At 40.5% G+C, this 54,253-nt stretch overlaps 1 protein-coding gene across 3 annotated transcripts; it reads right to left on the bottom strand.

Annotated features, from left to right (window-relative positions):
* Positions 1 to 2,798: 2,798 nt before the first annotated feature.
* On the bottom strand, positions 2,799 to 48,058 carry GATB (glutamyl-tRNA amidotransferase subunit B). 3 transcript variants are annotated; one of them, XM_054825277.1, is made up of 14 exons: positions 47,898 to 48,051; positions 45,679 to 45,829; positions 32,367 to 32,480; positions 29,061 to 29,259; positions 27,951 to 28,073; positions 24,572 to 24,685; positions 23,407 to 23,491; positions 23,007 to 23,051; positions 20,798 to 20,987; positions 13,783 to 13,916; positions 13,310 to 13,388; positions 7,451 to 7,585; positions 4,777 to 4,926; positions 4,460 to 4,653 (listed from the first exon to the last, which is right to left on the bottom strand). In XM_054825277.1, exons 1-13 carry the CDS (start codon positions 48,038 to 48,040, stop codon positions 4,798 to 4,800), a joined length of 1,641 nt encoding a protein of 546 aa, XP_054681252.1. In that variant the 5' UTR covers positions 48,041 to 48,051; the 3' UTR covers positions 4,460 to 4,653; positions 4,777 to 4,797. The 3 variants fall into 3 exon arrangements, with proteins under 3 accessions (XP_054681253.1, XP_054681252.1, XP_054681254.1); XM_054825278.1 differs by having other exon boundaries at positions 2,799 to 4,926; positions 47,898 to 48,058; XM_054825279.1 differs by lacking the exons at positions 4,460 to 4,653; positions 4,777 to 4,926; positions 7,451 to 7,585 and adding an exon at positions 12,142 to 12,282.
* Positions 48,059 to 54,253: the final 6,195 nt, after the last annotated feature.

The raw sequence follows: 54,253 nt of genomic DNA, 5'->3' as shown, positions 1-54,253 counted from the left end.
TAGATAAAGCTGTGGCTGATGCCACCATACGTCAGGAGAATTTCTGCTTTGTGTTTACACAAAATGCCTGTGTGTGGAGGGAGATTCCTTACAGTGAAACCGTTAGCCTGCAAGCACTCATTTTAGGGTTAGTTCATGGTACTACAACCTCTGCAGCTCTAAGTACTGAACCCAGCTCTAGGCCTTTCTCCAAAGGCTGCGATGACAAGGCAACGCATGTGGCATGAAGTAATTGGCTGCCTGTGTATGTGCTGGGGCAATGTGGGGTCTGGGACGGCTGCCACGTCTTTTTTGGGGGGGAAAAGCCAGCAGGTGAGACACTCATTTGCAGGGCTGTGAGTTGGACCTCTAGCACAGATAACAAAGAGGAGCAGCAAAGGTCAAGATCCCTCACCATCCATATGTACAACTGGTTGGCACATGCTGCAGACAGTTGTGAAATGCCTGTAACACCCTACAGGAGATCTGAAGGCTCTGGGACTAGGAAAGTCCTAGAGGGAGGACTGGGTCAGTACTCATCAGGAGTGTGTGCAGCTGCCTTGCTTGCTAAACTTACCTTCTTTTGCATCGTTGCTGCCTCATGGCAGCACCTGAGCTGTTCAGTAGGTTTGCTTTATTGCAGTTAAAATTCAGGCTGAACAGCCTGATGTGAGGTGTGTGTTGGAGCAGTCAGAAGAGCAGGAGCATTCCTGGTGGATTTGTGTTCCTGCTGCAGTCATCCCCAACTACTGACCTGGCTCGGCCCTGGGGCTCTTCTAGATGGAGTTTAAATGTGCCATCGCAATGGGCAGAAAAAGGCGCAGCAAATTACAGGTCATGAGAACTTAGGATTTTGTATTTTATTGCCTTCCTCACACTGTTTAGCAATAGAATTCTCTCTCTCTCATTCATATATATATATATATATATATATATATAAAACCTGAAAGTTTGCAGCTTCTGAGAGGACAGGGACAACTGGCACCCAGCAACTAACCCAGTGCACGTTAAGCTTCTAAGCATGTGGGTCAATAAATCTTGACCTCTTATCTGCTGTAACTTGGTTTTATATGGCCATTATGTGAAGCAGAATCCAGTGAACTTCAGAGTAGTTGTAAACAGCATTGCAAGGAAGATACAGGCAACAAGGGCAAAAAGACCAGCAGCGTGCTATTCCGTCTTCTCCCTCACACAGTTTGAGAAGAGAGAGTTGAGTGAAAACCCGATTTGTTTTTCTTCACGTGAAAGAAACAAACACTCTCCATGTTAAGCAGACACACAAGGCCATAAATCACTGAGAAGGTGCTGCTGAGGTCGGTGGTTGTGAAAGTGTGTAGGTAGAGGGGTACTCAGAACAGAAACGCCGCAGTGAAATCGCAGTGTGAATACTCTAGCTGTAAATTTTTTAGTTAAGGTTCCTATCATAGGCTCCTATTTTTAACACAGTTAAAATTAAACTCTGCAGCCAAGGCTGAGCGCTAGAAATTCTTTCTTCACTACTTCAGCATTGCCAACATCTTTTTAGACAACTTTCTTCTCTTCTGCAACCTCGGATATGGGATACTTCAGCTATACAGGATAATCATCTCTCTGCCCCCAGGAGTGACCTCCTAAAGGACTTCCAGCAACGAGTAGATGAGATTGTCGTGACAGTGTCTGGTGTCAGCTTTTAATTTGTGAGTGTTTTCCCTGGCCCTCTGTTTGTGGATGGTTACTGCTGAAAATCTGCACTAACTGTCCTTAATTCACCCTGCCTAATGCTGTTGCACAGATGGCATCTGCAATCAGTCCATCAGGGAGCACCATTGTAGCTAAATAAAACTTGCAAGTTGGGGTCAAAGCCTCAATCTTAATTCTTGAGTTCCTACCCTCAATACAACCGCACTTAGAACAGCCTCCTGGTCTGCAGAATGTTCTGACATCGAATGCTTCATAGCCAGGCTCTGCCTTTTTCTTGTGGACCCACCTGTCCTATGGGGGGTTTTTGTCTTTACAATAGCAGATATTAAAATCCTTGAGGCTGCTGCTTCTGTCTTTATGTGCTCCATCGACAACTGCTATGCAAATACAAACCAAAGCTGGTTTGCACGGTACAGAGGTTGCTTTGGAGTAGTTAGAATTTGCCTTTAGCTCCATTTAGGACACAGAGGAAGGGGGTGGCTGTATTTAGGCTGCTGTTATCAGGCCCTTGGCAGGCAAAAAAGGATCTGGTGTTTTTTGGTTGTACTGGTTCAATCAAAACGGTGTAAGGTGACCAATAAGCCCCTTAAGGCAGGCTGCCGCGGTGGCAGCAATGGCAGCCGGACCTGCTGAGCCTTCTCAGCACGAGGTCATAGCGCTGCCAGCTACCACTGCTTTGAAGGTAGAAGCTCCTATCTCCACAAATGTTAAAAAGATTTACATTTTGTGTGCGCCTGCAAAAGATTTCTTTAAAAATTTTTAAAGTGACTGTTTCATAATATAGTGCAAAATTTATAGACTATAGCTGCTCTTTCCCTTCCCTGGAAGGGGAAGAATATTACAATTACCCTTTTTTAATCTCTCTTGTTATCCATTGTGTCTGGCAGGTGGAGGTGAAAATAGATTGAGATTTACAGTGAATCCATTTTAAGATCTAGCACCGTACTCATCTAGAACTTGGCTCATGATTTTTGACAGATTTTGTACTGTATTAGCAAAGTGTAATTATGTAGGAAAAGAGCGGCTAAGAAGAAATAGTCATTAAAAAGACATTTACCAGCAGTAGCCATGCCACACTAGTGGAGATCCTTCCTTCTTTTAAATGGAGTTTAATTATTGCTCTTCCAGAGACAGCATTGTTTTGCTTTTTCTTTATTAAGAAGCACCCACTACAGCCAAGGGGAAACTCAGCACAGCGGCAGCAAGCTGTGCAACAAAAAGCATTCACTTTGGAGGACCACCTTTTGGAAACAATCCTGCTTTTCTAAACCAAGGGAGTACCTTTAAATTAAGATTCAAGATTTCATGCAGAAGCCGTTGTGCCTTTTTGTTTCTTGCTGCCATGGCAAGAGTTGAGCAGAATTCCAAAATTTCAAATTTGCTATATAATCGAAACCTGAAAACTCCCACAACTCTAAGTAAAAAAAGTACTTTTTGCTCATGACATGAAAAGTGATAGTAAAAGCCTTTGTGCGAAGACTGGGTTACATGAAAATCCTGGGGGGGTTGCTTTGGGGTTTTGGAGGTTTGGGTTTTTTTGAAGGGTCACAGTTCTTGATTGCAACCATGTTACTGCTTTTTGTCAGCTGTATGACTTTATGAATTGTAAAGTTATTTTTATGTGAATAATGGGTATACATTTTATTCATTAAATGTATTTGAAAACCATGGGATGGTTTTTCCTTCTAATTAAGAGTTCACACTTGAACCCTGAGCCAGTTTGTACAGAACCGTCCTGCTGGAGACATAAATTAGCACTGCTGCTTGTGAGAATGCACTGCTGTCAACCTAATTTGAACTCGTGTTGCAAGCACCACATTTGCAAGAGGTGGCTGAAGTCCCACCCCTGTGACACCACCTGCCCTGCAGCCATATCCTAAAGAAAAATGCTGAAGAAGTATCTCTGAGGGCTGAGGTAAATGTGATCTTTAAAATGTACAGCTTAGCTGCCTCCAGAAGGGATTTAAGAACTTCAAACCCTTGGCACTAAATGGGATTTCTTTCCCTAATAAATGTAAATGTAATAGGCTGCCTCTAGTTGTGTTTCCTGTTAATGGTTTGATCTGCTGAAGTGGGCTGGGACTAGGAAGTTAACTCTAGGACCTTGGATTTCCATGGGTACTTCAACCTGGGAGATGGAAAATGGAAGGTATTAAAAAAACCAGCATAAAACACTCCTTAGGATTAAATAATGGAACAGCCCCTGGAATGCAGCCAAGTCCTGCTCAGTTTTGGTAAGCCAATGGCACATTCAATTCCTTCAGCTTCTACTGAACTACCACAGGAGAGAAAGGCACTGCTTGCTCCTCTGGTGGTTCCGCAGGGTCGGCGGAAGCACAGCTGCCATGCTGAACCTCACCGGCCAAAATGGGAGGTGAACCTCAGCAGGGCTCGGGCGTACATCTGTCAGGCACACTTCAGAACTGAACAACTGTGAGTAGGCAAAGCCAATGTTTGGGCAGCACATAACAAAGAGAAGGCAAGCAAACACTTTGACACCAGTTCTTAGATGTGCAGGGACTTAGATCTGTTGGTGGCACTAGCCTCAGGCATGCACTTAAGTAGCTAGGGACTTTCCCCCATCCCTCAGAAACCAGGCAGAATGATAGCAGTGGACTTTTTTTTCCCCTCCTGCTAGGCATGGAGGCGCATGTGGTGGTCTTAATTACTGCTAGGTGTTTTAATCATTGCTACTAGTGCACTCACACTAATTTACAGTGAGTTTTTAGTGTGCACCACCAGATTTTGCATTCAAGATCTGTGACTTCCCCTTCTCACAAAAAGGCAGCTAGAAAAGCTGAGTTTACACTTGCTTTATTACAAAACCAACCATGAGCGCCTCAGCTCTCTGCGTACTCGCTCACACCTCTGGGAACTTGTTTCCTGTGGCTGCATGGAAATCACATTTCCGAATGCTGCACCGAAGTGAGGGAGATGCAAATGACTCTATCAGCTCCCACTATTCTGTTGCTCATCTGCCTTTGGCTGATGCACCTGGGGAAGAGTAGGATGTAACACTGCTTGAAATATAACCAACATCCTGATGATAGGTGAGGAGGCACCGAAGTTCATTTGCAGTGAACCAGACAGAACAAAGCATGTGTTTTCTGCAGATACCTGGGTGGTTTTCTCTTGTGGCTACTGTGACAGCTTCTTCTCTAATAATTGCTTTACCACAACAGGATTGGATCGTCCTCGTGTTTCTCTTTGTACCAGGCCAATTAACTTATTTAGAACTTTCAGATTTCCTGCTTTTATCGCCATAACCTTTAAAGAAAAAGACAAGCCAACAGACACTACTGTTAGAGTAAACCTGGACCTTTTCACTCATTCACAGCCAAGGTATGACTATTTTTGTCCTTTGGATCACTGTGGTAGAATACTATATTTTGGGCTAAGACGTTATTTATAAAAACTGCCTTCAGCTTTGCAATAAGCTCCCGCTCTACTCCCAGGAGACAACAGCAAGTCCCTGCAGTACCAGGGCCTTACAACTAACAGAAAGATCTCCTCTTATTGAAAAAGTCAGAAAACACTTTTGGATTTTAACAGTGTCTGCAACTTGAACAGCAACTTCCTGGAAAAGAGCCAGAGAAATGAGTGACTTCTTTTTGCTAATAGGATCTACCTTTTTACTCAATACACTGTTCAGTTATAACAAGTAATTTGCATCGAATCACAATCTATTTGATAGTATTTGTGAGGTCCTTCAAGTGCAGATGTAGGTGTTTTTGTAACAGCATGTTATTTCCTTTAAGCAAGGAATCCTTTGCAACATAGCAATTAATTAACTGATCAGAAATATGACCTCCTATCAGACAGCCAGTGTTTGATGCACAGTCAACTGCAAAACAGCAAGGGCCATGTTTAAAAGCTAAGCAAAGACACTGAAAAAAAACCATCAGGAATTTCACTTTCAAGCATTTCTAAAGGAGATGCCGCTGCTGAAAGACAAGCTGCTGGCCTTCAGGCTGGTTGTGTGGCAGGGAAGGCATTCTCTGCATTGTCAGAGTTACTGGGCAAAACTTGACAGCTTCCATTAAACATGATGTCATATTTACAGATATTAAGGGAAGAATTGTGAACATATGAACCACCCCCTGTGCCAATACCAAGCACAAATGCAAATATTGCTGCTCATTATGGTATCCAAATTATTGGCAGCGTAAAGTCTTCTCCATAATGCCACAATACAGAAAGGACTCGTTACTCCTGATCTGCTAGGAATTACCTATATGGGGCAGAACACAGTACAATCCAGATAGATACTGCATTTTCATAAAATGCTCAGTGTTGGCTTAAGCAACTGTAGTTCAGTTTAAAGAAAGTTACTATCAAAAAGCAAGGCATACTTCCCCCCCCCCGTCAAATACTCAGCCAACTCTATTGGGTAAGGTAAGCTCTCGCAGCAATTTAAGCAATGAATTACAGGCCTTCAAGGCAGCTTTTGCCTTGGCAAAAGATCACCTGGAAAAAGTAGGGAAGTGAGGCCATTCTGCTGCATTTGGCTTGACTAAACCAGTGGAAAACAGAGGAATTACATTCTCGGAGAAAGCATTATTATTGAAATGGGAGTGTAGTTATGGACCTTCGGCTTCTGCGCTTCCCAATCAGTTCTAATGTTCTTTCTGTCCACACTTGTGCTTCTGTACCAGTCTGAAAATACAGCAGCACTTTTATCAGGCTCTGCAAATGAGTCAGTCTGATGGAGGTCATGCCGACCTACTGCAAGCTCATTTTCTTTATCAAAAGCTCTTGCAGAGCTGTTAGCATCCCCCAATGAGATCTGGGGTGGGTGGTATTGTTCTCAAAAGAAGTTAATGTTTTTTTTCCAAATGGCAAATGTATCCAGACAATGTTTATATTAGAAGTAAGCTATTCACTTCTGCTTTTACATTTTCGCTCCAGAGGACATATAAGCACTTGTTTTCATTTTGCTTTTTATAAAGCAGATTTTAAGCTCCGTACAGATCCCTTCCCACTCCCCCCCTTCATGATCAACAAGGTTTTTTTTCCCTTTTTCTCATCTCAGACTCTGTTAGACTGATGGGCCATGCAGGCTGTGCCTGCCCTCCCAAGGAGCTGGGGAAGAGCCAACCCCCCCCCCATCTTTCCCACTGCAGCATTTGTGCTGCCGCCACAGCCCAGCAGTAGAACAGCGGAGCGAGCAGCAGCTCTGGAGCCCCCCATGCTGCTGCCATGGGGCTCCAGCTCCTCCCCACCCCATCTCTTCGGCAGCAGAGGGAGACAGGGACACGGCGAAGAGACAGATGCAAGTAAAATTTTTGCCTTGCCAGCCTCTGATACAGTCTCTGATTCCATAACTAATACGTGCCATGCTGGAGGGAACTTCAATCTCCAGCTTCAGAATAGTTCCACAGTGTTGCCCTAGTATCACAACAGATGACATAAAAATCAGAGTTATGTGGTTGGGTGGCCAGGTCAGGTTAATGGCAGGATAGCTGGAGAAGGCAATTGCCCCACAGTTTTGCTTTCCTGCATTAAATTTTTATGGTCTCTCAGAATGACTTAGTGCATTAGCCAGACTGGTAATTTCTTCTGCTGATCATTTTGTGTATACTTCAATTTCCAAAAAAACACTTAGTAAAATAAGAAAGGAGAAGAAAACCCTAGTAATATCTGAGCAGCAGCTTTAATGCTCCTATACTGGCTCTAGAGCTCAAATGTCAATCAAAAGGAGAAGAGGAAAAAAAAAAAAGGCCATTTTAACCCCCTTTTTAGTGCCACAGACTGCCAGAGTGCACAAGCTTCCCAGCACCATCATAATCACCTCATTTTCTTGTCCATCAATCACGGCCTGGCAGATCTGTTCAAGCTCTTTTTGATCCTGTATCAGTTCAAGTTTCTTTTCTTTAACAATTTCAAGAGGAGTCTTCCCTTCTCCCTTCCACAATTCTGCAAGCACCTGAAAATCACAGTAAGTAGCAAAGTTGGTGTCTTGACATATCAATGTTGTTTACATGCAGCATTTCAGTTACTGATCCAAGAAACCAGATTTTAGTTAAAGTGAGAGCAGATTGTCTAACCATGAACAAACCCAAGACTGAATCCTGTGCCTCGCTCAAAGAGCTCCTGTACCCTCCCTCCTTTTCTGCATCCTGCAGAAAAGCATTTTCACTCACCGCAGGTTAACGGTTTGCAACCACTGCTCTGCAGCCTCCCGCGGTACTGGGAGCTGCCCGCTGCTACCAGTGATAGTACCCTTCAAAGAAGCTTACTGAGCACAGCCCCCATCTCCGTCGCTGCACCGAGCCACCGCTCCCTCGCTGGGAGAGGGGTGCACCACAGCAGAGGTTATCACTGACTGCAAGGCTGTTCCTCAGGCAGTACTTGCGCTTGTCTTACGTTATTCACAAGAACTGCCTGTGAGCAGTAAGAAAATGCATTTCCATGAGAAATGTCTCTGCCCGGGAACTGACGATTAGCTGACTATTGTACCAAGTCCAATCCCAGGTAACTCATCCCATTACCAGTCCTCATCAGCAAGCTGTAATGAGGATACGTATGACAAAGCAGAAGAAAAATAGTGCCGAGCAGAATGAATGCAGCAGCTCCAGCCCACCTATGCATCACCTCCAAGGACTGGAATGCTGGGCGAACCCAGGCCTCTGGAATAATCACTTGTTAATGCAAGTGAGTTCTCCTACACTGCAGCAGGGCTATTGCCCTGGAATAAACTTGAGAGAAAAGAACATTTATAAAAAAACAATTTCCTTGGGCAGTCATTTTCTGTATTCCCTTTGCTCTTATTTCAGAGCTGTGGGAGGCGAGAAAGAAAACCCTTTATTAAAAAACAGCTGCTTGTGCTTCATCCTGAGCTGAAGATGTAATTGTATGTTTGGGCCATTGCTGTGTACCAATATGGAAATGGATGTCATGTCAAAATCTCAGCATTAAATACTCATTGTAGGATGAAGAAGAGGCTGGGATGGGGAGACAAGAAGGGGCATTCAAACTGCACGTTAAATAATTAGCAGGGCAGCAAGACAACTTAGGAAAAATGAAGCATGTGGGATGGTATCTGAACTACCCCATCAATTTTCTTCAGTACAAAGAATTTTCTGGTGCAAAAGACCTTCAGTTTAACAATTTTGTAGCCACAAGAGGTATTTAAGAACCACGCGTTGACACAATTCCTGCAAGAGAAGATTTGTTTGCCAGTGGTACCCAAAAGCTTTTTATGGGATCTTATCACTCTGCTGGAGACCTTGAGAGAGGGTAATGACACACAGCTGTATTGTGGCAGCTACATCTTGTTTTTTCTCCTATAAGAGAGTTAAAGGCAGATCACAACATTAAAGTTACTGATAAGCAGCCAGAGTTACAGCTGCTGTAAGTAAAGCTGTTTATGTCTAAATAAATCAGTGCAGTACATGATGTCTTCTACAAGATCTTCCTTCTAGTGCAGTACTTAAAAATCATCCTGCCAGTGCTACCTGGACTACCTCTAGAAACCACTACATCCAACAGAGATTCAACCTGCCTGCAGCTACTCACCCTTTTTGTTGCACTCCATTGCCAGCCCAGGCAGCCCCCACCCACTCCTTCCCTGAGGGACCAGGCAGGAAGCTTTCTGTCCCTGAGGCCTCCCAAGGCACCAGGGGACACTACATCGCCCCTCAGAAGGAGCCCTGTCCTCTTTGCACAGGGCAGCCCATAGCAAAACACCCTAGAGAATCTGAAGCACTGCACAAATCAGGGGCTAGACAATAAATAAGCTTTCCTGGAAAAAGGGAGATGTGATTTTTAGAACTAGTATGTATTCAAGCAGGATGCCATGGGCTGCAGGAGGATAAAATCTCCAACAAACAAAATCTACACAGCTGACCACGGCAGAGTTACCCAGGAGCAACTCATACATCAGACTGACTTAGACCAGGGGCAGGACAGCTTGACAGTCAGAGATCCAGCTCCGCTTCTCTGCTATTCCTCTGCCAAACATCTCCTGGCACTCAGAAAAGCTTGCCCGTTAGAAACCTTGAAGGCACCAGATTTTCCCTGTGACATCTGCATCATGTGTACTTTTCAATTTGGTAACAAGCATCTCCACTTAGCTAGTAGAGCAACTATGTTATCGAGGCCCTTGCTTGTTTACAGGTATGTAAGGAAAGCAGAAAGAGATGTGGCCAAGACCTGTCAAAGATGCACTTTTAAAAATGTGTTTCTCCACTTGGCAAGGAGTACGAATCTAAAGAAAGCAGTTTAAAAAATGATTTCAACTCATTTACACAAACTGCCTGCACCAGAACAGGAGGATCAAATTATGAAGTCTCCAGAGCCAAAATGAGAATCTCAGGCCTCATTTCCATTACTGAAATCTCAGTAGTTTCTACTATTGATTCTTGCCTGAGCGTGATTAGATTTTAATGATGTTCTGCTGTCTCTACCTACACAGGCATAGCAGCAAACCATTGGTCAAGATGAATTAATCAGGACTTACACGTCTGGCTGCCATGGGCATCATATCAAACATTTTGCAACTGGTGAACATGCCAGCTGACTGCTGTGCCTGAGAATGCTCCAACTAGAAACCCTGTCTGCAGTGATTTGCTGCCAAGGGTGGGAGGGAAGCAGCAGGCAGTACCACTGGAGTCAGTCCTGTGGGCATCTCTCCTTTCCAGTGATGGAAGCTCAATGTCTGGCAGTTGTCCCTCAGCCTCTGACAAAAGCGAGGGGCAGGCTGGGTCCAGTCCTCCAGATGGTATAGCCATAATTGTCAAAGCAGATGGTTCTGTTTAGGTTTGTGTACTGTACTCATTTCCCTGCTATCTACTTTAAAATTGGGGTGCCAAGTGGGTCTGCTGACGTTACTCCCATGTGGGTGACCTATGCAACTGCAAAAGCACACAAGACCTGGGGTCTGCTCTGCTCCATAACCTGCTACAGTTTCCTGCTGAACGTGTGACAAGGGTGTCCACACAGAGTTGCTCCAGTGTGGCTCTCAGCAGCAGGGGCAAGTTTCTGCTTCCCTGGCCCAGGAACCAGCCTCCTCCCACAGTGCTGTAACTCAAGGGCAAGGGCCTTTATGCCAGAGGTGTACTTGCTGCCAGCCCTGCAAACAAGGGAGGGCCAAGGCGCCATCCCGGGCATACTCCCCATCAGACTGGTTTCAACCCTGGGTGAGCAGTGCCAGCACCTCCCACTGTGGGCTTCAAAACGGTGCCTCTGAGGTGCGCCACAGCATGTGCCTGTGCAGGTCCCCTGATCCCAGACATGCTCACCCCACAGGCCTGTGCACTGGCAGAGCTGGGAGCTATTCCCCTTTCTCCCCTTTGCACAGGCACACCAGACTGAAACCGCTTTGGAGACCTCTGGAGTAAGATGCCATATTTGATGGCAAGTTGGGCGTGAGCTGTGTAATTACCTAAGTGGTAATTATGTCAGCACACAGTGCCCTTTCCTTGGCTTATGCGTCCTACCATACAATGTTCTGTGTCTATAATCAGTGCTCACAGCTTTCATCTGCCTGTGTTTTAGTACCTTATACAGCAGAGACCGAACACAAAACCTCTTAAAAAATTTACACTGTTAACAGCTTCCTGCAGCGAGCACGTATGTGTATGCATGTCTGCACGCTCACCCCGTCCAACCCTCCCACCCTTTCCCGTTGGATCTGTCTCTACCACTGCAGTTCATTCTCACCCTCCCCAAGCGCTGCAATTCATCTGCTGTTGTGTATATATAGCCCTTTCTGCCCTCGGGCCATCCAGTATCTCTGCCTACTGCTGAGAATTGTTATAAACATTTGTTATTCTTCTGACATCCAGGCGACCAAAATACTTTTCTAAATGTGGCAAGGTTTCTGCAGTTTGATAGCATCACTCAGTGATGGCAAACAGTACTGTTATTTCTCTGTGTCCAATTTCAGAACACAGAGGACAACATGCACATTACAAGGAGTTGGTAATTAAACAAGAAAAGCATCTCTGAAATTCTTGACATTTCATAACCTGTCAGAAGTGCTGGCACACAAATACATCACAAGGCAAGAAACCCCCGTAGAAGAGCTTTAGTACCCTGTCTCTACCTCCACAAGGAAGCCAAGAGTTAGACCTGAGCTCTGAAGCTTCCCTTTCAAATGCAGACACCAAACTGATGGGTGTGCCATAACCCCGCAGGCACAGAACCGCTCTAGATTCCAATGGTTTTCTTATTAATACTTTATCTCCTGTTTGAAGCTTTTACTTTTCCAATCCCAACTTTCCAAATGCACATGCCTGAAGTCAAGCACTAAATCCTTATTTATGACGCCTGTCATATGCAGCTGGCTATTCACAGAAGCAGACCAACAAGAAGACCAACTTAATTAATAACCACAAGCATCTCCAAAATAGAAAAGAACAAACCAGGAAGTTTAAGTGTTGCCAAGTAGGGTAAAGAGCCATATTTGCAATGGTTACACTTAGTTTAGAATCATCCAAAAACCGTGAACTGACTTCAGTACTATTCTAAAGTTGTACTTGGATTAAATCCATATGTGCTAGAAAGATGGACACCCACCCTGTGTATTTCAGAGTGTTAAAAGCTTGAAAGCAGACCAGGGAAGTTAAATATCTCCATTGCAAGTTAAATGTCTTCATTAACAGTTTCACTGACGAACACCTGAGAAGAAGCAGTCATCTAATGTACTTATCTAGACGATAATAATTAATCTGAAAAGACAATGCATTCTGCATACATGAGATGGCAACAATTTTAAGTGAATGACAGATTATTCCCTATCACAAAACACCTCCAAATTTTGTCTACAGACACAGCAGTCACCGTACTCATCATCATCAGTTCACCATTTTAGATACAAATCATCAAGAGCTTATTTTTCAGACTGTCCTAAGCAAGATCATATTTAAAATGAGGGAGAAACTAGCTTTACCATCAGTACTTGCTTGAGAGGTCCATGATAGGTTGCCCAGAGAGGCTGTGGATGCTCCATCCCTGGAAGTGTTTAAGACCAGGTTGGATGGGGCTTTGGGCAATGTGGTCTAGTGGAGGGTGTCCCTGCCCATGGCAGGGGGGTTGGAACTAGATCATCTCTGAGGTCCCTTCCAACCCAAACCATTCTATGATTCTATGATAGCACTTGCTCAAAGCAGCAAGGATATCAGAAAGGCCAGACCTCTCCACTTTTGACTCAGGGATACACCAAATCAGAACTCTCTCTGTGACTAAACTCAGGTGAATTATATCCTTTTCCACATGCTAATGCTTGGGAACCTAGGCCTTACTGTCCCTTAGTACCTAGTAACAGATACTCTCAGTTTAACTGGAAGTCACAGATTAGCTTCCACTGACCTTTCACTCAGGTCTGACTGGAACTGTGAAACTGAGACCTAGTGTCCAGTCTGTTCAGAAGCAGGATTTAATTGACTTCAGGTCACATTGCTTAAATCTATTTGGTTGTGTCACCTTCTAACACTAAACATGCAGATGTACCTGTAAGATTATATACACACAAGGCATTTTCATCTATTATATGTATATAGTAGATATAAAATTTATCCTTCATCAACACTCTAAATTATTTCCTTTTAAAGAAATCAATGTACTAGTACACACTGATTCTAAAATGGGAGTAAATGGAGTAAGCAGTCACAGATTCAAAGCCCAGTAAAATCAAAAAGGTACTTACCTGCTTTGCTGCTGTAGAAGAAATTTCTTTTTTTTCTAGAAGGTTCAGAAGGTCAGCCAGGAGAAAAGAACTGACTGGGCTAGGGAAAAAGGGGGCAGAAGTTACCTCAGAGAATAAGGTGAAGTAATATATCTAGGCTACTGTTGCTCGCCTGAAGGATCACAGTTTAGCATGACAAGCTAGTATTTTTCCTCATGATGCACTATATTCAACTTTGGTATTGACAGCCTGACTGTGCCTTACCATTGCCATATTCCAAAGAAGGAAGACTGATTACTACTCTTAACTACACAGTCCTCTTCTTCGCAACGTATTGGTTAACTTCATTCAGCGTGACAGTGTCAAGGCCTACGTAACAAACCTCACAGATAGTAACTAAAGCAGAAGCAAACAATGGAGTGACATGATACTGTTCATGCTACATGAGAAAAGAATCACTTTGTTTCATGTCTGTAGAAATCAAGATGCCTGACCTTTCCTTTACTGTAAGGGAATGTTGTTTCAAATAACTGAGCAGGTCATTTAGAATCCAGCCGATCACTTTCTTTGGCTTCATTTGGGTCTGTTTTACCACATTTTCAAAGAACTCTGTTAATCCGTCTTCGTTCTGTTTAAGAAAGAAGTTAAATGCATCAAAAAGATACGAGAGCGCAAACATAATTACACAATTACATTTGGAGTATAAATACTCAGTCCTAAAGTAAACTTGTTTTTGTGAATTTATTGCAAAGTCACAAGACTTTGGAGTAATTTTATTAACATAACAGCAAACGCTATTATGTCCAGAATAGGTACATACAGCTCATCTGCCAATAAACAAGCAATCTTTTTTCTCTTAACTCCTCCCTAAAATTGGCATTTGGGGAGAACCTTTCTCATCTTCTCACATGTTTTAAGTATGTATATTACTAGAAAATCTAATGCTGCCATCTAACAGGCTATCATGCTACCTTTTACCAAGAAGAATTTTTTCCTGAAACTATCTACAGCTATTTCACTCTTGATCTTGCAATGACTTCTATTTATTTTGGATTGAAGGAATAAGTTTAGCTTGCATTCATCCTTCAATGATATGGAAAGGTCATGCTGTAAGAAGCAGGGTTTTATTTTTCTAGTTTCTTCAGAGAAGCTATGTAAGCTTTTCCACAGCACCCTAAAAGCTCAGAAGGTATGACAGTCGGGGATTCAATTTATAGCCTAAGTGAAATCTGAGATTGTTTTTAGAAGAACAGATACTGCACAGTCTGTTGAATGCTGTGCTGTTTGTCATCAAGGCATTGATGGATCTTTAACTGTAGCAGAGAACTCATTAGGTCGACTGAAGGCTGAAGAGCTATTAAGTGGTAGCTCCTACCTTTTCAAGGAGGAATCCAAATCCAGTGTGCCACTGGACTTCTGCAGTGTGTGGCATAAACACACAGGAGGACAAGCCAGCTCTCAGCAGTTGAGAGGCAGCAGTTTAGAGACAGCCAAGGAGCTATTCTAAGTATACTGTCATCACGGCAAAAACATTTCCCAAGCACATCTTGATTGCAGCCAGATCTCTGGTTCCAAGCAAAAAGAGTGCAGGTACACACTAAACCAAAGCCTGACTTTTCCACTGAAACACAACCCATCAAAACAATCTCATTTGCCCTAGTTTTTAAAGGCAATTTATCACCATAGCAATACAGAATTTTAGACTTTCCTCCTCAAAACTTTCACAACACAAACTTCCAACAGCTCTAGATACCACATTTTTCATTGGTAATGATGTATGGCTTTTGAGAAGACTACTGCTCTCTGTGAAACAGAACAAAATGTACTTAGATTAATGGTTGATATGCTGTAAAACCGGTGTGACAAAAATCAGACCTGTCCCCTCTACCTTGAGTTCTCAGCCTAGGCAAGCCAGTGAGGACTTTTGTGAACCAAGGTACACCTTGTAAGTGCTCCTAGTTATCTATCTAATACACACAGCTATAATTCCCTTCTTTTCAGTGTTCTTAGAAATTTAACTAGCAGTTAATTTGTAATCAAATTATGTAAAATCTAAGGCTAAATAGACTAGAGGAACAAATTTGGCTTAAAAAAAAAACAGTAAAGGCATGGCATGATTACCAGAGTACAGTAAACTTGATTAAAAACTGTGTGTGTGTGTTAAGTGGAATTACTAAAACGATGCATTACTAAATACTGTACTCTTTCTAATTCACCTCAGGATTCAATAGCACAAACACACACTGATTATTTAAACAGCGGGTTCCCTTCCACAAAAACACCTGTCCAATTTAGGGAGGAAAAAGTGAGCACGTATAAATGCTGGTTTCTTTACACATGCTGCAGAAGGTTTTACAAACACTCCAGGCAGAGTAGGTCTAGCTATAACATTATGCACACAAAAACAATGTCTGCGGATGCCACATGGCTGAACGCAGGCTACAAAACTCTGACACACGATGTCCAACACTTTCATCATGTACAGGCTAGAGAGCGCATTTCTAGCAGTGGGCACATTCAGATTTCTGGATACCAACAGCCTGGCTGGAGCTACAGCTCTGACCCTCCTGCCAGACTTTTGAAAAATCAAGGACAAACATACCCAGCCTTCACATTTTAATCAGATGATTTCCAGGCAGCAAGAGAAGAAAAGCCTAGGAATACTCAGACAGACTTACATATGCTACCAGGTACTGAACCCCATATTCACAACTTGTGCACATAAAACCAGACATATTCCCCAAAATTCCTTTCCATTTCATTTTAGGTTTTTTTAAGTGACTGTCATTTTCTGCAGCCAAAGAGTAGGAAAACCCAGCAATGCTAGACTGAAATGAATAAGGCAGAATGTCAAAACATCAAAATGACTGACAGAAATGAAACATTTCCCTTATTTTCTTGCCATATTAGAAAAATGCAGACATAACTTGATTAGTTTTAATTTCTAGATACTGTACTACTTGAACTTGACTTTAATTTGTTCTGTGTTTTCATCAACTTTCTTCAAGCCAAATTCACTCCAACTACCAACACACACACATATCTGTCCCATGCGATAGATGTGAGCGAAAAACCACTGCATGCTCTAACATGCTGGTTTACAGGAATGCTAATTGACTGTCGTCACTTAATTCTGAATAACATATTTGTCACGGTTTAACCCCAGCCGGTAAGCAAGCACCACGCAGCTGCTCACTCACCTTTCCCCATCAGAGGGATGAGGAGGAGAATGGAAAAAAACCTTGTGGATTGAGATAAAGACAGTTTGTTATTGTTAATAAAAAATATAAAACAAGTGATACACAAATGCAATTGCTCACCACCTGCGGAAAAATAGCCCTGATGCCCAGTCTGTTTCCGAGCAGTGATCCCACCTCCCGGCTTGCTTCCCCTGTTATATAGGGAGCATGACGTTCCATGGCAGGGAATATCCCTCTGGCCAGTCTGGGCCAGCTGTCCTGGCTGTGCTCTCCCAGCTTCTTGTGCACCTGGCAGGGCCTGAGAAGCTGAAAAGTCCTTGACTTAGTGTAGGGACTACAACTACCTAGCAACAACTAAAACCAACATTATCCTCATCCTAAATTCAAAACACAGCACTATATCAGCTGCTAGAAAGAAAACTAACTCTATCCCAGCTGAAACCAGGATAGTATTTTAATCTTCATAGAAGGAAACCCAGAAATCTGGAATCGCAGCACCGTGTTTGTGATCCAGGCCCACTCGGTGCTCCTATTACACACCAAATATGCTGTAACTCACTCATTAGTCTCACTGGCATGAAATTGACATACCCATACTCCAAGCAGATGCAAATTTCTTTCTTAAACATGGTTTAAAATGATCGTTTAATAGTACTGAGATGCCAAAAAACCCCTAGTGGTGGACTTATTTCACATGCTTTTTAAACAAGTTTAAAACAATACATTATTTTACAAAATACCATGCGTACAATCTTTAGGGACGTTGGGTCTGTAACGCAAACTTATGCTTTTAAAGACCAATAACGTTTCCCAAAGAAGTGAATAAGAAAACTACATCAATGTTCACAAATAAAATGTCATTTTCTGCTGTCTTATTCCCATTTTCACCATCACAGCTCCCACCATAGCCAACTGTGAGGTAACAACTGCTGCGAAAATGTGCAAGATTGTCAGGGGAGAAAAACCCAGAAAAATCTAGTCTATTAAAGCTAGATTTAATATCTGCTAGATATTAAAGCAGACACGCAGAGCAGTCAAAGAAAGTTCAAAGTTTTTCCTACAGCTTTGTATAAAATGATTTAAGTTCTAAAAATAAGCAGAAATTCACCTGCACACCAATGTGTATGAGGACGGTATGTCAGAACAAAATGGTCAAAACCAACTTCTACAGCATCCCATTTTTGACTGTTCGAAGGATTCACCAATGTAATTGTTCTACCAAAGCAATAAGCCAAAGCCCAAGTGGAAGGGCCACTTGTATCTGAGTAAGCAGAGGAAAAGTAAATGCACGGGAAGACTTGAAATTCAGATGAGAAAAGTGATCAGAGTGTTTTTTTCTAATGCTGTACTGTGACAACTGATCTATTTTTTGGTTGGACCTCGCTGGACTTCAGCATGCTTTTTGAAAACAAAATGTCACATTGATGTCTACGTCAATAGATGTTACTCACTGACTCAACAGGAAGCAAGGCAAAAATACTATAATACCGTAACTGGCAAAATTGTCAGAGATCCTTCTTGACTGAAGTATTTGCCAGCCTACCAGTTTACACAGTGAAGTAGAAATTGCATGCAATTTATACAAAACTGTAAAAAATATAGCAGTTTACACTTAAGAAATTTCAGATATAAAGATATTAATAGGTAACGCTTTTCTTCCATTTCAGTACATCTTGTAATTAAGCAAAGCAGGAGTCTCAGATTCTCAATACTGCAGTATGTACAAGCAGCTATTGTATATGAGAATAAAGCCCACGAAGCAAGCTTGGAAACTAACTTGCATGCTGAAGTATGGTATTGTTTTATTGTAACTTTGGTGCATAATGTTTTCTCTAACAAGTTGGTGCAGAACAGAGGTTTTGCATTTTAGAGTCATCCCTCTACCACTGCCATTTATTTAATGAGCACTCCTGGGCGCTCTAACCTGAAAGAATGCTCATTAGATTTGTGCATCTGGCCCTATCAGCAATCTTCTGCAACTTCTGATGTAAGCTTAACACAGCAACAGACATACCGTTTTCAGATGAATTAAGGTTAACTAGTCTCCCAGTGAACAGGCAAGCAACTTTTATGGAGAGTATACATGCTGACATTCTAATTCACAATAAAAGAAGACCTGCAATGAAGAACACGTTCACTTCATGCATTCAAATGGATGCATTATCTTATTACAAGCTGAATCCCAAATTTCAGCTTGGAGCTTATTAATTGTCTTATACGTTGCAAAAAGGAAAAAAGTTAAAAGAGAAAAAGCAAAGGCAACAGTGGATTTCAGAGAACAGCTGGAAAGAAAGGACAGTTGATGAGGCAAATATATAGGTCTAGTTGATAGAGACAGCAGAAACCACACAGCAGAAGCCGTCAATACTGGCAAAATTGAAATGCGCAAGAAGTAGGCTGATGCCAAGTTGAAAGGAGTGGCTGTACTGGGCCTGGCTGGGATGGAGTTTATTTTCTTAAGAGGGTGCTGTGTTTTGGATTTGTGAATGAAGCAGTGCTGACAGCACACCGGTGTTTTGGCTACTGCTGAGTGGTACTTCCACTTTTTCCCACTCTGCCCCCCACAGCGAGTAGGCCAAGGGCAGGTATGAAGCTCGGCAGGGACACAACCTGGACAGCTAACCCAAACTGACCAAGGGGATATTCCATGCCATATTTTTCCTGCTCGAAAAGGAAAACTGAGGGAAGGGGATTTTGGGGGAGATAGTCTTTGTCATTGGCTGGAGGCTGGTTGGGCATCAGTCTACTTGTGTGAAGTGGTGTGCTTGCATTTGCATCACTTTTGGGTTTTTCCCTTCCTCTTTCCTTCACTTATTTAAGTGAAAATTATCTCAAAACATGAGTTTTCTTGCTTTTGCTCTTCGTATTCTCTTCCCTGTCACACCAGTGGGGGGAATGAGCAAGCAGCTGTGGTTCTTAGCAGCTAGCCAGGGTCAATCCACTACAAAGGGGGAGAAGAAGAAAAAAAGGTCCTGAACTCTTTTTCTCTGACTTATCTACCCTTCTGAGCTCTATTTATTTTAATATGTGAGAAATATGATCATGTGAAAAATGCATGCATGGACAGGAATACCGACTGTGAAATCACATTTTGCAACTTATACAATGAAATAGAAAGGTAAGAACTACTGACACCTCTCCATGGTATCACTGCAGCCTCATGACTTTGATGAGACTTGTAACTCACCTGCCCACCAAAGAGGAAAAGATCTGCAATTCACTAAAATGGCACACCGCCACAAAAGCAGTTTTCCTAACAGCTTTCTTCATAAGAAAGAACTTTTTTTTTTTTCTGTAGAACCAGCTTCTGTACAAGTGTATTCAGTTACAGACACACAAAGGAGGGTTATTAGGTAGTTAAGTTAGGTGCACTGCTCTCCCTCCATTTATAGTCAAGGGAAAGGAACTCCTCCAGAGGACAATTTAAGGTACTTATGGTTCTGCTCTCAGTCTTATTCTAAAGAAGTCCTTTTCCTTCTGTCTCCACTAATCAGAGGTAACCAGCAGGACACTGTCTTAGCTTAGCTGCCTACATGAAATGTCTGATCTCGGGTGGGTATACTAACACTCCCCCCTCATTGAGTTATCACTGGCAAACAGAGATGATGCAGTTTGTATTTAAGAAGCTCAAAGTCCTTTAGAATAATTTCAGAAGTTATGAGATTTCTCTGTCACTTCCTTATTTATATCCATATTTGCCACGTCCTTTCCTTTCTCATCCCCTCTTCTGAACCTATCCCTGGTAAATTGCATTGTGAGGTCAAAGCTGATGTTATACAGCCATTTTGTGTATGTACCTAAGAATAAGTCTGGGTTTTTTTCGAAATAATGTGGAAGCCACATCAACAGGCATGTAAGCTGAAAGACTTAAACTTTGGGTTTTGCATCTGCAGTCAGGAAAACACATCTATTAATTTCTTAAATACTGACAATGTGCCCAGCCTTGTACCAGACCCAAAGACAAGAAAAGCAGGCACTTGCAGGCAAGGATTTGTCAGCAGAAAGTTGTACATTTGTTGCAGTCAGTCACAGGTGCATCCATGTGTAGACAGACTAGATCAATATTAAATAATAGTTATCTGACTGCACCTTGCATGAGAAACACTTCTAGGCGAACTGTGTATGGTTTCTTTTCCCCACCATTCTATGGATATGGCTCCAAGGTACAAAGTATGCATTGGACATATTTCCAACTAAAAAACATCCATGAGAACTGACAGCTGGTTAATATGACATTTGTAAATCTTTTCAAAAACCGTGCAACTTTGAAGTTTCTAGGCTTATTTTAGCACTTGATCAATAGACGTACCAATAAGGTGAAGCTGTGTTCAGGAAGAATCCCATACCGTTCAACGAGCTTTGCTCTCTTCACACTGGGGAGGTCAGGAAGCCTCTCATGAATCAAATCAATATTTACCACTTGCTGATGGTTCATATTAGCTGGCAAAGATTTTGCATCATACAGAATCAATGGAGGAAGGTTTGGCTCTGGCATAAACCTAGTAAAAATTAAGAAAAACTCCTTTATAATTATTTTCAGTCAGAAGCTAAACGACAAAGAATAATTTATATCACAAGTTTACACTAACCTGGAAATTGTATTATATTTCAACTAAACAAAATATAAAACATTCATGACTTGGTGTATCACTGTTAAGCAGTAAAAGATCAACCCTGAACTGCTGCAAAGCCTCTATTTTCTTTGAGTATTTGTTACTGGTTGCCAAAGAGCTGATGATAGAAAATGGGTAATTAACACTTCTGCAGCCAAAATAATAATAATAAAAACCCCAATAAAACCAGTAAGAATAGAAATGAAAACAACCCACTCCTTTTGGCATCAAGAATGAATTGTGGATCTGGGCAAAAATAGGAGTGGATCGGCAGGGAAAAACCCAGATTGACAGCCAACTGCCAGGAGTGATCTGGGCAGGTTGTAACCTTTTCCAAACTAACTTCAAAAATCTTGATGAAATCTCATGCTGTGCTAAAAGCAAAGTTACTGTGCTCAGCAGGGTGCCATCACAGAACAAAAGGCTCCCTTAAAGAGAAGGCCAATTCAAACCACTCGAATAACTGTGATTGAAGCAGAAACCTAACTTTTACATGATCAAATGAGGGGTTCAAAAATATCAGAATAAAGGACATCGGGCACCCCCTACATTTACTATAATAATTTCTATTTCAAATCTGCCTAAACATAGATTTTAAGTTTAATGTATAACGTGCAGCAGTAAGTTACAAAAAAAAAATCTGAAAAACAGTTTAATACTGATCATAATCTTAGCAACAGTAATAATCTCTCTGGTCTTTATTTGAAGTATCTTAGACTTGCCAGTTTTGCCTAGGTTTTCATGCATTTTCTTTTGCATTTGTTCAAATTAGTCTTGTTAAATAAGCCTTATGCCAGCCCCTACCATAATGAATTCACAAAATGATCACTGCCTTTTCTGCTGCATTTCTACAAACAATAATGTAAAAAGCAGATTTAAGTTTAAAGTTTGTGGTTACTTTCAAAATCCTTGCTCTGCTCTGGTAAGATCAGTGGTAGAATATATGTAAATCTAAGAGGAACACAGATATGGCAAAGCTAAGAGGCTCTGAAAGTCTCTCCCAGCTGGGGAGTGAACTCTGGGAGTAACAGAAAGACCGTCTCTGGGAAGCAAAGCTAGGGAACTACTGGGAGGATCAGTACTAAAACGGCCCTAACCAGGGAAGGAGGCAGGCAGGCACAGAACAGGGGAAGGGGTGCCCAGAGCAATCAGCAGTCACTGAACTGCATCACTCTTCCCCATCCCATGCAGACACCAGTGTGATTACCTCCCATGCTAGGGCACTAAGCAGCCGTGCTGTTGCTTTGCACTTCTTCCCAGCAGCACTGCTTCCCAACGGTACCCATGCCTCATCCCCTTGCCCTCTGGCTAAATCCTTCTTGGGTGGCTGTTCATGGTTTGATCGCTGTCATCTCACACTGATGGAAGGCAAGAAGTACTTAGCAAGGTAACATCTTCATTAGGGCTACAAAGATCATAAGGTAGAAACCTGTGTATGAATGCTGACACCTTTCAATAGTAGGTAGGATTTTCAAACAGTGATTGTGATCTATGATCACAGAATGTAGGGATGCTATCTGAAAAACATTTCCCTCAGTATTTTCTTAAAGCGGGAACAATGCTTAACTCAGAATATTCTTACATTTTATGTCTGGTATTCTTAAGAATACATGTGTACTAGCCACAGAGTAAACCTTCAACTTACCCACTGTGAGCTAAGGTACTCCAGTTTAGTTTTTGGGAAAGGTCTATGGGTTTTAGCAGAGATGAGACACAGTTCTAGATCTAAACTGCTCAGACTCGCACAGATTTTGATAGGTCTCTCCCTTTCCAGTGGAAGGTAAACTTCCAATACATACTGACTATACTGACTAGCTTTGTATGCTCATTACACTGACTACACTTAAGAAATGAAATAAATTCTTAGTTCTTGAAATGTCAATTTCATTTAAAAAAAAAAAATACCGATAATCCTGTTTTCCTTCTTTGTCTCTCATTGGTACAGTGCACCTAAAATAAAAACAAAACCAGTAAGAATTAGTTTTACGGCAAAAACACAAAACAAAAAACTTTGCCCCATGAAGATCAGGAGAGCTTCTTAAGGCCGCTTCAAAGAATGCCTGTATGTAAGAGGGCAGTCATTTTCACAGAGAGACTGCTTGATATAGCACACAATCTGTTATGAAAAAGCCTCAACTTTAAGAATAAACTACTACCTGTGAGGAGACTATGCTTGTGAACATCAGCTTTAGAAGACAGAAGTTGAGCAATATTACATTACCTGGTAGTGTCCTGACCATGGCACTAGGTATCCCTGACAATCTAAAGCTGCTATTCCTGATGTTCCTCCGAAATAAAAACTCACCCAAGCTTGGAATCAAAGGCTCTTGTTTCATTCAGAATTGTTCCTCCACTTTCAAGTTCTTCAATTTGCCTCTGTATTTCGTAGTCTGACAGAAACAAAAGAAAAAAGACTGTTTGTTATACTGCACTATTAGCTTTTGTACACTCCACTATTTCATTTTTCACAGCTATGCAATAATGGCATAGTCTGTGGTTTTAATCATAATGAAATAAACAGCAGTAGTTACAGCCAGAATTATCAATCACTGCCTCTCTCTCCAGCACTGTTTCTTTCTTTGCATGTTTTCCTCATCTTCTTTCATTCCCTTTAAATAGAAAACATTTTCTCCCAGGCACTGCAGCCAAGCCATACATTCCTAGTGACCTTCCTATCACCCAGTTGAGTTTTCTTTTGGAGATGTAATAATCATCCTTTCTTGCTCATACCCAAGCCACATCTGAACTTCATACACACCACCTACCGTACTGAATGGAAAGCAATCATCTACATTAGAGAACACAGCTACTGCTAACATATTTCAGTACTAAACATGCTAGGCATTGAATCATCTGCTTTATTCTTTTTGCAGAGGGTTACTCTGCAAGAAAATGGCAGGCTAACACGGCTGCTATCCTCACAGCACCCCATACTAAGATTTATTCTATCAGGGAGCAGCAAGAGTGGGGCTGCTCCACAAGGGGGGACAAACCAGGAGCTGAGGGTCACCACAGCACAGGCAGTGCCCTCACTGCCCAGTGCAGTCTCACTGGTCTGAACAGCATGGGCAGAGAGGCACGTGCTATTAACAGGGCCCGCTGACAGTTTCAGCCAAAGTGAGGGGATAAGTTGGGTCCAAGGTCTATCCAGGGAGTTCAGTCAGAAGCAGGAGGAGGTAAGTCCAGAGACACGACTGGGAACAAGACTACAGAACAGGTCCAAGGTCCATCATCAGGAGACAGGACTGAAAACTGGCACATCTGTGATGTAGCTCAGGCAAAGTCTGAAGGCCCCAGCCCGAGCTTAAAGGGGACTTCTGGATCCGTGGGCAAGATGCGTGGATGGGACATCCAGACAAAGGTAGTCAGGGCATTTAAGGCCAATTACTGCAATCGACAGCCTGACATATTTCATTTATAGACACATTAAATACCTACAATGCTCCTGTAATGAAGCAACCATCACTTACCTACTGCTTTTGCCAGGAATCGTATGCTATTGATATTCTTCACTTCAGTCCTCACTCCATAAGGCTCTCCAGGGTGATGCACAGAGACATTGGCATCCACTCTCAGCTGACCCTCTGTAAAAGGAAACTTCATCAACAGAATAGTCTGCCCTGTAAACTAGAGTAAAAACCTTAACATGCAGTTTATTAATGCATGACATGTGCAGAGAATTAATAGCAGACTTCCATATGTTCAGAAAGGAGTAACAACCACCTCATTATAGTGTTCTGTTTGTGATTCCATCTCAAGACTCTGCCTCCAATCATTCAAAATTTTCTGAGAATACTACTTTTTAAAAAAAAAAAAAATACTGCTCATAATTCCTCTCAGAGAAAACTGCATAGTGCAGTGCAGCACAGATCCTCTAAGCCACATCATGAAAAAAGCTTCTGATTCACAGCTCTTAAATAAGGGGCAGAATTAGACAAGCAATTTAAAGTAGTGGATTGTGAGCATCCATTCCTCTAAAAACAGCATCAGAATATCTTTTGGAATTGCAATTTGATGGATATGTACTACTCTAGCATAGAACACAAGAACTTACAGTTATGTTGAACAGATTTACTAAGGCGTTCTTGGAAATTTACAGCTCAAGGACAAAATGTGAGAAGTAGTGGATTTTTTTGTAATTTTCCTCCTCTCCTTCAAGAAACTGCAATCTCCCACCCTGCCCCGAATTTCCCTGGCTGCCAAAAACACAAACTGAATACAAAGTCATATATAAAAGCATCCTGCATTTTTAGTCTAAAATGGAATAATGTCCTTAGAGATCTTTAATGACTCAACCACAAGTATCTCGTAATTGTATCTTTGTAAGTTTTGTCCCTCTAAAGACATCCCTTCTGAGAAGAAAAGGCTTGCCACAGTTATTCAACTGTGGGAATAAACAAACAGGAGAGGTTGTACTAAAAAGAAACATAATTTTTTCCCATATTACACTGTGAACATCTGTAGCCTTCCTCTTTGTTGTTTTTTTTCTTTTTTAAATTTTGATTTCAAATACAGATAAAAAGAAACAAATACTTACTGTTTAGATACAGTAGCATTATTAAAGAGAAAGCAAATTAGCTCAGAGTTAAACCTGTGAAGATATCTACAGCTTCAGAATCCATTCCGGTCAATAGATGTAAATTGACTAGAGAGGCCTTGGTACACTTTGTAAAAGTAGGCTGGATGACAGTGCACTAATTTCCTCTGTCTTCATAGAGTCTTGCCAGACATGCAAATGAAGGACAAAGGTGCTGGAACAACCCAACATCTCTTTCAAGAGAAGTGTTTTGCATGTGCTCCCTCTTTGGGGTGAAATGAGTACTTGTTCCAAAAGAGGAATAGTCTTGTCCTGCCCTTGCTTCATTTTGAGACATGACCTGCTTCTACTTGGATGTAGGTGTCAATGTGACAAGACAATGAAGTTAATCGGGCATAAGTGAAAGGAGAGCCAGTCCCCAAATGTTCTTAAAAAAGCTTTTTATCCTTTAAGCCCACTTTAAGACCAGCTTCTTTTCCTTTCACTTCGCAATTAAATCATCTTTTCATCTATTTGTTGTTAATGAAGTAACATCTGATAAAACCAGGCACTTGTCTTCACTGAACACACAAGTAGAATGAACGCAAAATATGAGAATGTAAAGCCCTTATTTGAAAGAAAGTAATTATGATGAGGGAAAACCACAGTAGAAAGCCCCTAAAAACACCACCTTGACAAAAAAAATCCAAATCCTTTTAAAGCCAACTACACTGGAGGAAAAATATTCCCACCACTGGAATTCTCCTCTAAAGTCAGAAATCTCACTGTGATAAAAGATAACAGTGCAATTCCAAGGACAACCTGGGGCCAAATTCAGTAGCGATAAATGATGGTATATATGCGCGTCCATGAAGGCCTTTGAAGAAGCATGCTAACTGGCTGCCTAATATTAACAACTGTGCCCCATTTGACATGTAACGCTAGCGTGAGAAAAGATTCAGACACATATATACAATGTCTAACAATTATTATTTCCCCCACATTAAATTAGATTTGCATCACTAGCCAACATTTATTGGATCCCATTTATCGGGTGATACATGGACCACTCTGACTCAGTTCTCTAAGAGATACATCCACTTATATTACAGACAGAATTTGTTGCCAGAACAGTGAGGCCAACTGTCACAGGCAAAAATATAGCTTACGTTGTGAACATTAACAGGTAGCTTATAATTGGGTGTATGTGTGGAGGGGATGAATGCCCAAAACTGTACTCAAGCAGAAGCCTGCTATTTGCTAGCTGTAACCATGGGCTGGTTGTAAATTTTGATAACATTACGACTGAGCAAAAATGGCATGACTTGAATCCTCCAATTGATACAGAGACATGAGACAGAATCAGCAGTTAGGAGGCTGATCACATGCTGTGTTTCTGCACATCACATCTGCACATCATTTTTGGGAAAATTGGGGCCTTAGGGTTCCAAAAAGAGGAGCTGGTGCCAAAAGCAGGGGTTGCCAAAAGAGGAAGTGGTCTCAGAAAGACAGTAGTGATCTTGGCTAGAGAGATCCTGGAGGCAGGGGAGGAGCCTGAAGATCAGAGAGATGCATGGAGACGAATGTCAGGGGATGCCTAGGGACCTTGGCCTCTAACACCCAAGAACAGTATCTGCAAGCCTGTTGCACAGCATGAACCAACACAATCTTCTGGCCCACCTGATCTCCCCAGTGGGAGGAGAAATTGACACCTCGTGAACATAATGCTGGAGGGGAGGGAGAGACAGAGTAAGCATGTGAAATGATCAAGTAGGGTAAAAGCCGCAGTCTAGTTGGTTCTTAAATTAACCCCAGCACCCATGTCTGCTATGTGGTGTCATTTACTCCATCTCACCCATGACACCAGCACAAGTTTACTGCCTGCACCCACTTTATGACTAGCTGAGACCTGACATACAACTCACAAGATAGTCTATGCTTCCACTACTTTGTCCCATAACTTCCATTACCTACATCCCGTACTTACTACAGATCTTCTGTGCTGCAGCACTGTGGCTAGCAAGATGAGGACAGATGGAGAACCACCACAAGAACCCTGGGGATATTCCTTCCTGTCTAGGCTTATCCTGTAAAGTTATTGTATGAGGCAATATAAAATCTAGCACTGCAAATCTCTGCTGAGGAAGGCAGGCCCATAAGGACACCTGAAACACAGCAGACATTAGGAGAAGCTCTGAGGATTGTAAAAACAACAGCTAGAAAAGGCTATACGTTATAAGCAACCACAGAGCAAAATAACCAGAAGCTGCACAACTCCTGCAAATGCAGAGAATTACTGGTGACACGGGAACATGCCCTTCCCCCTTCTGTACCTGCCATGACTGCCTGGCTGCTCCCAAGTGTTTGAAGAATGAGCTGAAGCTCTCTGACTGCTGCAGCTGCTTCTTCCCCACAGCACATATCAGGCTCCATGACAACCTCCATGAGGCCGACTCCTGTCAGGGAAAGAGACAGGAGATTTTCAACAATAGCTTTTGATCTTGGCGTATTAGAGTGCAACTGGCTAAACACATGAAAGCACTTGGGCTTTTTCTGAGGGAAAAAAAAAATAAACCTCCATGTATTATTAACTGTCACTATGGGCCTAGCTGCAGATTGCTATAAAAACTTTTCATCCTATTTTTTTAAAGGAACAGACAAACTGCAGACAATCCTCCACCTTTTGATGACATACAGCTCAGAAGGACACGTTCCTCTTCTGCCCTTCTCTAGGAGAACTCCCATTTAAAGACAATCCGATTCCAGACTCAAATTTATTTGTCTTAAACTAATTTTGGAACAGACAGAACTGTAAACAGATGAGTCTAGTTTTTAGCTTCAGGATCCAGATTTCAAAAATATGAGCAGTCACAGTCCTTCACTTCAATGGACACCGGAGCACTGCATCCCAGTTAGGTTAGGCCATCCAGGTTGCTGCCCGTGTTGTGTGCTAATTTGGTTCATTCAGTTTACAACTTCGAAGTTTAAAGAGAAAATCTACATTTTTTCAAAGCTAATAATTAAAAGAAAAGTCTGACTCATGCACTGACAAATTCCAACAGCTGCTCCTTCTATACACAAACTTGATTCACTAGGTCTGCGATTTTATTTTTTAATAACGCATACAGTGACAAGAACTTAAATAGCTAAGTGGCTGTATGTGACTGACATATACAGTTTTGAGCAAACTGGAGCCAACAGACTTCTAACTTGCTATTGCCAATTGTCATCAACCAACAGCAATGGGAAAGGTCCACTGGCCATTAAAAAATACAAGTATTCCTCTGCTTCAAGTGTAATGGTCATTGTGATGAATTTTTATTTTCAAGGAGACACACATCGGGCTGTTTTTATTTTTCACCTGTTCCCTGTCACCCATTTACCTTTAAAGACTCATCTTACACAGAAAGGAGGAGAAAAATAGGAAAATAATCCAAGCCTACCAGCCCTATTCAAGTCAACGAGAGTCTGGCTCCTTGTGTCATCATGGAGACTCTTTCCACTGTCTTGCTCCAACTGAATTTGTTTAATCCTCACAGTTTTGGTCACCATCTGGCTCATTTTGTTGTCTATGCAGAGACTGTATGACAGACTTCCATTCACCGCAATAGGAACTCTTTGCTGAGTGATTTGATAGCCAGCCTGTCAACAAAATTAGCTTTATACTCAAATAAAACATTCACTTTTCAGAAAGCAGCAGCATAGCCAAGTGCAAATATTATGGACATCTTCCATAGTGACCTATATAAGAAGATAAAATACATGTAAATTCAGAAGTTATTTTGTTTAGCTGGAAAGGAAGCAAGCTAGAAGATGGGTCCGGAATTTGACATGACTGTGAGAAGCTGGAGATTTGGAAAAAATAAGAGCACTCCTCAATACAGGCAAGTATAAGATACTATACTAATGCAGAAAGAATCAATAATCAACTGCACAACCACTTGCCAAGATGACATACATTCCACTGATACTGCTTTGGGACAGGAAATGGACTAGAAGAGGTTCTTCCACACCTGTGGTTCCGTACTCACGTTAAATCTTGTCTGAAACCAGTTATCGTACCTCCATCCCCAAGCTGGGACTATCACTCATCCACCCATCAGGCTGAATACCCCTCTGCCTGTTTAGAACTTTACTCATTAAAGGGGAGGAGAAGAAGAGGGAAGGGATAGGTGGAAATTAAGAAAGTGAGGAAACTCAATTTCATCAATGTAGCAATTTAAAAGACAGACATTGCAACCCCACATAAGGTACACAGCTGATAAATGCCACCTCATGCCTGGGACTCCACTCAAAGGGGAAAACTGCTAGCCAGAAAAGGGGCTGCCAGTGACAAGGTATTGGAATAACTGCAACGATGTAAAAATACAGAAGTGAATCAATTACTTTGTTGAGGTAGGGTCCCCATCTCTTTCTCCTTCCTAGTCTGCTCATGCCCCCAGTGGTGGGGGGAAGAAAAAAAAAAGCCTGCCACATTTTATTGAACTGGGAGGAGTATTTGCATATTTTGCAGGGAGGACAAGCTGACTCTAAAATGTAGAGATGGTGACAGTGCATTGGAATGGAGAACAATGGTTTGGCCCTGTGAATGGCTCAATTTATATATGCAATGAACTGCATGACCTTCTAGCCATAATCACTATAAGAAAAACGAAGTAACTGACTCTATGTAGCCTATGCTAATCACACAGCTCTTCCCATCTCCTAAAACTTCTCATTAAAATGATTTTTTTAAAGCCTGAACTAGTGAGTGACAATAAATAACAAGAATCCCATTTCCCATCCAAAGCCCCATTTTCAGGAGTAACAATAATCCCATTGTAAAATGACCCTAAGAGCTGGATTTATTTTATCTGTTCTATACAGCTCATTAGCCTAAACTCTGCATCTTATTACAGGGTTCCTGACTAGACTGTTTCACTATGAAATGCACGTCGGGCAGTTTATTGTCAGTGCTTAAACTGCAGAAGTCAGCCAGTAGAAAGTCAGAATTACATGTTTCAAGCTAATAAAATGTGCCAGCATCTCCTTGACCAAATTGCCATGCTTTTCTGACCACAGGATCCTGTAACTCATGTCTGCAAACAACAGTAGTCCACTGGGTGCTTGTACGCACCTTCTTTCACCTCACTCTTCTCCTTTAAACACATGGACGTGGCTTCTTTCCTATGACAACATTCTTCCATATAGCTTCTATGCAATAGACTGATAGCAGTAGATATCACAAGAACATGAGATTGTTTTCAGTTTAACAGCAGAAGCACCAAAGGTGGCTTGCAAACAAGTCTGTGATGTTTTTGGTGTTTCTTTATGATGCGTAAAGGAATTTTGAAAGTCATGTTTATTTCCTGCTATTTCACTTTTTTCTTCTTCAGGTCTGGAAATGGGCTTTAAGATAGTTTTACAAGTAAAAAAAAAAAAAAAAGTATTGGCAATTCAAATTGGTAAGTTTGTGTTTCACATTCCCAGTAGCTCACTACAGAGCCCCCAAAAGGGCCTCTTAATGGCTCACAAATATTGGCAAAGTTATCCCCAGAAACCAAACCAGTAACTACATCAACTTCACAGAAGAGCTACAAGTTCCCAACCTAGAAGAAAACAGAACAGAAATCTCTTCTGAGATCCAGGTCTCCAGTGGACAACTATAACGTAGCTCTCTTTCTAAGGTGGAAAGCAATTGTCTTTGCATATGTTTTGTGTATCTTCAAAATATTTCCATTGCCTGAACAGTAGAGTGGGAGAGAAGGTAGTTTGGTTAGTAATACAGCATCTCTAGCCATTAATTTGGGACCTGACAAGTCTCCCACTCTACTTCTCTGGATGTCTGGGACACCTCACCTACAGAGAGGATAAGCTAACATGCCTGATCTTTCTCAGATAAAATAGAAACGGACTTTTTTCTTTTCATGGAGTCATCAGATCTTCACCCCCAAAATGAGAGGAAGTAAAACTAGTGCCCTCCCTTTGACAGGTTAGTATTAAGCTGAACATTCAGTATAAATAAGCTGACAGAAAAAAAAAGTTTAAAATTATAAAGGTTTAATTTCATTAAAATAGAAAAAAGGTTCAAGCTGCTGCATCCTGTTGCAACAACAGAAGTCAGGTTCTTAAATTATTTCAATATTTCTACACTCATATCAAGTGCGGCAAAATGCATTTGACTTCCAATGACTACTTCTACCAAATATGAAAGCTACCAACAAACCATTCTGCAAAGATTCAGTTTCTCAGTTTGTTTTGGGGGTTTTTTGGTTGGGTTTTTTTTGTTAAATTTATTGGAACTACTGACAGAGAAAGTTTTAAAGGGAAATTAAATATTTTTAGGTCCCTAACCAAACACAAAAAAAGACACTATTATGTTTATACCACTGGAACCTGTGTTTGTTATACATTCACTTTAAATGAAGGACTATTATCAGACTGCTTTTACCCTAACAGATAATTAGTACTAAACACCAGGAATGGAGAACTTAAGGGGCAAAGCAGCTCCAGCTCCCAATTCAATTACATTAAGCTACTGGAATCGTGCACCTAAGCAAGGAATCAGCAATCAGAGCAATCATATTCAATCAGTGAGCACCAGGGTACAGCCATCTATTCATCAGGGCACAGCGCAGCATCCTGTTGGGGTGAACAGAACACTGACTGAAACAGAAAAAGCATCTCTTCACTCATCCCCTATTGCCATGCATACTCCATACTTGTCCTTTCCTACAGCTATAAAGGGACCAGCTATACTGCATACTTACAGGCAGATCTGCATAGAAGTAGTGTTTTCTGTCAAACAAGGACTTCTTGTTTATGCTGCAGTTGAGTGCCAGGCCTGTCATCACTGCTGCTTCTACACACCTCCTGTTGAGAACCTAAGGAAACATGACACATGGTTTTGCTCAGATACCCGGTATGTAACAATGTGTTTCCCACACATTGCCTTATATGGTGCATATATTCAATTTTGCTTGCCTTCTGTCACCATCAGATCTCTTTCCTTGTGTGGGTAGTACTTACTCATCATTAAAGTCATGGTAGCTACAAATCTGCAAAGCTTTAAGATGAAAAAACAAGCTATTCAGTCGTTTTGTCATGCCACATAAGGAGGTGTGCACTGTTCTGGCTTGCTACTTTTGCAAACATTCCAGTACTTTTGAATCTTTGAGGGTGCAAGAGACAAATCATAGTAAATGATAATTGACTTGTGACCAGCTGTCAACTCATACTGGGAACTGGAAACACAGGGGATTTGCATTAGGGACTGCAGTGCCATTTCAGTAAAACACTTCAGAACACCTGTAACCACAGAACCACAGTGAATTCACGAGTATCTACATGTAGATTTCAATGCTTTGCTTAACCAGGATGAAATTAAGCACACTTACGTGCTTTGCTAAAACAAAACCAGAGAGATGCCAATTGATCCCACAGCTACAAGTATACATGCATTTCCAATACCCAAGTAACCCATGGGATTAAGGTTCTTGCAGAATGCCACGTGATCTGAAGACCCAGCAAGGCCTTAATGAAGAAATAAAGGAGATGCAGTTTCACACCACAGACCCATCACTCTCAGCGCTACACCCTTCTATCTCCTCAGCAGGGTCATGATCCAGAGAAAGAAAATTCCACTCCAAAAAGTACTAACAAGCGATGTTTCAAATTTATGTTTTTTTTTCAAATGTGCTCTCATTAATTTGACAGGTGGTTTAACTAACATCAAATGGATAAAACTGAAAAGAAAAAAAAAAAAAAAGAAAAGACCGAATTTATCTTAGTGCAACTCTGACATACTCATGCTTACAGTATTTTGCAACAGGAACAAACTTTATCCATCTTATTCTGCACTGTACAGCTGCCAAGAAGTCAATTTCCAGCAGGACCATTAAAGGGGCACATTATGTAAAAGAATCTACATGACTTCATCTGCATTGACCAGAACATAAAAGGCTTAAATAATGTTTTCTTCAATGTTTCTGGCAGTATTTACTTTTTATATTCTCCAGCCTGATTTCTGAAAACAGATTAAGCAGCTGTACATTTCCCATCATCCCCTGTCTTCAGCTGGAAAAGGAATCTCTTTCCTTTACTCGTCTAATATTTCAAAAATCAAAATAATAAGAGAAAATATGAGAAACTCTTCATGTAACAGAAACTTAAAAATTGCTTATACAGACAAGAAATTAAATATTTAAGACATTTAACGAGGGAACTTTCAGATCTTTAGTGTAGCTATATATGGCTAACTAGAACACATCATCTGTTCGGGCATATTTTATTTATTAAAAAATTTAAAAGATATATAAAGCAAATTTTAAACGAGAAAAAAGGAAGAACAATTTCCCTTTGAAATATTGATCCGCAGCAAAATGAATGCAATTAGTCCTGACTGTAATCTAAAGTAAAATTGGTAACTACAAAATATTATTTTAGTGTCATAGCTGCAGTTCATTATATAGCAGATGCTCCTGTTTTCAACAATTAAATGCTTCCAGATAGTAGAGATACCTTTTTTTTTTACTGTTTAAGTAGCTTGTAACAATGCTAGTCAAATTGTTCAATGTTTAAAATATCATAATATTTCTAAATACACAGGCAAAATTTCCTCCTCCTAAAGCCTTATGGTATGATCCTGTTCAGCTTTACAAATTAGGGAGGACCATGCCAGTCAGCCCTTTTAACAACTGGTCACCAGAAACTGTTAAGGCTTCATAAACAGTGGGTAGACTCAAAACACCACTGCATCAAGGTAGTGAACTTATGTCTTGCTACATTTCCTGATGGCGCAGGGGTTGTGACTGATTGTAATCAGAGAAAGAGACAAAACCCAGCTCCCAAGTCACATTCTTCAAGCACAGGTGGAGTTTAGCTAATGACTACACTACAACTACTGCCTTTGACCACTTACTCTTCAATTTTTTGCTTCAAACAATGCAGACTATATCGTACTCATCGCCCTAAGAGATAACACTGTTCTGAGGTGAAGGAAATAATTCCCACATACGTACTGCTTACACTAGAGAGAAGCTTTTGCTTCTGATGAACCATTTAGGTGGCTCCGGGGAAAAGCTGGCATAAAAATGTGAAGTATTCATTATTTTCCATGTAGTATTACTAAGCATTTACATGACTGTAATGTGTATGTGTTTCCAGTGTACTGGGTCATACAAGCCAAATCGCTGTACTTGCACCATTACTCATTCACTAGTACCAGCTCCTCTGCTGCTACTTTATTGACCTCTGTGGTGACAGAAGGCATTGCAAAGCATATCTTTCCCACTATGGCATACTGAGATGTCTACCACGCCAATCTGCTTCCTCTGCCCTGTTTGACTCTAAATAAAAATAAATCCGATCACCCTCTACCTCCTCAAAAATCAAAACTTATCTGTTTAATATTGCTCCGTTTCTGAAGTGACTACTACTACTCATTCTAGGGATCAAGGCTGTGTGCATAAAGCAGTTGTTTAAGCAAACGACTACTTTTCTTTCAAACAAGCCTAGCTTTTCAAATAATCTGAAGTGATAAACATCAATTCAGTATGTGAAACTTCCCATACTAATGACCTAGAATAAGTCCCCCAAGCTTGTTTATGCAGTAAGCTGTTATTAAGTTGACAGCTTTGACTAGCACCAAAGATTTAAATTACTGGCTTGAACTGACAAGCTGCCAGTCTGGTATGTTAGCAAAGTGCTGGCCTTGAAAGAAAGCTATGTAGTTCCTGCAATAGCTACGGACAAAACACAAGGGCCTATAAAACCTTCTTAAATATTTCTGGTCTTTAAAACGGAAGCATCTCTCCTAGGTATTTAAAGAAAATCCTAGAGAGGTATCACAAAAGGAAATGTAAATTGTTTGTATTGGAATCTCATGAAAAACCTTAACAATGGCATCACAACATCAGCACCATTTCCCTTGTAGCTACGCTATCCTGCTAGAGCACCATGGTAACTGAGCACTAAAGGAATGAAGGAACAATCCAACCAAGATCTCTCTTTTTCTGATACTCGTCTATTCTTTACATCTAGTTCACAAGTGGAAAGACTCCTTTTAAAAATTTATCATTTTTATTTGCAAAGTCAGTTTAGTCAAGACCTTGGTTTTAAGTACAGGACTATTCAATAGCTATACAAAACTATACACAATACTTTCAATGGCATAAATTCCCAGCAAAAGCACATTTTACCAGCTTTTTCTTTAACAGCAGGTTTACTCCTTATATTCATACATTAAAGAAAGCTGGCCCCCTTTTAGGTGAAGATATATGTTTCTATATTTAGTAAAGTATTTTACATTTTAAAGAGAGTAGGTATGCAGTTTCTGGTTTTGCTAATGAATATTATATAGAAAAATTGGGGGGAAAAAAGAAGAAACATCTAGATCTCTCTCCTGGAAAAAGTTTATTTTTGCTACCTTTTAAAAACAAACCAAGAACCTGATCTTTGCCAGAACAGTGGTACCCAGGAAGCCTAAGTTATGGAACAAAGTATTCCTTTTACTAAAAACAGTAAAATCAAAATAATTCCCCAGAAATTTAAAAAGTTTTTGATTCTAGGTCACATATTTTAATAAAGTAGACTTCCTATTAATTGGCTATCTTAAGGCCTTCATTGCTACTTATAATCATGAAGAAATCAGCATTAATCAGATTAACTACAGGACTGTTTATCTAAGAAATATTTAATATTAGCTTCTTTTCATTCAAAATAATAGCTGAAAGAATGAAGTAGTGCAATGTACTTAGCCAGCTCTCTGCAGACCAGGCAGTAGTCTTTAGAAACCTCAACAGATATATCTAATCATATTTCCCAGTACTCCTATTTCATATCACTCTGATTTTTATTTGCTTCCACTAATGGATATACTCAGTCTTACTATTCTTGCTGTGTTAAAAGTATGAACTTGCTCCGATATATGGTTCTTTGAAGTGCAATCGTAAGTTAAACTTCAAAATAAACTACTCTTATATTTACTTAGTCCAAATGTAATTGTGATTTTCAGTCTGACACTGCAGATGAGTACTTCAATGCGGCGTTCTTCCTTGGCATCCTCTCACACACACTGAAGGGCATAACTGCCTTGTAGCTATGCATGTACAGAATGTATATTACAATAAATGAAGAGCTAACCATTTCCCAAATGACCCATTTATTTCAATAGGTGTACAATCAGAACCCGTCCCTCTAAGCATACAGTAAAATTTTAAAAAACAGGCCAACCTAAGCCTTATCATTTGTTTGGTCTGCAAAGAGCCCCCATCATTCCAAAACCTGAGGTCTCTAGCTGCATGGGAAATTTAAAAAGGCGGCCAGCTTCAGTTTAGGGTCTTCTGCATTTCAGTCCAGCATCTACTTCACAGCATATTTCCTGTCCTAATATGAACGTACTGTTCTTATCCCTAACGAAAGGGGCAATAGGGTAGGGAGGAAGCACCAGACATATTAAATTAAGATCTTAGATTAACAGAAAGATATTCCAGTTTAAGAAAAGAGAACAAAATGGCAACTGAGAAGCTGAAGCAGCACAGGAAGATGAGGGGAGGGAGCATTAAATACACCTTAATATATTTTGTAACTTTATCTTTCTGCAGTCTGGTACCGAATGTATATGTTGCTATACAAAATATATTATTATTCCTAACCTTGTCTGGTGGCAAAGTTGGCTTCCAGTGATGCAGCACACACTCATTAAAGTTGTATCTTAAAATCAGGCGACTATGACATTTTAAGAAGTACCCAGCTCCCAAACACATTACTTTATGTATACTCAAACAGTAAGACGGCATACTCTCTTGAAGCTGACGAGCTAGTCTGAGATCTTATATTACAAGGCTTATAACTGGAGAAAGCATCTTCCAGTGTCAACAATGACCAGAAAAATTCAGCAACAGTAGGGAGAAATACTGACCCCTGGGAGTAAGAAAAATGGGAAGGTATCACCAGACACAAAGCCATTTAAATACTGACCAACTTCTGGGTTTCTCAGCTCTTTGAGACAGTGGTTGCTAAAAAAAAAAAAAAAAAAAAAAAAAATCACAGAAGAAAAACAAATCCATTCAGACCACTGCGTGGGCAAAGTGCTCAATGGTGTCAATGGAGTAAATTTATTTTCTGCGGTGGTAGTGGTAGGGAAGTGGCCAATCCCCTTGCATTGCCCCAGACCAGTGATCTTTCTGTCTCAGATCCCATCATCAGTGGCTAAAACCAAATAAACTTCTACCATGCAGACCCGATTTCAAGCAGGAGAATCCACAGGGAAGACAGGACAACACAATGCCGAAACAATGGTTTGTGATATCCATAATCAAACGCTGTGTTTCTATGGTGTCCCTGTTGACAGCACAGTCTTCCGGGTCTGCCACACAGCTTTTTTTGACTTTTCATAAGGATGTTCCCTCTCTTATGCCAGTTGAAATGTAAACCATTACTAATGCTATCTGATCCAGGACAAGTTAAATGCAAGAAGATCCAGTGAAAACACTTCACTGCTTCTGGAGGTAGGGGACTGAGCAATGGCTAAAACCTACGTTACAGAATATGATCAAATTCAAAGTCAACCTCAGCTTTGAGGTGGACCTCCTCAGACCTTTTTTCCTACACTGAGCTCCACAAAAAAAGGCTAAAAAAGGCTTTTAAACATTAATAACAACTGCCGCCTTCAATATAACCTAGATTGTTTAACTTGTTAAATAGAGAAAATTCAGAGCACTTAGAACAGAGTTTATAAACCAACTTTTGCCCTGTTTATCCTTGCAGATGGTCCTTTGCTTGTAGGCTTGGTGAGGGCCAGCTCTGTGGTTTTCTGAGTTGTAATAAATTCTAACCTTTGATACACATTGACTGTCATTTCCTATCATTTCTAAGTCTTGGCTATCTGCCCTCTGCTCCTTCTTGCACACACTAAAAACTCCCAGCCCTTCTTCCTCCATTTGCTGCCTCCTGAAACATACTTATTTGCTCCCTAGAGAGGCAGCCATCTTTTCCTCCAGGCTGACCCAGATCTCTTAAGAGAGCACAACATACAAATTGAGCGTAAACCACAAGTGGCCTATCGCACATAGAGACAAGCATGTATTAATTCAGGAAAACAACAGGCAACATAATGCAACAAGTATTGGAAAAAGCTATTAAGAAAGCAAACTAAAATTCTTTGTTTTTAACAAAGGTATTCTGCAACAGCAGAACCAACAAAGACTAATTTCCTATAAATAATTGCCCTAAGCAGTGACCTCAACACTCTCTCCTCCGACGTTCCCCTATCTTCTCCTCATTTCATCAAACATCCCAAATTGGGTAGAAACTGTCACAAATATCTGAATAGCAGTAGCCCAAATAAAGCTGAGATCAGTGGGGAGACTCAATCGCTAATTTCCTCTTCGTGTGCTTGCAAATATATTCACAAAATCCACTACAAACTTAAAAATTTTTGAGGTAAATTTGTCTGAACTTCACAGTGAAATTGCAAAACTACCATTTCTGTATATAAAACAATGGTTGCAGTGGCAAAATCTGCACATGTAACTAATAAATACCAGTTGCAGAAGCTTACATAATCCTCACAAAATCAAATACATAGTCGTAATATATTTAAGGTGGCAAGGTGGCTGATAACCTGACAGAACACAAAGAAAGAAATTAATTTTACTCCAGGAACCACTTACAGCCTAATTGCACCAAGATAAGTTTCAAACAAAATACATAATCTTGACAGTTACGCAACATTACACACGAGACAGCTAACCATGAAGAGAACAAAGACCCAGTCTACAATTATCTGTCATTACTGTTGGACAATGATTCCTAAATACCTTTCAATGAAAAAACTCTTCAAAGAAAAAATTGTTAAGAACAACAAAGCAGCAAGATGTCAGTTTGCAAAGTTAAAATGTTAAGAAATTGGTAGAACCATGATTACAGAAACTTTGCTTAACAGAGCACTGCTTTCATACACATATATACAATACACTACCTTCAATTTCCTCAAAGGGAGTCACCTGGAACCAGACTGTTTGTCTACATGCTGAGAGAAAATTAAAACAAACACTTAAGGATGCCAGAGCATATATAGTGACTGATAACAGAAGTAATAGATATTTGTCCCAAAAAATCCACTCACAGTTCAAACTCAAAATAAAGAAATTCCCAGCCCACTAAGAAAAACTACTACAAAAAGCTAATGTGCACTTCAGCAGCAATTTCAGACTGAATCCAGAAAGAGACACCAACATGTCTAGTTGTCGTGTAATGGTTGTGCTGTCCAAAAGTATCAAAGATGGCACAGTAACTGCAGTCACAGAACTGTGTGAAAGAAAGGAAACAAGATACTGCAAACTCCTGCTCCGCACTATCTTTATAAAGAAAAAAACAATAAAAAAACAACACAAAAGGAGATAAGAGAAAATACATAGATAACATCACTGATGCACTGAAAGATCTACTGAAATAGGTGATAGTAGGATGTTTTATCAACTCAATGCCATTCTAACTGGCAAGTTTACATCAGCCAGAGGGACCTGTTAAGGATGAACAGAAAAGCCAACAAGAACAACAAACAGAAAGAAAGCTCAATAGTTACGGAGGTGCTAAGGAGACAAAGCCCTACAGGAATTCTTAGCCTTGACAAAAAGATTAAAACACCCAGAATGAGTGTCAGAACTTCTCACAAATAAATGAGACATACAAAGAGCAAGAGAAAACCTTACAGGGGACTCCTTCAAAGCTCGAGAGAAGAGCAACAAATGTCACCAAATACTTCAAAGCACAAAAGCAGAGGCGTCTCCAGAAAAATGGCATTTACAGTTAAGTATGAAATAAAGTTGAGCTAAGCAACTGCAGTAACTGAGGAAGTATAACACTTCTTAGACCCCAGTGAAGGAGACTAGATCCACAGGTAACCCTGGGGCTGTGAATGAACCTATGAAAGAGAAAGAAACAGAATGAGAAACAACCTGCATCGTAACCCAGCCCTCAAAGTCGCCTGAAGCAGACCTCCCTTATCTTTCAAAGACCTCACCTGACCAGTACAACAGTGTTGAACTGATTAATAACTTGAAATTATGTAGGCAGACTTTAATCCATAATGCATTCAGAAATTTAAGGGTCTATGAACAGTAAAAGCATTCTCAGGGAGCAATGATTTGAATGCCTATTTCACTCCCCTAGGTTTTTTCTGAATTATGTGGAATTTTCTTTTTAGAGGCTTACTGGGACTGGAAGTCTAGCAAGCTGGGACTATGTGAGCAGCAAAAGACTGTTAACCACTGATGATACAATGCATGTTACAAACCCAAATACTATCAGGAAAGAAAGGACTGCAACAGAAAGATACTATCAATTTCTAAGAAAATATCTAAGTGCAATTATTACACTTTTACTGAAAGAAGTAACAAGGAGTTAAAGTCAACGTAGACATAAATAAATGATTTAAAACAAGCATGAACTCACTTTTTCCTTCAGGCACTGTCACTAATTTATTTTTACAGGAGAGTTCATGGATACAACCACCTAGGCATCACACAGTTTCAAAGAAGAGAAGAAAATTTATATAATGGAAGCAGGACCAACATGCATACAAAGATCAGAAGATTGTCCAGTTCCCCAAGAAAGGTGCATGCAATTAAAATTGTAGTTATCAAAAGTCAAGCTAAGAAGCAGGTTGTTGGGGTTTTTTTTTAAAAGCGAAGTAGTATAAGAAGGGAGTAAATTCACATGCCTGCCAGCAGGAACGTCAAAACAAAACTGAAATCACAAGTTGGTAAAGCAGCTGTTGCAATCACCAGATTTAACAGGCACAGGATATAAAAAAAATCTAGTTTCAAGCTGTAAAGTATAAATTCTGGTCTCAAATGCTGTTTCTGTTCCAGTATGTGTAGCTGACAGACAGATCCACCAAAATCTCACACAAACTTCTTGGTGCCTTTGAAAGCAAATGCTTCAGGTAAATTCTGTATATTAACATCATCTAAAATGCAGCATAAAGTCTGATAATCTATCACCCATGTCTGGAAAAACACTGGGTATCTGCCACTGCCAATGATGGATGCAGTGCCTATATAGGAAGGGGAACTAAAACACCCTTTGTGTCCCCAAACTGGGTACTACCCCTCTCACGTCCCTGGGCGGCCATCTCAACAGCACCACGCTGCAGGGAAGGCAACAGCATGATACACACGCTCTCTGCTACTGCGCAGTGTTGCAGTGACATTCCTCAGCTTTGGAGAAGCCAGAGTTTGGAGTTTAAGTTGCTGGCAGTGCAACACCAGAAGGAGCAAGGGCTAAAAGCTGCTCTAGCCCCGATTTCTTCCATGAAAATGTGTATCTGCTTGCGGGACTGTCATTATACAGGTGAGAGAAGATATAGTAGGACCAAAATGCTTCCTTCTACACTATTTACAGGAGGAAAACTAAAGGAGTTTAAAACAAGAGGATATGAAAATCTCAGTACAGGACAGCAGCAATGAGTGAGTTGTCAAGCCCTCAAGGATGTCCAGTGGAACAGGAAAAAGTTATATATTCAGATAAAATCACACATCTCATGTGATATTCTACAGAAGCGTTCAACACAAACCTTACTCTGTTTCTTCTGAGGTCAAAAGGTATCTACCTTTTCTTCAGCAGAAACAGAGCCTGATCATTACTAAGTGTTTCCAAAAACTCTGTCTTAAAAAAAGATAAAACAGATGCTATTCACACTGTAAAGAGAATGAAATTCAAATGCATGAGGAGGTGTCAAAAATTTCAAAATACTTAAGACTGTAGGGCTAACATTCATTCAAATCTTATTAATTTAAACCTCAGTTATGTAAATCCTAGATTATTTCTTCATACACTTGCCTACAAAAGAATAGGATCAGGCTTTCACTTTAGTTATGCAGGAGACAAACGTAAAATGTGCATCTTTTGGTGTGATTAGCAACAAAGACTAAGCACAGACAAAAAGGTTTCAGCCTTTAGCTACTAGATCTACCATCTTATTTCTGTGGCTGAGCTATAATTAACCTTTAGTCAGCCACCTCAATCATGAGAATAATCATGGATTCTCTTCCTGTGAGCCCAGTCTTATCTTTATAAACCTTAATAAAGATTCTCAGAATTTTCAAAGAGGATAAATCAGACTAGGAGTGCAACCACCTTTATGGATCCTCAGAAGAATTTTAGATCAATCTGCAGGAATGATGCACTATATGCCACCACATGTAGCATACTACTTTATTTATAACAGGTCCCCTGAAGATACTAAGCTAAGATCATTGCCAAGTCCATTCACCATGTAAAAAAAAAGGAAAAAAAAAAAAAAAGGCCTTTGCACATTTCATTACACGAAATGTAATGTATGTACTCATGTGTAGTCCCAAAGAAAGGAGAGCCTTACAGCGATTTAAGATGCTATCTGTTCTAGTGGTGAGGGGCTCCATCACCACAGGGCACTAAAAGCATGCAGAATAGCATGGGATGCACTGTTGAGTCTCACTACTTTTTTAATCAAAGCTTTGTCATATCATTTTTTCTGTCTCATGCCAAAGAGGAGTGTACCTGCATAGCTGTTCTTGTCTGCAGGTGTCTCTCAGAGGCACAGTGGGAGAGCAGTATAGTGAAAGTGGCCATGACACTAACACTGTGATGGTCCTCCTATGGCCTACTTGCAGCAGAAGCATAAAATAAGCTGTATTACAGTAGAGGAAGAAAATATCAAGAGGAAAGATGGAGGAGGGCTAAATACATCCTTCTAGTTTCCCCTCTCCTGTGCAGAACACAGAAAAGGCTCATGGCCACACTCACTGGTGACCCAAAAATGTATAGCAACCAGAAAAGCTCCCTTTAGCACCATTATTTCTGGTCCTGCTGTGAGGCAGCAAATGGTTGTCTATCACAACCACCTCATGGTCCCACCGTAAATTTAAATCCCTGTGACACTGAAAATCTTCCCTATAGTTCTCAGTTTATAACAGCAGTTATTCTCTGCTACAGACAGCACAACTACTGTATTAAAACTTTGCTCCCATTTTTTTCATTTCTCAACACAACAGGGTCAAAAGGAAAGGTCAAATATTTACCTTCTAAAGAGACTTATTAGGCAACAATGTTACCATTTGTTAATTTTTTTTTTTTTTACAAATACTTGGAAATTTTCAAAAACTACTTTCAGTCTTTCAAAATCCTCCAAAATCCGATTCTACTTCAGATACTATTGCCATGTACAAATACGTACAGTTATTTCAAGAAAATAAGCCCAACTGTTTGATTCCAGAACAAACATCGGTCTCTAAGTACAACGGGAAAATAAAGCTATGACTACTAACTGGATTTTGTATCACATTATAACATGCAACAACATGTATTTTATAACATTCACTTGCAACTCTATTTTCACCAGTACTACAGTGAGAAAAATCTTTCTTGTCTTTGTATAGATAAAAGCAGCTGGTAGAAGCTAACAGAGCATCACTACTTTTAAATCAACCTAACCACCCTGCTTTTTGCTTCTCAGGTGTAGTTATATTCTCTGCCAAAGCCCACATGTACTGGGGTTTTCTCACAAAGGTCATACCAAGCCTCATTTATAAAGCACTTTAACAGAGGAAAAAGCCACAAAAACCCCCCAAAACCCCAACAGATAAAAAAGAAACTCTTCGTAAGTACTCATTTTTGTTCATTCAAGAATGGTTTTTCCTACTTGACTGAAGATAAGCATCAGACAATTTATGAGGATTTCTGTTCATTAACAGAAGTTAAGTAAAAGGTCTAAAACCAAAATCTTGAACCCTTTTAAATTTTGTTACTATTAACTCCCTAACCTAGCCCTGCCCCTAAATGAAAGGAACTCATTTTCCATGTTTAAGTCTAACTAGATTCTTCTAAACCCAAATGACTGCATAAGATTCCCATTCTCTCTGGAAAGTTTTCAAAATTTCCATATAGTTACATCTGAAACTCAGCCCTGAATTGTCACTGAGACCAGAGTCCAAATTTTATCAGCATCTAAACTTCACTTCCTTAGGTTTCAATACCTTTGCAAATAAAGAACGAATATATCAACTAATTTCTCTTTTTAAGGATCACATGGCATACATCAAGACCCTAGAAACCCAGCCGTAAGTTAATTCTCAATTTCAGAATATTATTTAAGGCTGTATTATGGTGATAAAAAGCTTCCAATAGATTAAAAAAATGTATCTGCAACTGGAATTCAAACCTCCACTCTAATAAATATACTCAGTGAAACACTTTTGCATTAAATAATTTGACCCCACTATAGTCTCCTCATGCTTGTTGCACGAGGCAATGCTAAGTCTATTCAATATTTATTTTCACTGTATAGTAAGAGCTTATGTTATACATTTTTAACTATTATTTTTATATTAAACTTGTTAGATTCCCAGAGAATTCTACAGTGGTACTGTCATAGCCATCACAAAGTTACAATTAAGCTGTGACTTAAAAAATTTATTATGTTGTCACTAATAAATCTCATTGCTAAGTGCTAGCTAGCTATTCTGACATTAGTCCACAGTGTCTCACACAGATTACTTGTTTGGGTTTTTTTAAGTAATTGTTTTGCTCTGGAAATAGGAACAGTTGACACTTTCCTAAATCAGAAACTTACTACTTGGGAAGCAAAGTACCTCCATACTGAGACATTCCAAATGGCAAATGACAACTACATAAACAAACATATGGCAAAGTAACATCAAATGGTCACTCGGAAATCTAAGATGTTCTTCTCTCAGGATTTTAAGTCTCTCTCATATTTAAGGAATTTCCTGTGTGGCATACTAACCAAATACACCCACTCTGACCTCAGAGAAATACTGCAATTTATTCAATATGTTGAAGAGACACTCCTTATTTTTTTGCTTTGCAGAGGATATCAAGTATCTGTAGTGATAACTAGAGAGTGAGTAAACCGCTAAGAAATAATACTAGGCATCTCATGTTATCAAACAACCAGAAAACAGAAAAATATGTAAAAGGAGTTCTATAGTCAAATCTTGGGAAGAACAAAATATCAGAAACATACTCAAAGTTGTCTGACATTAATCCTGATACAAATTAAGTTGAAGCATAACTTACTGGTAAAGTTCCTGGTAAAGAAGCATCAAAGAAAGATACCAAAGAGTTAGGAGGTGCTGCAAACTGGACTTGGGAACCAGAGAAAAGTTTTGAGTTGGAACTGATCTGTGCGTGAATTTCGAGGCCCACAACTGGTTCCCATGGAGCAAGACTGAAAAGGAAAGAGGAGAAGGGAAATACAATTTAAGTACAGATAACATTAAACCCCATGACCATCTAAAAATACAAGAATTAAGAACTTTTCATTTATTAACAAAAATGAATTTGTAATTGTAAAAAAAAAATTGTAAATTATGTTGTAAATACACCTACACTGTAATGGCAAAAGTTGTGCTGCAATACTGTAGAACTAATTGACAATATATACGGAAGGTACTGTATGGCAAAGTGTCTTCATTACATACAGAAAAGAATGCCATAAAAAGAAATGTAATGGTCTGAAACTTTTAACTTTTCCTTACATGAGAAATCTTAGAGAAATTAATGAGGCAAACTTGCATGCTGGATGAACCCTAATTTGGTACCTCATGAAAATCACAAAATCATCATAAATATCAATTACTTCTCAGGTAGTTAGATAAATCTCCAACAGACAGGTGGCATAATAAATTATGTATTCTTTGTCAGCTAGTCACTTGCATACTGGGAAAGGTGGCTCTCCAGAGCAGTGTTAGTAGCATATTAGCATAAACATTAGTAATCTGGTAATAGAGAAATCATCATTTCAACTAGAGAGCTACTGCTCTCTGAACATATTCCACAGAATAAAGCTTCTCCATATCATCTAAAAAGTAATTGCAATTCTCACATCCATAACCTTTATATGGACAAGAGAAAAAGGTCACCTTTACAGTATGAATTGCTGACAGTTTCTGTAAGTAATTATCTGGCCTTGTACAAATGAAGTGGCACAAATAATATTTCAGTGATGAAATCACATTTCTATTGCAGACTACTTCAGCAGTGTAAGTACCCTGATATCTATAAGGAGATAAGCGAGATATGGAAAAACATCAAACAAATATATCAAGTACAGTGTTCCTTCCAAAGGTGAACATAATACATTGCCAAGATTTTAGTTCTCTGTCTGCCCTCCAACAGCTGAGGACATCCCTACAAACACCAAACTAGTGATGCAGATGCCACTTACATCACTGCTTTAGGAAGTAAAATATTATCATAAAGGATTAAGGTTTGGATGTTTAAAGGAGCTAACACATTTTCTTTTACTGAAACATAATATTTTCTTTGGTATTTTCAGCTATTCATAAAAATACCTCACGGTTTAGGAAAAAGAATTGTTTGGGGTTTTTTGGGGGGTTGTTGTGGTTTTAATTTTGGAGGCCAATTTATTTCACTGTTCCTGAATTCTTTAGAAATGCATCCTCATCACATCATGGCATTAAAAATTATATCAGCCTTCACTTAATCAGTGAAGGCTTATACTAGGATAAAAAGATACGTGCATCAGTCAGTCCTCGAGTCCTACTAACAACACTGATAAGAAACCTGGAGTCTCCTCCCATGTTTGTTCAAGGTTTGTGTTTATTTGTGTCTCTAAAGAATCAGCAGCACACTTCTGCCGGTGTCTGCATAACTTCACTTAGGTGATCAGCTGTGCAGAGAGGAACCTGAATCTCACCAGAGAACATGAAATCGTATACAGGCTGTAACTTTCAGTTGCAGCAGCAATAAAATGCTCCGTTTCAGGCACACTGTCAAAGTTTTACAATTCTCCACTGGAAGAGAAAGTTTCCTTTGAACCAGAAGAACCCTTCAAAAAATACTTCTGAAAATTGGTGCAGCCCTTGCTGTTTATACTCCGAACACGTGAATGCTAACACTTTCTAAGGTGCTTGCATTGTGTCTGGTTCTTATCGCAGCCAAATGCGTCAAAGGGACACAGCGTCACTGCTAAAACAAATACTGTTTGGGGGGTTTGGGAGGGATGTGAGATAAATACGTGCTAAGAAGGTGCTGCCAGCCATCAGCAAGCTGTAGATGCCTTACACCGCTCAGGAGATGGCACGTAAAGCGAGCCCTGCTGCTACCTCCATACCGCCGCCGCCCAGCTACCGCAGCCGTCGCTCTCGCGCCCAAGCCGTGCGGCCCGAACCCGGGCCCAGCCCTCATCCTGCGGCTACGCCCTGAGGGCGGGATACCCCAGTGGAGAACCACCTCCACCAGCCCCTCTCCCCCGCGCCGTCCCAACATCGTACCCGCTCTTCCCCGCCGGCACCGCCCCGCCTCTCGCGTTACAGGCGACGGCCCGCTGGCCTCGGGGGGCGGGGGAGGGACCCCCAGCGCCGCGCTGCCATGCTCGGCGCCAAACCCCGCCGCACCCCCTCGCTGCCACCGCCATTTTGCCTTACTGGCGGCTGAGAAGCTCTCGCAGCGCCCCCTGGGAAATGTAGTCCGGCGCGCAGGACGGCTGCGCGGAAGGACGGCTTGGAGGGACGGACTACAACTCCCGCCAGGCCCCTCTCCTGGGCTCCGCCCTCCCGCACGGCCCGGCACTTGGGGGGGCGGGGCGTGCCCCCACCCGCCACCTGAGGGCGGCCGCGGCGGGCGGGTGTGAGTTGTGGCGCGGCAGGCTCTGGTGAGGTGAAGGGTCCGTGAGAGGTTCCGATGCTCCGCAGGGTAGAGGTGGGGAGTCGGCTGCAGGCACACAGCTCCCCGCCTTCACTAGGGGCTGGGTGAAGACTGGCTTCGCTCAGCTTGTGGTGAACATGGGGGTTTTGTCTCAGCTTTGCTGAGGAAAGGTCTCCCCTGCCTTCATGGCTCGGTGTAATGGCGCCCTGTTACCTGGCAGGTACAAGTCCTTCTCACACGCAGCTTTCCTGCTTACCTCCTGCTGGAGAGGTGTTTCCCCAGGCACCCAAAAATGTGGTAGCGTTAATGTGGGATGCAGCTGCACTACAATCTGAGGGGGTCTTGAGAGGCCTTGATACTTGGGTCTACGGGTCCTCTGCTTATCCTGAGAAAAATAATGCTTGTCCTAGAAATGCTGGAGCGAGAGACAGTGGTTGCATTTGTGCCTGCCTTTTAGCTGTTTAAAATGTCTTAGGCTTGGGTCCTCTGAGGGGTTGCGTATAGTTTTCCTTTGGGTTCACACTGAAACAAAACCAGCTGTTATTTTATAGATGGCATTTTGCAAATCTTGGGCATCAAATGATGCGGTACAATGCAGTTGAAATCTTGGATCTTAACTCCGTGTATGTGGAGCAGCAAGCTCCAGTCTCTGGCAGGGCCTGGGGGTGTTACTGCTATACAAGTACATGGTAATAAAGAACACTGTCCGGGGCATATGCAAACATCTTAAATGCTGTTTACGCAGCTACATTGCACAGACAATAGAATGAACAGCCTTCTGTCCTAAGCCACAGGCCTGTGGAGCTTAAATGTACGTTAGCTGTTGCTTATGTCATCTTTGCTCTATGTCATCTTTGCTAATAGAAGCTAATCAGTCACAAACGTACGAGTAAGACTGATTTCTTCCAGCAGAGGACAGTGGTGCACATAAGCCCTTGACAGTATCTTGCAACCTTTATACCCTCTTGTCTTCCCAAGCTCAAATATGAGATGCTGAGTGGTTCGGAATAATGTGGAAGACAATTTATCCAACTAAGAAAATGTTTTATAATGGTTGTTTCATAGCACTAATTTTCTAATATATTTTAAATTAGTTAAATTAACAAGAGGTTCTTTATAAGAAGAACCAGTTGAGAGATACCTCCAGCAGATGCTGATCTACAGTTACTTGTGCAATATAGCTTAGTTTAATTAGTTTGTCACATTCCTTTTCTTGGGAAATATGCCTTCCTTATACATCCAAGTGTGACCAAGACAAAATTCCTTTCCAGTAAAGAACTGGCCACAGGCCATCTTGGACATGTGGAGAATGAAAGAACGTCGGAGTGACCCCTTTCCTTCTCTCCTGTTGTGAACCTCTTCACATAAGAGATAACCTAATGTAAAGCCTAATAGCAGTCTTTAAGCCAATGGGATAGGTAAGAGTTTTTGATAATTTTGATATGAGGAAAACGTCATTGTCTTTTGGACTTAGCAGGGGCCTATGCAATGTATTGTGACAAAGAATGCATTTCAGGCTGAAGCTTTAGTATGATTGTTACTTCTGCAACACATTTATTTCTTTAACAATTGTCCTCCATGGATTTAATTATTATTTGATACTTTGTAGGGATTGACAGATCGTTTCAACCCAGCTATAAGGATAGGTTCTGAATATAGCTCTAAAATGTTTTTACTGGTGTAAAAATGGTAAGTTTTGGATTATTTTACTTTCTTTTAAGCCTGTTATCCTGATGTAATGGAAGATTTCGTAAATAATCACTAAGAAGTTAAAACCTCATGAATATTAAAATCATGTTACTTAAAGCCTTACTCTGCCTTGATTGCACAGACTTCTGCCCTTTGTGCATATTATTTAAAAGGGAGTAGACAACACAGAGGGGTTGAAATCCACTTTCTGCATCCCAAACAATTCCCCTAGAACTTTTAGCTGTATGGGTGTTGTCTTATGTTGAGAGGAGGATTGGAAAGGGCTGTTGTTTGTGATTTAATGCTATTTTAATTTCTTTCCCAGAAAAAATCCTATTAGAAAGACCTTTTTCTTTGCAGCCCTGTGCCAGTGACCAAGTAGGTAATAAATGAAAGCTCACACATCCATATACAGGAAGCTGATCAATCACAGACAAGCAGGGAATAATTGCCTTTCCCAGCAGCTTTGAGGTAGGAAAGGCTACATACTTGTTCCTTACATACCCTGGGTAGTAGCCTCTGCTTTTCAGTGTGTTTATAGATCATGCTGTGGCTTGGAATAGGAAAGTATCTCCAGTACTGCATAAAGATTTCTACAATGATAGTTGTATGTAGACTTTTGTCTTAGAGAGGGTAGACCCAGGGGACAGTTTGCTCTGAGTCTGAGTTTCTTATTACTGTAGGAATTTAACCAATGCTTGAAAGGAAATTGGAATTTTGTAGAGGACCAAAACCCAACAGCATATCATTTAAGCCATAAACATGCAGTCGGTCCCATTTATTTGAAAGAAGATCCCTCAGAATTTCAGTTTATAGGGTCAGAGCTCTAAATTCTGCTTTCTTGCAAGCCATGTTTAGCACACATACTTAGTCCTTTGGTGGACTCTGAGATCTCCTTTTGGTATATCAGGGAATGTGGTATTCAGACTGGGGTGTTTGTTAGATACCTCACAGGCTGTCTGCAGTGTCTTATTTCAGCATGTGAAATAAGGAACAGGCAGGAACCTCTGTTAGATTTTGAAGTGGAGGATGTGGCTTTTGGAAGAGTAGATCCATAGTCTATCGGATAATCAGATATTGCCCTACAGGGAAGAGTAATGAAGAGGATTGTTAAGTTTGGAAGCAAACTATGGTAAGGGATGTTTTCAAACTTTTAGGCCTCTAAGATCACCTGTGTACCTTGAACAAATAGAGCTGCCTTGTATGACCTGCTGACCATGTGTGCGTGCATGCATGCATGCATGCAGTGATAGGTTGGGTAATATGAAGGGCCTCATGGTTTGAGGGGTCTCATATCAAAGTGTGTTAATGTACAAAATAGCATCAATTTCTATTGACAGACAGTGCCATTTTATTTCATTTCATAAAAGTGTTATTACAAGTTGAAAATAAGGGCCACACACAGCTAGAAAAAACTATCACAATAAATATGTATGCACAAGCAATTTCTATAAACAGCAATGAAAATACAAAAGTAACATGCAGATATTGATATTACTGTAGAAGGTGAATTTACTGTTCCTCAGAGGAACAGTGTTGTTGGAAAGAACCTGTTTCTTTGATTCAACCATGAGAGACCCCTATACTATGGCTTTTCTGTACTTGTTTTCACACAGCATGTCTTGCCCAGGAGTGCTGCAATGAGCAAGTGACTGCACCTGTGATTTGAATCAGGTGTCAGCAATCTTGAAAACTACCACTTTGGTACATGGTGCGCTCCTTGTGTCTCAGGGCACTGAGTTAGTTGGAAGCAAAGTGGTTACTGTAGCTGGAGAGCCTTACAGGCCATTCCCTAATGGCAAAGGCAGTGTTTGTTTGAGGGAGTTCAGCACCCCTAACTTTGTTTTATGGTGAGTACTACTGCTAATCCTATTGTTTAATAAATTAAACTCTTCTTTTTCCAGTGTGAAGTTCAGCTATTATAGGTGTAAGAGGTTTTCCTAGTATATCACTGCCATATTGGTGTTCTATCTTGACTAAGTTATTAGAAAATTCACGTTCTGAGCCTGTGCTACCTTTGGTATGATTTCCAGCTGTGTAGGGATTAATTTCTTTTAGTTTGATATCAGTTTGATTTACTTCCAGAGTGATTGCTCCTTTTGGTTTGGATCTGTTATAATATACAGTGTTTTCTAAATGTTTGGGTTGTAATTCAGGAATCACGTCAGATTTATATTTAGATACAGTTCAGCCTATAAGGAATATGTTTGGGGGTGGTGGTTTTCTTTCATAGTATGTTTTTCAAGCAATGGGAGCTACATTTGGAAATAGCTGAGACTAGGCTAAAATGTCTGGATTAAATAAGTCCATAAACTTATTGTATGAGTCTCATGCATGTACTGTCTGTGATGCAGCATGCAGAAGAAAGGGATGGATAATATTTCAGCTGATCTAAAAATCTACTAGTGTATTCTCTCTAATTGTATTCGCCTCTGCAAGAAAACCTTTAAAATGTCTTTCCAGCCTTTGGTTTTCACTTTACTCCATATAGTAAAGACTGAGGAAGGATAGAGGAAGAAATACGTAGAAGTGAGAGTAATTTGTTCCTGTGTTTTATTATTTTTTGTACTGTGTTTTTGTGTATTTTGTTTCTTCTGTTTACAATTTTCAACTGAAATTTCAAAGAGCTGTGTTATATCCGAGGCCTGTTACTTCCTAAATTAAGAGCCACAATTCTTGTTGCAGGCTGTCTATGACTTTTATATAAAAAAGTCAGGGATATAAGATTCCAATAGCATATGGTTTCACGTGACCAGTACTCGAACAAGAATTTTCTCCCTTGACCCTAGGATAAGGGAAGGAACTAAATGCTATTGTATGAAGTACAAGACTAAATCCTAAACTTTTGTTTCTGAAGGTAGCCTGACATAGTCTTGATGCTTGTTCAAGTATTTAATTTTACTTCAAGCACAGTTTGGAAGGTATAGTTTGTCTATAGATTGTCCATTCTGGTATCCTTTTAAATTATTTATGGCTTCAGTTTCATATATTCATTTATAAGATTCCAGCTAACAGCCCCACCCCAGGAAAAAATAGACACAAAGATGTATGCTGAACTTGTTAAAGAAGAAGAACTTTAATTGAACAATCAAATTGGGAATGTGCATCAAAGTGGTTTCCCTGACTAAGAGATGGCATTAATAATCAACAAAACCTTCAATTACTACTGACTTTTCTGTCATGAATAAAGTGAAGGAATTGTTTGAAAGAGTTGTCAAGCAACATGATGCTTGGAGTAAGCCGTAACATAGTAATGACATAAGACTAAAATTAATTTTTTTAATCAAAAACAATCTAAAGATAGTCTCAAGCATTAAATCCTGTCAAGGTGCTACTTCTCCGAGAGGGATTTCTATAAAATGTGAGATTATTTGTAGGTTAAAGGCAGTTTGAAGAGGTTATATTTTAAAAGAAAATTATATTCCAGAGCCTTAGCACAGGGGCTGCCTTTATTGTTTTTTGCACTAAGGATTGTTTTTAATTGTCTGAAGTAATAAAGATGTGAACTGAAACTGTTGACCAGATGGAACTTTGTGATTAATAACTGCACTAAAAGCACAGCAGAAATGTAAATGAGGGAGAAGGAGGAAGATGCTGCAGATAAATGCTCAAAAGCTTTGAATAAGGTTCCAGAGACAGCCCTGTTTCACATTTTTTCTATACAACAACACAGACTTTTGTTTTAGTTGTTTACAATTGGTTTATAAGAGGTTATGTATTTTCAGGACTGTTTGTATATTCCTTGCCTTCAAACATATACACCTGTGCATCGCATTATGTATTGCCCAGGTGGGCTTGAAGAACACAGATTGAAACCCTTATCCTGCTGGATATGATATCTTTACTCTGGGACAGAATTTTTTTTTTTTTTTTTTACTTAAGTAGTTGCACTGCTATCCTCATTTTCCCACAGTGCCTGTGGCATTTGAAGCAAAATCTGGTTGTTCTGCTTTTTTTTTTTTAAATAAGTGACAATGTTTGGGGGGGGTGGGGTGTTTGTTTTTCCCCTCTGTACTGTATTTATGCCATACCTATGTGTTTGGTAGCTTTTCCTATAGTGAAATAAAAAAATGTAAACATTGCTTCCTCCTGAGAATGAAAAGAGAATGGCCGTGCCCTTGAAATTATTCATCCATCTCACAACTTAAATAATACTTATTCCTGTAGAAATGCCAAATAACCACATACTGAAGTGATGAGTGATACAGAGGAGTAAGTACCGCTGTTTAGTATATTAGATGGAGGGATGCTGTTTGTGGTGTGTTGGTTTTTTTGTTTGTTTGTGGTTTTTTGT

This window comes from Grus americana, chromosome 4 (assembly GCF_028858705.1).
Source record: "Grus americana isolate bGruAme1 chromosome 4, bGruAme1.mat, whole genome shotgun sequence".
Classification (NCBI taxonomy): domain Eukaryota; kingdom Metazoa; phylum Chordata; class Aves; order Gruiformes; family Gruidae; genus Grus; species Grus americana.
The sequence above is the reverse complement of the archived record's forward strand: the minus strand, read 5'-3'. Positions and strand labels throughout refer to the sequence as shown.

Excerpts from the sequence above, each read along its gene's own strand:
- GATB (XM_054825278.1), bottom strand. The coding sequence starts at position 48,040 with ATGGCGGTGGCAGCGAGGGGGTGCGGCGGGGTTTGGCGCCGAGCATGG. Across the intron at positions 28,074-29,060 it reads CGTTGACTTGAATAGGGCTG|GAGTCGGCCTCATGGAGGTT; the intron begins GTAGGCTTGGAT and ends TTTCCCTGACAG. Across the intron at positions 4,927-7,450 it reads TTGATGGACAAGAAAATGAG|GTTATGGCGATAAAAGCAGG; the intron begins GTGATTATGATG and ends TTTTCTTTAAAG.